This window comes from Heptranchias perlo, unplaced genomic scaffold (genome assembly GCF_035084215.1).
Source record: "Heptranchias perlo isolate sHepPer1 unplaced genomic scaffold, sHepPer1.hap1 HAP1_SCAFFOLD_59, whole genome shotgun sequence".
In the NCBI taxonomy this organism is placed as follows: domain Eukaryota; kingdom Metazoa; phylum Chordata; class Chondrichthyes; order Hexanchiformes; family Hexanchidae; genus Heptranchias; species Heptranchias perlo.
The window spans coordinates 4,094,368-4,166,456 of NW_027139612.1; the positions used below are offsets into that span (position 1 = coordinate 4,094,368).

The window sequence follows — 72,089 nt, forward strand, 5'->3', positions numbered from 1 at the left end:
ATGAATGTTGCTGATAGATTGTCCCTGTAACTGATGAGGGATCTTGCTGTGTGTTAGGTTTTTTAAATAACTTTTTGCTTTGGCTCTTTTGAATGTCATGAATTTGTTTGAACTCTTTGGCTGATTGGAAAAATCCACAAACTGTAAGTTGACCACAAACTACAGGCTTTCTCTCCACAGGACACTGACCGAGGTCTTTAACACAGACTGCACCCAATGAGACTCACGTGAGTTTTGTCTGGGTCAATGTGGGATCAATGGGAGCACTGTGGGGTCACAGGTTGTTGTGGGATCACTGGGATACTGCAGGTTCACTGGGATATTTTGGGATCACTGGGACACTGTGGGATAAGTGGGACACTGTGGAATCATTGGATTAATGTGGGAGCATTGGGACACTGGCGACCACTTTATTTAAGATGACCGCCTTAATGGCCACCATTTTGTTTCAGCTTTATGGCGTTACAGGAGGAATTTCATTACCCATTCTATGTAATATGTAATATACATACACATAGAACACGTTATTGTATATGCACACGTTGTTGCACATAAAGAAAGTCTCTGAAAAGTTTGCACAGATGCAGTTTGGATACTGGTACCTCTGTGTACACCGCGGAATCACTGGGTGCACGGTGGGGGCACTGTGGGATCACTGGGATCACTTTGAGAGAACTGGGACACTTTGGGATCACTGAGACATTTTGGATCACTGCGACAATATCACTGGGTGCACGATAGGATCACTGGGTCACACTGCGATCACTGTGGGATCACTGGGTGCACTGTGGATCATTGGGACACTGTGCATGACTGAGGCAATATCACGAATGCACTGTGGTATCAGTGGGTCACTCTGCAATCACTGTGGGATCACTGGGTGCACTTTAGATCACTGGGACACTGTGGATCAATGGAGCACTATCACTGGGTGCACTGTGGGATCACTTGGTCACTGTGGGAACACTGTGGGATATTTAATTACCCAGTTGGGCCGAATGGCCTGTTTCTGTGACGTGCTGAATTCTATGTAATATTTATATAAAGATATACTGTATTGTATTTTACATAAAAGAAGTAGCTGTTGTAAAACAGAAAGAGTAGTCGGGCCGAATGGACACTGTACTGTGCTGTACTGTACATTCGATGTTAAATATATATACATATAACATTTGATTATATATTGTATTATATTTTCTACTCCAGAAGTTGTTGTCAAATAAGAAATTCAGGGCAACTTCTTTACCCACATGGGCTGAATGGCCTGTTTCTGTGTCGTGCTGTATTCTATGCAAAATGTATATCAAGATATATTCGGGGTTAAATTCGATAAGCCCCGAATCCGGGCGCGGGGGTCGATTAACTCCCATGTGATTAACTTGCACCCGGTCGTTGAGATGCAGACAGCCCGTGAGATTGGTGCAGCCTGGTGATTTACCTGATTCCTGCGAGCAGTCAGGCCTGGCTGAGCTGTTGAGCGGCTTCTCACCAGCAGGGGGCCTCGATATTGCGTGAGTGGTCAGCACCTCTTCAAGGCAGCCTGCACCTCTTAAAGGCAGGTTGCACCTCGCAAAGTCAAACATTTGATTCAGATACAAACCTCAGGGGTCATTTTTTCTCGTACAATTTTCATTGGCAGCTTCTTTCGAATTAAACAGATCATTGCTTAAAATGACTGGCTCCCAGTCACTGTTTTCAAGGCATTTATCAGCCTGTCTTTTTCAAACTGGTGAGTCTGTTTGGAATCTCTGAGAATGTTAATCAAGTCGACAGCTTCAATAGTTTGTGAGAAAAAGACAACAAAGAACCAGGATGTTCGAAAGTTCGGTCACAGTTTCGTAAAATATTTGTGAATTATTTATTATTTTCTTTTCCAATAAGGATCTGGTTGAGCTTTACAGTAAAACTGTTGTCTTACTGCTACTACTCTGTTTGTTCTCTTCCTGTTTCACCAAATTGTTTTGCAGTTAAAGTCTAAAACAAGATCTCGTGTAGTGTGAATCTGTCACCCTCTGAAGAGCAGGCAATATTAGGCACTGGATAGAACGAGTGGGCTGAGATAATCTGAAGGGGTTTCACTGTTCATTACCTGGAGCCCTTCAAATGTTACACTGATATCAGGACAAGCGGAAACACTGAGACATTGGGAGTGAAACCTCACCTAACAGAGGAGCTGCTTTTTCAAGCTTAGAAATACAGCTGGTTTTAAATCAGCAAAATTTCACTTCTTTAAAGTAGGCAAAAAGGCAACTATCTCTGAACTGTCCCCACTATCTGAAAAACACGGACATTTCACTGATCGGGGAATAATGATCTTGTTCAAAAAGTGCAAAATAAAAATCAGTTGAAATCTTTTTAAAATAACGACCTGATAGAAAGCATTCTCCAACCAAACAAATGCACCAAACATCCCCAGGAAATTGAGAGATTATGTGAGTGGGCAAAACTGTGGCAAATGGAGTTCAATGTGGGAAAATGTGAGGTCATCCACTTCAGATCTAAGAAAGATAGATCAGAGAGTTTTCTAAATGGTGAGGAGCTCGGAACTGTGGAGGAGCAGAGAGATTTAGAGTCCAAGTACAGAAATAATTAAAAGCTAGTGGACAGTTACAAAAATAATTAAAAGGTTAATAGAATGTCGGCCTTTATTTCAAGAGGGCTGGATTATAAAGGGGTGGAAGTTATGTTCCAGCTGAACAGAGCTCTGGTTAGAGGCCATTTGGAGGACTGCATTCAGTTCAGCCCTTGGAAGGGCTGCAGCGCAGATTCACCAGAATGATATCGGGGCTAAAAGGGTTAAATTGTGAGGACAGGTTGAATTGACAAGGCTAGTATTCCCCTGAATATAGAAGATTAAGGGGTGATTGAATTGAGATGTTTAAGATGATGAAATGAGTTGATAGGGTAGATAGAGAGAAACTACTTCCTCTGTTGGGGGAGTCGAGAACAAAGGGGCAGAACCTTAAAATTATCGCTCGGCCGTCCAGGGGTGATGTCAGGAAGGACTTCTTCACAAAAGGGTAGTGGAAATCTGGAACTCTCTCCCACAAAAGTCTGTTGAGGGTGGGGGTCAATCCGACATTTCAAAACGGAGATTGATAGACTTTTGTTAGGCAAGGGTATAAAGGATTCTGGAACCAATGTGGGTAGATGGAGTTAAGATACAGATCAGCCATGATCTACTTGAATGGCGTAACAGGTTGAGGAGCTGAATTGTCTACTCCTGTTCCTATGTAACAGGCTCGTGTGGCTGAATGGACTCCTCTTGTTGCTATGTAACATACGTGAGGGGCTGAATGGCGTCCAGATCCTGTATAACAGCCTCGAAGGGCTGAATGGCCTCCTCCTGTTCCAGTGCAACAAGCTCGAGGGGCTTAATGGCCGTGTCATATTCCAGTGTAATAGGCTCGAGGTGCTGAATGGCCTTCAGTTCCCGTATAACACGTTCGACGGGCTGAGTGGCCTCCTGCTGTTCCTATGTAACAGGCTTGAGGGGCTGATTGGCCACCAGATCTGGTGTAAGGTGCTCGAGGGGCTGAATGGCCTCCTCCTATTGCTATCTGACAGGCTTGAAGGGTTGATCGGCGTCTAGTTCCTATATAACAGGCTCGAAGGGCTGAATGGCCTTCAGTTCCCAGATAACATGCTCGAGGGGCTGAATGGCCTCCTCTTTTTGATATTTGACAGGCTTGAGGGTTTGATTGGCCTCAAGTTCCTGTGTAACAGGCTCGAAGGTCTGAATGGCCTCCTCCTGATTCTCTGTAACAGGCTTGAGGGGATGATCGGCATCCAGTAACGATGCAACAGGCTTCAGGGGCTGAATGGCCTCCTCCTTTACCTTTGCAACAGCCTTCAGAGGCTGAATAGCCTTCAGTTCCCATCTAAGAGGCTTGAGGAGCTCAATGGCCTCCTTCTGTTCCTGTCGAACAGCCGTGAAGGACTTGCCGCCATTTTGTCCAAGATGGCCGCCGTACTTCCAGCCATTTTGTCCAAGATGTCCGGCGAACTTGCCACCATTTTGTCTAAAAATTCGAGCCGGACCTTTCAGGAGCGAGATTAGAAAACATTTCTACACACAAAGGGTGGTCGAAGTTTGGAACTCTCTTCCGCAAACGGCAATTGTTACTGGCTCAATTGCTAAATTTAGGTCTGAGATAGATAGCTTTTTGGCAATCAAAGGTATTAAGGGATATGGGCCAAAGGCGGGTCTCTGGAGTGAGATCACAGATCAGCCATGATCTTCTCAAATGGCGGAGCAGGAACGAGGGGCTGAATGGCCTACTCCTGTTCCTATGTTCCTATGATATTATTTATATGGAATTCCGACAGGCATTTGATAAGGTTCCACGCAAGAAATTGTTGGCAAAAATGAAAGCGCATGGAACTTGAGGCAATATATTGACATGGGTAGAGAATTGGTTCGGAGAAAGGAGACAGAGAGTAGGGATAATGGGTACATACTCCAATTGGCAGCATGGGACTAGTGGTGTCCCCCAGGGATCTGTAACTGGGGCCTCAGCTTGTCACCATATTTATCAATGACTTAGGTGAAGGAACAGGGAGTCGTATATCCAAGTTTGCTGATGACACTAAGTTAGTTGGTACAGTAAGTAGTGTGGAATGCGAGTGGAAAGTTGTAACGGGACATTAATAGGTTGAGTGAGTGGGCAAAACTATGGCAGATGGAGTTCAATGTGGGGTAATCCACTTTGGACCTACGGTCAGGGAATTTTCCAAATGGTAAGAAGCTCGGAACTGTGGAGAAGCAGAGAGAATTAACGGTTCATTTACATAAATCAGTAAAAGCTAACAGACGGATCCAAAAATAATTTAAAAGGCTAACGGAGTGTCTGGAATATAAAGAAGTGGAAGTTATGTTACAGTTATATAAAGCTCTGGTTAGACTGCGTCTGGAGTAACTGCGTTCAATTTTGGACACTGCACCTCAGGAAGGATAGATTGGCCTTGGAGGGGTTGCAGAGCAGATTCACCAGAATGTTACCTGGGCTAAAAAGCTTAAATTATGAGGACAGGCTGCATAGACTAGGCTCGTATTCCCTCGAGTATGGAAGATTGAGGGGCGGTCTGAGCGAGGTGTTTAACATGTTTAAATGATTCGATAGAATAGAGAGAGAGAGAATCAATTTCCTCTGGGGAATCAAGAACGAGGGGGACATAACCTTAAAATTAGAACCATGCCATTCAGGTTCGAAATCAGGAAGCACTTTTTTACACAAAGGGCAGTAGAAGTCTGGAACTCTGTCCCCCAAAAGGGTGTGGATGCTGGGGGTCAATTGAAGCTTTCAAGACTGAGATCGATAGATTTTTGTTGGGTAAGGGTATCGAGGGATCGGGAGCAAAGGCGGAGAAATGGATTTGAGGTACAGATCATCTATGATCTAATTGAAGGGCGGAACTGGTTCAAGGGGCTAAATGGCCTCCTCCTATTCACAGTGGAAATGTTGAGAATATGTTTTGTTGAGGCTGTGACGTCAGGGTCAACCCCTGACCAAACAAGGCGGGCCACATTTGGGAGTTTAATAACTTTGAAATTAACATTTTTCTTTTGTGACTTGTGCAACTTCGATCAATTGAATAGATATGAAAGAGAATCAATGCAGTTAATCGAACTTCTGGCTGATAAATCCAGCAGAGGTTTTCGTAATCTCGTGGTTATCACATTCACTTCATGCGCGAAAAATCTCCGGTTCGATCCTGGGTGGGGCCATTATGTTGGGACAGAATTTTTTCTTTCTCTGTGAAATAGCCTGTCCTGTTAAATTGAACACTAATTCGTGGTCTCACGAGCACTGAACATTTTCAACCGAGCCTTTAAAAATACAGTGTGTAAAATGAGAAGGGATAAAAAGTTCATTGCACAACATAAATTGTTAAACTTTTTCAACTTCCCTCAGTAGCCTTTCATTCTGCAAAATAACGTTATCGTTTAATTAATGGTAATTAAAACAATAATTGTTTTTTTTCTTCAGCAGAGTATGAAGAATCCATGCAATTAATAAAACAAGTGTTCAAAAGTTGCTATTCTGACTGGGATTCGAACCAGCGCCTCGGCAATGAGAGCGCCGAATCCAAACCACTGGATCACCAGGGAGCTCAGTTTCTATCCTTATCAGATGTAACATGGATTGCCCTTTCTCTGTGATTCAGCTTTTAATCCTTTATAGTTCCTGATTGCGGATATTCCAGTGATTAAACAGGAATAAATTACAATAGGCTCAGGAAAACCCGGGGAGGTGGCATCCCGCTCACCGAGCCTTTCCAGCAGCATTTATCTCACCAAGCACTGGAGTGGGTGAAACTTTTTCCGCGTGGGGGGTCTCAGCGTGGAAAGTGTGGCTAGTGAAGAAGGCATTTGGTAGTTAAGATTGCCGAGTCGTCGAAAGCGCTGCGTTCAGGTCGCTTTCTCCTCGCGAGGCGTGGGTTCGAATCCCACGTTTAACATTGGTTATTTTGACTCCTGTTTTATTTTTACCTTGAGCTGCAGTTGATTTTTCGTCACAGTTGATTTGCTCTTCCCGCAATAACCAACCCGGTCTCCATCCACGGCACGTTTTAACGCCCACCGGCTCATCCCTAAACCGAGCTGTAAACGAAAATATGCTGGAAACTCAAGGCGGTCATTCAACAACTGTGGAGCTGGCCACAGTCACAGAATCAGAATGGCGACTTCCAGAGCGGGGGAGACCGGTTCATGTGGAAAAGGATCCGGACGAGAATGATCTGATTCATAAGGTTAGGGGAGGGAAATTAGGGAGCTCCTTCGGAACGTTAATGACTTGAAAATGAAGTCTTTTTCCCGTGTAACTTGTGTGGTTTTAATGAATGAAATGTTTGTAAAAATGCATCCATGGAAAAGGATTGAAAGCTTTTTAGGACCAGAGGGGAAATGAGGAGATTTTTTTTCACACAGATGTTTGTTCCGATCTGGTAGCCACTCCCTGAAAGGGTGGTGGAAGCAGCTTTCATAGGAACTTTCAAAAGGCAATTGGACAGGTACTTGAAGAGGACTGATTTGCAAGGTTACGGGGAAAAGGCTGGGTTTTTTGGACTAAATTGGACAGCTCTTTCAAAGAGTAGGCAGGGCAACACGGCCGAATGGCCTCCTTCTGTGCTGTAATATTCTATGATTCTATTCCATGATTTTAGTGTGGGACAGGAGAGATGTTGTTTGAAGAGAAGTAAAACTGTCCCAATCAGAGCAGAGAGAGGTGACTGGTCAGTTCCCCTCTGTCCAGTATAAGGCACCAACGGTTTTTTGTGGGGTAGTGGTTAAAAGTTCACTTAACACGCGAAGGGCCCTGCTTTCGATCCTGGGCGGACAATTTGTGTTCCAATTGCTGTTTACATTCTATATTAATGACTTAGGTGAGGGGACCGAGTGTAATGTATCCAAGTTTGCTGATGGTACAAAGGTAGGTGGGAAAGTAAGCCGTGAGGAGGACGCAAAGGGAGGTGGACAGGTTGAGTGATTGGGTAAGAGTTGGAGTATAAGGTGGGAAAATGTGAAATTGTCCACTTTAGTAGGAAGAATCGAAAAGCAGAATATTTTTTAAAAGGTGAGAGTCCAATAAATGTTGGTATTCAGAGGGAGTTGGGTGCACTTGTAAACAAATCACAGAAAGTTATCATGCAGGTACAGCAAGCAATTAGGAAGAAAAATGGTATGTTTGCCTTTTTGCAAGGAGGTTGGAGTATAAGAGTAAGGAAGTCTTGATGCAATTAAATAGGGCTTTGGTGAGAACACACCTGGAGTACTTTGATGTAGTCTACTTGGATTTTAGCAAGGCTTTTGACAAGGTCCCAATTGGCAGACTGGTCAAAAAAGATGTGATTGCACTAGAGAGGGTACAGAGGAGATTTACGAGGAGGTTGCCAGGGCTGGAGATTTTTGGCTGTGAGGAAAGATTGGAGAGGCTGGGGTTGTTTTCTTTGGAACAGAGGAATCTGAGGAGTGATTTAATTGAGGTGTACAAAATTATGAAGGGCCTAGATAGAGTTGATGGGAAGGACCTATTTACCATAGCAGGGAGGTCAATAACGAGGGGGCATAGATTTAAAGTGATTGGTAGAAGGATTAGAGGGGAGCTGCGGAGAATTTTTTTCACCCAGTGGGTGGTAGGGGTCTGGAACTCACTGCCTCAAAGGGTGGTAGAGGCAGAATCCCTCGTTACATTTAAAAAAAAATACTTGGATTTGCAGCTCAAGTTGTGTAACCTGCAAGGCGACGGACCGATTGCTGGAAAGTGGGATTCGGCTGGGTGGCTCATTTTCGGCCGGCGCGGACGCGATGGGCCGAATTTCCTCCTTCTGTGCCGTCAATTTGCGATGATTCTGCAAAAGTGGCAAGTGTTTTTTGTAAGAGCAAATTCCCTGACCGGGAATCGAACCCGGGTCGCAGCTTTAAAAGCGCCGAATCCTAACCACTAGACCACGAGGGAATGTGTGGAACGTTTCTAAATATATCTGGGAGTGTTTGTATTAGGTACAAATAATATTTATGCTTTAGTGACTGTTAGTTGCAAGTGTATTTACATGAATCTGTATTATTTATTTATTTATTGGGGTGTATAGATTCTAAATCTACTTCTGGCGCTGATAAGAGTCCATATAATTCCGCAATTAATGTTTCATTTGCGTTTTCACAATAACAGGTCTGTCTCACTGGTTCCCCAGTGTCAGGGAGGGAAGTGTCTGATGCCCTCTTTTATTTGATGTTAGAAACAGAAGACAAACACTCGTATTCGTTCAAAATCAACCTGAAGGTGGACACACACACAGAGATAAACACAGCCAATGATACGGTCGTTATGTTGGGATTGCTGCACATGCATACCCAGGGGCGAGTTTACTGCAATGATAGACAAGAGCGGCTGAATTTTTCAGGCCCGGTTAGCTCAGTCGATAGAGTGTGAGACTCTAAATCTCAGGGGTGTGGGCTCAAGCCTCATGTTGGGCGTGCTCTGATTTAAACTTTTTATGTTGCTTTCAGGGGTGAACCCAAGCTCTGACTCCCCCCGACATCCCGTGCAGTGTCACCGCGCACATTGTGGCCGCGCCCGGGCTGATTTCTCACTCTCTCACCCGGGACCGCTGAGTCTGCTGCACCGTGATCACCAACTCATCCAGTTTGTGAATTTAAACCGGAACAGGTGACTCGCAAAGGGCAAGAGAAGTAGGGAAGGCTGCATCCTCTGACAAAATCTCATTCCCATTAAAGGTTTGTGAAACTGAATCCCTAACACTTTCTGCAACTTTAAAAAGTTTTGACATTCACTGTACAGGACGCGGCACCGAGAGACTCGTCTCTGACACTCACAGTGATGCGTTGGAGTACATAAGAACATAAGAACATAAGAACATAAGAAATTGGAGCAGGAGTAGGCCAATCGGCCCCTCGAGCCTGCTCCGCCATTCAATAAGATCATGGCTGATCTGATCCCAACCACAAATCTAAAGAACACAAGAAGTCGGAGCAGGACCGGGCCACATAGCCCCTGGGCCCTCTCCGCCACCCACAGGGCATTGACCGATCCGAACTCAGCTTCATGTCCAATTTCCTGCCCGCTCCCCATAACCCCTAATTCCCTTTACTTCTAGGAAACTGTCTATTTCTGTTTTAAATTTATCTAATGATGTAGCTTCCACAGCTTCCTGGGGCAGCAAATTCCACAGACCTACCACCCTCTGAGTGAAGAAGTTTCTCCTCATCTCAGTTTTGAAAGAGCAGCCCCTTATTCTAAGATTATGCCCCCTAGTTCTAGTTTCACCCATCTTTGGGAACATCCTTACTGCATCCACCCTATCAAGACCCCTCACAATCTTATATGTTTCAATAAGATCGCCTCTCATTCTTCTGAACTCCAATGAGTAGAGTCCCAATCTACTCAACCTCTCCTCATATGTCCGCCCCCTCATCCCCGGGATTAACCGCGTGAACCTTCTTTGTACTGCCTCGAGAGCAAGTATGTCTTTTCTTAAGTATGGAGACCAAAACTGTATGCAGTATTCCAGGTGCGGTCTCACCAATACCTTATATAACTGCAGCAATACCTCCTTGTTTTTATATTCTATCCCCCTAGCAATAAAAGCCAACATTCCGTTGGCTTTCTTGATCACCTGCTGCACCTGCATACCAACTTTTTGATTTTCTTGCACTAGGACCCCCAGATCCCTTTGTACTGCAGTACTTTCCAGTCTCTCGCCATTAAGAAAATAACTTGCTCTCTGATTTTTCCTGCCAAAGTGCATAACCTCACATTTTCCAATATTATATTGCATCTGCCAAATCTCCGCCCACTCACCCAGCCTGTCTATATCCCCTTGCAGGTTTTTTATGTCCTCCTCACTCTCTACTTTCCCTCCCATCTTTGTATCATCTGCAAATTTTGATATGTTGCACTCGGTCCCCTCCTCCAAATCGTTAATATAGATTGTAAAGAGTTGGGGACCCAGCACCGACCCCTGTGGAACACCACTGGTTACTGGTTGCCAGTCCTAAAATGAACCATTTATCCCAACTCTCTGCTTCCTGTTTGATAACCAATCCTCCACCCATGCCAGAATATTACCCCCAATCCCGTGATTTTTTATCTTAAGTAATAATCTTTTATGTGGCACCTTGTCGAATGCCTTCTGGAAGTCTAAATACACTACGTCCACTGGTTCCCCTTTATCCACCCTATACGTTATATCCTCGAAGAACTCAAGCAAATTTGTCAGACATGACTTCCCCTTCATAAAGCCATGCTGACTTTGTCCTATTAAATTATGCTTATCTAAATGTTCCGTTACTGTCTCCTTAATAATAGACTCCAAAATTTTACCCACCACAGATGTTAAGCTAACTGGCCTATAATTTCCAGCCTTCTGCCTACTACCCTTTTTAAATAACGGTGTTACATTAGCAGTTTTCCAATCTGCCGGGACCTCTCCTGAGTCCAGGGAATTTTGGAAAACTATCACCAAAGCATCCACAATCCCTACTGCCACTTCCCTCAAGACCCTAGGATGGAAGCCATCAGGTCCAGGGGATTTATCCGCCTTGAGTCCCATTATTTTACTGAGTACCATCTCTTGAGTGATTTTAATCGTATTTAGCTCCTCCCCCCCGAGAGTCCCCTGTTTGTCCAGTGTTGGGATATTCTTAGTGTCCTCTACTGTAAAGACTGAAACAAAATATTTGTTCAGCATTTTTGCCATCTCCATGTTTCCCACCATTAATTTCCCGGTCTCATCCTCTAAGGGACCTATGTTTGCCTTAGCCACCCTTTTTCTTTTTATATAACTATAGAAACTCTTGCTATCTGTTTTTATATTTTTTGCTAATTTCTTTTCATAATCTAACTTCCCTTTCTTAATCAATCCTTTAGTTACTTTTTGCTGTCTTTTGAAGAATTCCCAATCATCTATCCTCCCACTAAGTTTGGCTACCTTATATGTCCTTGTTTTTAGTCGGATACTATCCTTGATTTCTTTACTTAGCCACGGGTGGCTGTCATTTCTTTTACACCCTTTTTTCCTCAGTGGAATATATTTATTTTGAAAGTTGTAAAATAACTCCCTAAATGAACACCACTGCTCATGTACCGTCTTACCCTTTAATCTATTTTCCCAGTCCACTTTAATCAATTCCGCTCTCATACCATCATAGTCTCCTTTATTCAAGCTCAGTACGCTTGTTTGAGAATCAACCTTCTCACCCTCTAATTGGATATGGAATTCAACCATGTTGTGGTCGCTCGTTCCAAGGGGATCCTTAACTAGGACATTATTAATTAATCCTGACTCATTACACAGGACCAGGTCCAAGGTTGCCTGCCCCCTTGTAGGATCAGTTACATACTGCTCAAGAAATCCATCCCTGATGCACTCAATGAACTCGTCCTCAAGGCTGCTCTGCCCAATTTGATCTGTCCAGTTAATATGATAATTAAAATCCCCCATAATTATGGCTGTTCCCTTATTACATGCCCCGACTATCTCCTGATTAATACTTCTTCCAGCAGAGTTGCAACTATTAGGAGGCCTATATACTACGCCCACTAATGTTTTTTTCCCTTATTATTCCTTATCTCCACCCAAACTGTTTCATTATCTTGATGCTTTGTCCCAATATCATTTCTCTGTATTACAGTGATTCCTTCCTTTATTAACATAGCCACCCCACCTCCCCTTCCTTCCTGCCTGTCCTTCCTGATTGTTAAATACCCTGGCATATTTAATTCCCAGTCGTTGTCACCCTGCAGCCATGTTTCTGTAATGGCCACAAGATCATACCCATACGTAGTTATTTGTGCCGTTAACTCGTCCATTTTATTACGAATGCTACGTGCATTCAGATAAAGAACTTTCAAATCTGTTTTGTGACGCTTAGTTCCTGCTTTTTCCTTTTTTAACACTTTACCTATTACTCCATACCTTCTGTCCCTTCCTGTTACGCTTTCCTCTCTCTCCCTGCTCAGGTTCCCAACCCCCTGCCACTTTAGTTTAAACCCTCCCCAACAGCACTAGCAAACACTCCTCCTAGGACAGCGGTCCCGGCCCTGCCCAGGTGCAGACCGTCCGGTTTGTACTGGTCCCACCTCCCCCAGAACCGTTTCCAGTGTCCCAGGAATTTGAATCCCTCCCCCTTGCACCATTCCTCTAGCCACGTATTCATTTGAAATATCCTCCTATTTCTACTCTGACTAGCACGTGGCACTGGCAGCAATCCTGAGATTACTACCTTTGAGGTCCTATTTTTTAATTTACCTCCTAACTCCCTATATTCTGCTTTTAGGACCTCATCCCCTTTTTTACCTATATCGTTGGTGCCTATGTGCACCACGACAGCTGGCTGTTCGCCCTCCCCCTCCAAAATGTTCTGTAGCCGCTCCGAGACATCCTTGATCCTTGCACCAGGGAGGCAACACACCATCCTGGAGTCTCGGTTGCGGCCGCAGAAACGCCTGTCTATTCCACTCGTAAAACAGCTTTTGTGATATTGTGATATTGTCTTTGACTCCCTCACCAGCGGAAAGGGTTTGCCTATCTCCCTTTCAATATCCTAAAAAGCCTTCTATATTCCAGGGAATAGAAGTATGTAACCGCTCCTCATAATTTAATCCTTCGAGCCCTGCTAACATTCTGGTAAATCGGGGCCGCGCTCCTTCCAAGGCCAATATACCCTTTTGGAGGAAAAGGGAATAACATTTAAAATGAGCGTCACTGAGGATCAGTTTTCTGTCGCTCAGAGTTATCTGCTTAATGAAGTAAAAGATGCAGCTTACAAAGAACAAGGGAGCAGCCACTGTCTCCTTTTTTGGCAGGAGAAGAAAATCAACCTGGATGTTTATGGAGACCAAGTTCCAACATAATGTTTCCACCCGGGATCGAACCAGCAACTTTTCGCGTGTAAAGCAAATGTGAGAACCACGACACTACAGAAACCGATGGTATCTTGTGCAACGCAATGGGCAACTGAATGGTGTCCTCTCTCTGCTCGTACTTGGAATGTGTTCTTTCAAGTACAGCAAGAGATTCAGACAGTGGCTGCTCCACCTGTTGTTTAAAAACTCTCAGGGTAGTGGGTTTGAGCCTCACATTGGGCGAGTACCGTTTTAAACTTTTATGCTGCTTCCACCGGTGAGCCCCAGCTCTGACACTTCCCCCACCCCCCTCCATCTCACCGCGCACGATGGGGCCACGCCCGGGCTGAATCTCTCCAATCAGGTTTCCGCCCCAGTTGCAGCATGAAATGGTCCTTATCAAAGTCACAAATGATACTCCATGTGACTCCCACCATGATAAACTATCCCTCCTCATCCTTCTCAAATACAATATCTCACCGTGCTGTTATGCTGTTAGACGAGTTTCCTCTCTCTGCTCTTATTTGCAATGTGTTGCTTTTCCGACTGATAACACTTAGTATCATTGTATTCTGTGAGTCCATGAGAGGAGATCATTCGGCCCATCGTGCTGTGCTGGGTCAAACACACGTATTCGTTCAAAATTCGTTCAGAGATGGAATGAGTGCCTTGTTGTCAGAAAATTGCCTGAACCCCCACAGTCTGCAGCTTTCCTCCTCGCTATCAACCACATGGCCGATTTTTGTGTCACCCGCAAATTTCTTAATCATGTCCCCTAAGTTTCGGTCCAAATCGTTAATGTAGAGCATAAAAAGCAAAGGACCAAGTACCGAGCCCTGCGGCACCCCACTGGAAACAGCCTTCCAGCCACAAAAACACCCGTCGACCATTACACTTTCCTTCCTGCCACTGAGCTAATTTTGGATCCAACAAGCCACATTCCCTTGGATCCCATGGTCCTTTCCTTTTTGGACCAATCTGCCATGAGGGAATTTTTCAAAAGCTTTGCTAAAATCCATGTAGACGACATCAATTGCGCTACCCTCATCGATCCTTCTTATCACCTCCTCGAAAAATTCAATCAGGTTAGTCAGACACAACTTCCCCTTAACAAATCCATGCTGACTGTCCTTGATTCGTCCGTGCCTTTCGAAGTGACAGTTCATCCTGTCCCTCAGAATTGATTCCAATAATTTGAAATGGAGTCTTTCTCCTGCTTGCTGCAATAACAGATAAGGTAATTCAAAGAAGCAAGCCCGGCTAGCTCAGTCGGTAGAGCATGCGACTCTTAATCTCAGGGTCGTGGGTTCGAGTCCCACGTTGGGCGAGTATCATTTTAAACTTTTATGTTGCGTTCACTGGCCAACGGTGCAGAATTGATGCAGAATGGAGCATTAAATTTGTAGTCAGGATGGCCGAGCGGTCAAAGGCGCTGCGTTCAGGTCGTAGTCTCTTCTGAAGGCGTGGGTTCGAATCCCACTTCTGACAATCCTTATTTTTACGAAGACGTGAAAATATTTTATTTGTGGATTGTGCTGCAGCTGATTTTTCGACCAAGTTGATTTACTCCTCCCACAAAAGCAACTGGCTTTGTGATGGAATTGTGACTTGAGAAGTTTCAAACGGTGAAATGTTTGACATATTAATGACCTGGACAAAGAAATAGAACAACAGTGGGAAACATTTAAAACGGTGATCAATAGAGTCCAGGAGAAATATATCCCACTAAAAAGCAAGAACAAACCAGCCAGAAATGACACACCAGGGAAGAATAAAAAACAAGGGCAAAATTGAAACTGAAGAAAAAGGCACACACTGGACAATAAAGGAGAGAGGGGAATGTGAAAAGACTGGGAAAGAAGTCTAAAGAACTATTAGAAAGGCAAAAAGGAATATCAAAAAAAGAAAAGTATTCTGGACACATCAACAGCCAAAGAAAATTTCGGATAGGAATAGGGCCACTAAGGGATACACACGACAAACTCACAGGAAATGACAGCGAAATGGCAGAAATATTAAATAATCACTTTGCTTCAGTCTTTACCAGCGAGACGAGTATTGTGGGCGTGACAGTAGAAGAAGAGATCAAAAAGATATGTAAAGAAATTTAAGATGGAAAGGGGGAGATAATTGAACAACTAATCAATCTTGGAGAGGAAATTTCCAGTTAGGAGCCTAACCAGAGTTTCAAACCGCCCAGCCACGCTAATTTCCGTATTACTGTTCAGGAGCTTATTTCACAGGGACACGATTACTGCGCTCCATTTAGGGAGGCTACGTGAAAGGCGGAAATTGATCTATTAATAGAATCATAGAATAAGATAGCGCCATTCGGCCCATCGTGCCTGTGTCAGCTCTCTGAAAGAGCTGTCCAGTTCGTCCCACTCGCCTGCTGTTTCCCCATAGCCCTGAAAATGTTTCCATCCAAGCGTTTATCCAATTCCCTTTTGAAAACTGTGAGTTAAGAAAAACAATATTGAAAGGGGTGCTGGGGCCTCTGCAGCGTCGATGTGGAGTGTGTGATGATTGAAGTTATCAAGATGGTTGCTTTACACATGGTATGATGTGCAATCATCCTGAAATACCTTCAATATCCAATACAAATTGAATTGCAAACCTGACGGACCAACACTGGAAAACAAATCACAAGTGAACGCAAATCATCTGGGACCCGTTTTTAGCCTCACGGCACTTTAAATAAAGTGAAATAACTTTGCATTGAAAGGATTTGGAACTTGCGTCTGTGCCTTTATCTGTTCCATTTCTTAAAGTTGCTGGCGTCTGATGATGGACACGCCTCTGCTCCCTCCATTGCACAAGAAATGAGGTGTTTGACGTTGACGGGACCTGTTGGTTATGAGCTCATCCTTTACATTGAGTGGGTTCGCGTCCTTTAAACGGCGTCAACTTTTGCCCAGCGGTGAACTTCGCAGCAAACAAGTTCATCACCGTCTCACCGCGGGCACTGACTGACACGTTTATCGTTATTTCTTTCAGACCGAAATAAATAGGAACCGTGATTTTAAATTTGCACTAAGTGATTTTTAGGTCGTCGCCTTTAAATGTTTCAAAGGCGACTCCGAATTTATGATAGTCTGGCCATTTCACCAGCCGTGTTGAAAACAGAACATGTCTCTAACTTTCGCGTCTTTTTTCGAAAGGCAAAAAACATATTTCCCATGACCTCTGAAGGATGGGCAAGTACATTTCAGAAATCAGAAGCAAGTTAACCAGCCTTTTAATCCGGAGTCAGACCTTTGCGCCACGCACTCTGAAGACAGGATCCTGGATGTTATTATATTTTTGAATGTTTCTTCAACACCGTTTCATATCTTGGTTGAATGGATGAGTCTTATCAAATCTCCGCCAGGTCCCACCGGGTGTGAGACAGTATTGGAAGCAGCCTTCACCCCCAATATCACGCTGGCTTTCATCGCCTGCTCTCAGCGGACTGCATGAACAGGGCTGGGAGATATGGACTTTGTTCACATTTAATCAGCAATGTGAATCGTTAAATATTTAATCATTTTTAATGGGGACAAGGTTTCAAAATATTTCCACCCGGTTTCGAACCGGGGAATTTTCGCGTGTTAGGCGAACGTGATAACCACTACACTACGGAAACCTGATATCTACAACCTCGTGTTAGGGATATAACCCCTCAGCCAAACTAATTTCCGTATTACTGTACAGGAGCTGATTTCACAGGGATACATTTACTGCGCTGTATTTCGGAAGGCTGCAGAGAAGGATCGGTGACGATAGTCAGGCAGGGAATCCCAGAGCATCGCGCCGACACAAACATTTCACTGTTTTTTTTGCATGTGCCTGATATCCGATGGCAGTGTAAATTATGGCGAATCAGGCATGCTCAGATGACATTGTTCACAGAGTGTTTTCTTGCAGCCAAATCACATATTAGAAAACTTGAAATGAGATGAAGAGATCGCAGCCATTTAAAGTGCTCCCAGTTACTGCAGATCAGGAATCGAAACTTGGCACCGGCTTCAGGGCAATCAGAATGAGGCAATGAATCCGAAAGTGGGAAGAAAAAGGTGCAATTTTCGTCCCTGGGTGGTCTCGAACCACCAACCTTTCGGTTAACAGCAGAACGCGCTAACCAATTGCGCCACAGAGACCGTCTGGTCCTTTTTCTTGCAAGATACACTAAAGCAGCGTGTCACCGAGCCAAAGTTACATGTTGCAGCCACAGAAATGCAATTATCCACTATCAGTGTTACTTTTCCAGAAATAAAGGATGGGACATTGTTTGTGGAAACATGGGAACGGTCTGGTCTCGCTCACAGCGTCGATATCACCGACAACCAGCTCTCCTGCAACCGGCGCGCCCACCGGTGCTTTGTCTGTTGGTTCGTTGCACTGTGGGAGATCCTTCGCCACACTGACTGCAGCGGTTTAAAAAGCCGGCTCACCACCACCTTCTCAAGGGCTTTTTGGGATGGGCAATAAATGCCGGCCTCGCCAGCGACGCCCACATCCCATGAACGAATAAAAAGAATATATTCTGAGCGTCCTGATGCTGATGTCAGGTTTTGATCCCTGATCTGCAGTAACTGGGAGCTGAAATATTAATTGTACCGAATGCAAACACTCCCTGATATATTTAACACTCTTACATGCCTTCCCTGCTGGCCTCGTCGTTCGGCTTCGGTGTTTTCATCACGGCGGCCAGGGTTGGGAATATGCTGTTACAAAAAAGAATTGCCAATTTTGTCGAATCACAGCAAACTTACGGCACAAAAGCAAGCCATTCGGCCCATCCTGTCCGCACCGGCCGGAAATGAGCTACCCAGCCGAATGCCACTTTCCAGCACTCGGTCTTTAACCTTGTAGGTTACGCCACTTCAAGTGCATATCCAAGTATTTTTTTAAATGTCACGAGGGATTCTGCCTCGACCACCCAGTCAGGCAGTGAGTTCCAGACCCCTACCACCCTCTGGGTGAAAAAAATTCTCCTCAGCTCCCCTTAAATCCTTCCATCAATCATTTAAAATCTCTGCCTCCAAGTTATTAACCTCCCTGCTAAGGTAAATAGGTCCTTCGCCTCCACTCTGTCTGGGCCCTTCATAATTTTGTACACCTCAATTAAATCACCACTCAGCCTCCTCTGTTCCAAAGAAAACAACCCCTGACTATCCAATCTTTCCTCACAGCCAAAATTCTCCAGCCATGGCAACCTCCTCGTAAATCTCCTCTGTACCCTCTCTAGTGCAATCGCAGCTTTTTTGACCAGTCTGTCATTTGGGACCTTGTAAAAGCCTTGCTAAAATCCATGTAGACGACATCAAAGTACTCCAGGTGTGTTCTCACCAAAGCCCTATTTAATTGCAGCAAGACTTCCTTACTCTTATACTCCAACCTCCTTTCAAAAAGGCCAAAATACCATTTTTCTTCCTAATTGATTGCTGTTCCTGCATGTTAACTTTCTGTGATTTGTTTACAAGTTCACCAAACTCCCTCTGAATACCGACATTTATTGGACTCTCACCTTTTAAAAAATATTCTGCTTTTCTATTCTTCCTACCAAAGTGGACAATTTCACATTTTCCCACTTTATCCTCCAACTGCCACCTTCTTACCCAATCACTTAACCTGTCGACCTCCCTTTGCGTCCTCCTCACGGCTTACTTTCCAACCGACCTTTGTATCATCAGCAAACTTAGATACATTGCACTCGGTCCCCTCATCTCAGTCATTAATATAGATTGTAAACAGCAATTGCAACTTAAATTGTCCGCCCAGGATCGAAAGCAGGGCCGTTCGCGTGTAAAGCGAACTGGTAACCGCTGCTGACTTATACTGGGCAGAGGGGAACTGACCAGTCACCTCTCTCTGCTCTGATTGGGACATTTTTACTTCTCTTTAAACAACATCTCTCCTGTCCCACACTAAAATCATGGACCAGAATCATAGACTATTACAGCACAGAAGGAGGCCATTCGGCCGTGTTGCCGTGCCTACTCTTTGAAAGAGCTGTCCAATTTAGTCCAAAAAACCCAGCCTTTTCCCCGTAACCTTGCAAATCAGTTCTCTTCAAGTACCTGTCCAATTGCCTTTTGAAAGTTCCTATGAAAGCTGCTTCCACCACCCTTTCAGGGAGTGGCTACCAGATCGGAACAACCCTCTGTGTGAAAAAAAAAATCTCCTCATTTCCCCTCTAGTCCTAAAAGCTCACAATCCTTCTCCACGGATGCCTTTTTACTAACATTTCATTCATCAAAACCAAACAAGATACTCTGGAAAATGTCTTCATTTTCAAGTAATTAATGTTCCGAAGGAGCTCCCTAATTTCCCTCCCCTTTATGAATCAGATCATTCTCATCCGGATCCTTTTCCACATGAACCGGCCTCCCCTCCCAGGGGCTGAGTTCAGAATCTTCGAAGGATACAGCTCAGAAGCAGGCCATTCGGGCCATCGCGCCCGTGCCTTATCCAACAAACCATGTACCAGATTCTCCTGAATTCCAGGGTGTGGAACGAAAGCGAACAACAAAAGCCCTGACATTCGACCGTGGAGGTACAGGCAATTCTGTGACAAACCGGTTTGTCTTTTTCCCGGTTTTTCCCTGTCTATCTGACTGCGTTTATCTCTGTGTGTGTGGAGCTGCAGGCTGATTTTGAATTCATAAGTGTGTTTGTGTATGTTTCGTGCAATAAATAAATGAGTGAATCAGACGCTTCTCTCCCTGACACTGGGGAACTAGTGAGGCAGAATTCAGAGCAGGGTTCTGTTTATTGTGAAAAAGGGAATGCAATATGAATTCCGGAATTATTCAGAATTCTACCAGCGCTAAAACCAAATGCGACCCCCGCCGTGATTTAAATACGCAGCTTTCTGATTTAGATTCAGACGCGCTAACGTTGCGCTACGAGGTCTGATGGTAGCGATCGGGTTATTTACCTTTATGAAAGTTTCTCATGCACCATTTCATTTATTTCAGATTTCCAAATCCCGCCCACTCCCACCGGGTATCAGGCAGCCTCAGAAGCAGCCTTCACCTGTCCGCGGCAGCATGACTGCAGCAAATCCAATGACACACACCCGGCACCCAGAATCATCACATCACAGGAAAGGAACTGCTCAAAATACATAACAGGACCGGCAGCATCTGAAAAAACGCTGAGACTTTCGGTGTTTGGACTTTGTTCAGGACTGCGAACAGGACGGTGTGAAAATTTAAACAATGGATGTGCATAAATGGATGTCATGCTTCTTTATAAATTGAGTGTTTAAGTTATGTGTGCCATTTATAAATTTATTTTGATTATTTTTACAATATGATATATCTTGTTATAAATATATATGATTGCACCTGTGACACTTATAAATACATTTGGGTGTAACTGCTTGGTGGTTATCATTATATCTCTGTGTATCTGTGTTATGTATTTGTGTGTAATGAAAAGTAAGACATAGAGAAATAAATATCCAGAAAATACATTTACAATATATACCCCACAAAAAAGGAATAACTAAAAGATATATCTAAATAGATTTGTAAGCAGCAGTCATGAAATGCATTTACATCTTACAAATCAGAAATATATTTTCAATCTAACACGGCTGCAGCCCAATATATTTATAACCATCTGTTGACAATGTATAAGTCGGGTTTATGGTTATCGAGTGGTTAGAATTCGGCGCTTTCAGCACTATGGCCCGGGTTTGATTCCCGGTCAGCGCATTTGTTTTTACAAAACAGTTCACTTAATTACGCAAAATTATACAAGTCTCTTAGATGATTCTTTCAATTACCATTAATAAACCCACAACTTTCTGGTTCACACTGAACGAAATGCTAACAAGTTTGCCGAGTAAATGTCGAAACGACGCGAACTTCTCTGACTATCATCCCTTCTCATTTTACGCACTTTATTTTTGGAGTCTGCTTCAAAGTGTTCAGTGGTGATGAGACGAGGAATCTGGTGCAGCCGTTGTTGAATGTGAAAGGATTGCAGCCCAATTTACACGAGAGAAAGCTCGTGCCTGGAGGTTTGTGAGGAGCAAGTTCCAGCAAATTGTTTCTGTCCCGGGATTAAACCGGGAGTTTTTCGCGTGTGACGCCAACATGATAACCATTACACCACGAAAACAACTATTTAGTCCAGCCCAGGTCAGATGGAAGTGTTAAGGGAGAAAGTGAACTGCTGACTCCCACTTCTGGGGGATGTCCCAAAGCGCTTCATAGAGGTGTAATCAAAAACATGGAATCATGGAATCGCAGGAGTCCATTCGGCCCATCGTGCGTTGGCCAGCTCTTTAAAATAAATGGTGCAATTTTAAAGGGGGTGCAGGAACAGAGAGACCTGAGGGTATACGTACACAAATCTTTGAAGGTGGCAGGACAAGTTGAAGAGATTGTAAACGAAAACGTATTCGGAATCGTTGACTTTATTAATAGAGGCATAGAGTACAAAAGCAAGGAACTTATGCTGAACCTTTATAAATCACTGGTTAGACCCCAGCTGGCCATCACACAATTCTGCCCACCACACTTTAGGAAGGATGTCAAGGCCTTGGAGAGGGTGCAGAGGTGATTTACTAGAATGGTGCCAGGGATGAGGGATTGCAGTGAGGTGGAGAGACTGGAGAAGCTGGGGTTGTTCTCCTTAGAGCAGAGACGGTTAAGGGGAAATTTAACAGGGGTCTTCAAAATCATGAACGGTTTTGATAGAATAAATCAGGAGAAACTATTTCCAGTGCCAGAAAGAATGGTAACCAGAGGACACAGATTTAAGGTAATTGGCAACAGAGGTGAGATGAGGAGAATGTTATTACGCAGCGAGTTGTCATGATCTGGAATGCACTGCCTGAAAGGGTGGTGGAAACAGATTCAATAATAACATTCAAAGGGGAACTGGATAAATACTTGAAGGGGAAAATTTTGCAGGGCTATGGGGAAAGGGAAGGGGAGCGGGTCTAATTGGATAGCTCTTTCAAAGAGTTGGCGCAGGCACGATGGACCGAATGGCCTCCTTCTGTGATGTTTCCATGCTGTGATTCTATGTTATGGAGGATTTTCTGATGCAGTGGATATTCGGGGCAGAGGACCAAGTGGGGATTGAGCTCGACGGCAAGTGTATACAGTTCGTTCAAAGGACTGAAGCCGATGGTTTCATTCCTCCCGTCGTTTAGCAGCAGGAAATTACTCGGCCATGCAGGCGACTTTTTTTGTCTTCATTCATGGGATGTGGGTGTCAATGGCGAGGTCAGCATTTATTGCCCATCCCTAATTGCTCTTGAGAAGGTGCTGGTGAGTCGCCTTCGTGAACTGCACCTTTCATTGACTGTGTCATTGACATTTTCTGGATAGAGAGAAACTATTTCCGCTGGTTGGGGATTCTAGGACTTGGGGGCACAGTCCAAAAATTAGAGCTACATCTTTCAGGAGTGAGATTTGAAAACATTTCCACACACAAAGGATGGAACAAGTTTGGAACTCTCTTTCCCTAACGGCAATTGATGTTTGCTTAATTGCAAATTTTAAATCTGAGATCGATAGCTTTTTGCCAAAAGAACGTATGAAGGGATAAGGGCCAAAGGCAGGTACATGGAGTTCGATCACAGTTCAGCCATGATCTTATCAAATGGCGGAGCGGACTCCAGGGGCTGAATGGCCGACTCTAATTCCGATGGTACATTTCCCCAAGTGTCTGCTCTCTCCATAGTTGCGACCTTGTGTTTAAAGCATATTTTCGTTTAAAGGTTGGTTTAGGGATGAGCCGGTGGGCGTCAAAACGTGCCGTGGATCGAGACCGGGTTGGTTATTGCGGGAAGAGCAAATCAACTGGGCCGAAAAATCAACTGCAGCTCAAGCAACAAATGAAATAGGAGTCAAAGTAACCAATGTCGGAAGTGGGAAGGAGACTGCGACCTGAAAGCAGTGCCTTAGACCGCTCGGCCATCCTGACGGATAAATAACACTTTGCCTCGCCACCCTTTCCACATTGAGACCCCCCCGGAGAAAGGTTCATTCACTCGAGTGCTTGGTGATATAAATGATGCTGGAAAGGCTCGGTGAGCGGGATGCCACCTCCCCGGGTTTTCCTGAGCCTATTGTACTTTATTCCTATTTAATGACGGGAATATTCGCAATCAGTAGCCAAAAAGGATTAAAAGCTGAATCACAGAGAAATGGAAATCCTCGTTAAATCTGATAATGCTGTAAGTAAAACTCGCTGGTGGTCCAGTGGTTAAGATTCGCCGCTTTTACCACTGCGGCCGGGGTGCGATTTCCAGCCAGAAGAGCAACTTTTGAACACTTGTTATATTAATCGCATGGAAGAAAAAAAAAACAATATTTTTGTTATTCACCATTAATTAACCGATAACGTTATTTTGCAGAATGAAAGGCCACTGAGGGATGTTGGAAAAGTTTAATAATGTCTTTTGTGCGATGAACTTTTTATTCCTTCTCATTTTACACACTGTATTTTGAAGGGCTCCGTTTGAAATGTTCAGTGCTCGTGAGACCACGAATTTGTGTCGAACTGAACAAAACAGGCTCTTTCACAGAGGACAGAAAAATCTGCCCCAAAATAATGTTCCCGCCCGGGATTGAACCGGGGACTTTTCGCGTGTGAGGCGAACGTGATAACCACTACACTACGGAAACCTCTGATCTGGTTACCAGCCAGAAGTTAGAATGACTGTATTGATTCTCATTCATAACTATTCACTTGATCGAAGTTGCACAAGTCACAAAAGAAAAATGTTCATTTCAAAGTTATTAAACTCCCAAATGTGGCCTGTCTTGTTTGGACAGGGGTTGACCCTGACGTCACAGCCTCAACAAAGCATTTTCTCAACATTTCCATTGGGAACAGGAGGAGGCCATTCAGCCCATTGAACCTGTTCCGCCCTTCAATTAGATCAGAGATGATCTGAACCTCAAATCAATTTATCCGCCTTTGCTCGCTATCCCTCGATACCCTTACCCAACAAAAATCTATCGATCTCAGTCTTGAAAGCTTCAATTGACCCCCAGCATTCACAGCCTTTTGGGGGACAGAGTTCCAGACTTCTACTGCCCTTTGTGTAAAAAAGTGCTTCCTGATTTCGAACCTGAATGGCATGGTTCTAATTTTAAGATTATGTCCCCCTCGTTCTTGATTCCCCAGAGGAAATTGATTCTCTCTCTCTATTCTATCGAATAATTTGAACATGTTAAACACCTCGCTCAGACCGCCCCTCAATCTTCGATACTCGAGGGAAGACGAGCCCAATCTGTGCAGCCTGTCCTCATAATTCAACCTTTTTAGCCCCGGTAACATTCTGGTGAATCTGCTCTGCAACCCCTCCAAGGCCAATCTATCCTTCCTGAGGTGCAGTGTCCAAAACTGAACGCAGTTAGTCCAGACGCAGTCCAACCAGAGCTTTATATAACTGGAACATAACTTCCACTTCTTGATATTCCAGCCCCCTGAGATAAAGGCTAAAGCTCCGTTAGCCTTTTAAATTATTTTTGGACCCGTCCGTTAGCTTTTACTGATTTATGTAAATGAACCTTTAATTCTCTCTGCTTCTCCACAGTTCCGAGCTTCTTACCATTTGGTAAATACCCTGACCATCGGTCCAAAGTGGATTACCCCGCATTGAACTCCATCTGCCATAGTTTCTCCCACTCACTTAATCTATCAATGTCCCTTTGCAACTTTTCACTCGCATCCACACTACTTACTGTACCACCCAACTTAGTGTCATCAGCAAACTTGGATATACGACTCTCTGTTCCTTCATCTAAGTCATTGATAAATATGGTGACAAGCTGAGACCCCACTTACAGATCCCTGGGGGACACCACTCGTCGCATCCTGCCAATTGGAGTATGTATCCATTATCCCTACTCTCTGTCTCCCATCTCCGAACCAATTCTCTACCCATGTCAATACATTGCCTCAAGTTCCATGTGTTTTCATTTTTGCCAATAGTCTCATGTGTGGAACCTTATCAAATGCCTGTCGGAATTCCACATAAATAATATCATAGGAACATACGAACAGGAGTAGGCCATTCAGCCCCTCGTTCCTGCTCCGCCATTTGATAAGATCATGGCTGATCTGTGATCTAACTCCATATACCTGCCTTTGGCCCATATCCCTTAATACCTTTGATTGCCAAAAAGCTATCAATCTCACTTCTAAATTTAGCAATTGAGCTGGTATCAATTGCCGTTTGCGGAAGAGAGTTCCAAACTTCTACCACCCTTTGTGTGTAGAAATGTTTTCTAATCTCGCTCCTGAAAGGTCCGGCTCTAATTTTGAGACAAAATGGCTGTAAGCACGGCGGCCATCTTGGACAAAATGACGGCAAGTCCTTCACGGCTGTTCGACAGGAACAGAAGGAGGCCATTGAGCTCCTCAAGCCTCTTATATGGGAACTGAAGGCCATTCAGCCTCTGAAGGCTGTTACACAGGAAAAGGAGGAGGCCATTCAGCCCCTCAAGCCCGGTACATCGTTACTGGAGGCCGATCATCCCCTCAAGCCTGTTACATGGAATCAGGAGGAGGCCATTCAGCCCTTCGAGCATGTTATACAGGAACCTGAGGCCAATCAACCCCTCAAGCCTGTCAAATAGCAAAAGGAGGAGGTCATTCAGCCCCTCGAGACTGTTATCTGAGAACTGAAGGCCATTCTGCCCATCGAGCCGTTTATACAGGAACTAGACGCCAATCAACCCTTCAAGCCTCTAAGGTAGCAACAGGAGGCGGCCATTCAGCCCCTCGAGCAACTTACACCAGATCTGGTGGCCAATCAGCCCCTCAAGCCTGTAAAATAGGAATCAGAGGAGGCCACTCAGCCCCTCGAGCCTGTTATATGGGAACTGAAGGCAATTCAGCCCCTCGAGCCCGTTACACCACACCTGGAGGCCAATCAGCCCCTCAAGCCTGTTACATAGGAACAGCAGCAGGCCATTCAGCCCCTCGAGCGTGTTATACGGGAACTGAAGGCCATTCAGCACCGCGAGCCTATTACACTGGAATAGGATTCGGCCATTAAGCCCCTCGAGCTTGTTGCACTGGAACAGGAGGAGGCCATTCAGCCCTTCGAGACTGTTATACAGGATCTGGATGCCATTCAGCCCCTCGCGCATGTTACATAGGAACAAGAGGAGTCCATTCAGCCCCTCGAGCATGTTAATGCAGGAACAAGATGAGTCCATTCAGCCACACGAGCCTGTTACATAGGAACAGGATTAGTCAATTCAGCTCCTCAACCTGTTCCGCCATTCAATTCGATCATGGCTGATCTGTATCTTAACTCCATCTACCCGCCTTGGTTCCTTAATTATTAATACCCATGCCTAACACAAATCTGCAATCTTCGTTTTGAAATTTCGTATTCACCCCAGGCCTCAACAGAATGAAATGCTTCCTGACATCAACCCTGAACGGCCGAGCTCTAATTTTAAGGTTATTCCCCCTTGTTCTGGATTCCACACCAGAGGAAGTAGTTTCTCTCCATCTACCCTATCAACTCCTTTAATCATCTTAAACACCTCAATTAGATCACCCCTTAATCTTCTATATTCAGGGGAATAAAGCCTAGTCTATTCAACCTGTCCTCATAATATAACCCTTCTAGCCCGGCTATAATTCTGGTGAATCTGTGCTGCATTCCTTCCAAGGCCAATATATCCTTCCTGAGGTGCAGTGCCCAGAACTGAATGCAGTTCTCCAGATGGGCTCTAACCAGAGCTCTGTACAGCTGGAACATAACTTCCACCCCTTTATTTTCCAGCCCTCGAGAAATAAAGGCCAACATTCTATTAGCCTTTTTAATTATTTTTGTAACTGTCCACTAGCTTTTAATGATTTCTGTACTTGGACCCTAAATCTCTCTGCTCCTCCACAGTTCCGAGCTCCTCACCATTTAGAAAACTCTCTGATCTATCTTTCTTAGATCCGAAGTGGATGACCTCACATTTCCCCACATTGAACTCCATTTACCACAGTTTTACCCACTCACATAATCTCCCAATATCCTGGGAATGCTTGGTGATTTTGTTTGGTTGGAGAATGCTTGAAATCAGATTGTTATTTTTAAAAGATTCGAAATGATTTTTAACTTGTACAGTTTGAACCAGATCATTATTCCCCGATCAATAAAATGTCTGTGTTTTTCAGATAGCGGCGACAGTTCAGAGATAGTTGCCTTTTTGTCTACTTTAATGAAGTGAAATTTTGCTGATTTAAAATCAGCTGTATTTCTTAGCTTGAAAAAGCAGCTCCTCTGTTGGTGAGGCTTCATTCCCAATGTATCAGTGTTTCCGCTTATCCTGATATCAGTGCAACATTTGAAGGGTTCCAGCCCACTCGTTCGATCCAGTGCCGAATAGTGCTTGCTCTTCAGAGGGTGCCGCGGCTCCGGTTCGATTCCCGGTCAGAAAAGCAACTTTTGAACACTTGTTATATTAGTCGCATGAACTAATTGAAAGGCTGTGGCAAGAAAAAAAAACGATCATTGTTTTCATCACCATTAATTAACCGATAACGTTATTTTGCAGAAAGGCGACTGAGGGAAGTTTGAAATCATTTCTTTTGTGCGATGAACTTTTTATCCCTTCTCATTTTACACACTGTATTTTGAAGGGCTCGGTTTAAAATGTTCAGTGCTCGTGAGACCACGAATTTGTGTTAAATTTAACAGGACCGGCTCTTTCACAGATGAAAAAAACATCTGCCCCAACATAATGTTTCCACCCGGGATCGAACCGGGGACCGTTCGCGTGTGAGGCGAACGTGATAACCACTACACTACGGAAACCTTTGCTTTGGTGGTCAGCCAGAAATTAGAATGACGGCATTGATTCTCTTTCATAACTATTCAATTGATCGAAGTTGCACAAGTCACAAAAGAAAAATGTTCATTTCAAAGTTATTAAACTCCCAAATGTGGCCTTGTTTTGACAGGTGTGGGACCTGGCATCACAGCATCAATAAAGCATATTCTCAACATTTCCATTGGGAACAGGAGGAGGCCATTTCGCCCCTTGAACCTGTTCCACCCTTCAATTCGATCAGAGATCATCTGAACCGCAAATCCATTTACCCGTCTTTGCTCCCTATCTCTCGATACCCTCACCCAACAAAAATCTATCGATCTCAGTCTTGAAAGCTTCAATTGAACCCCAGCATCCACAGTCTTTTGGGGGACAGAGTTCCAGACTTCTACTGCCCATTGTGTAAAAAAGTGCTTCCTGATTTCGAACCTGAATGGCATGTTTCTAATTTTAAGGTTCTGTCCCCCTCGTTCTTGATTCCCCAGAGGAAATTGATTCTCTCTCTCTTTATTCTATCGACTCATTTAAACATGTTAAACACCTCGCTCAGACCGCCCCTCAATCTTCGGTACTCGAGGGAATACGAGCCCAGTCCATGCAGCCTGTCCTCATAGTTTAACGTTTTTATCCCCGGTAACATTCTGGTGAATCTGCTCTGCACTCCCTCCAAGGCCAATCTATCCTTCCTGAGGTGCAGTGTCCAAAACTGAACGCAGTTACTCCAGACGCAGTCTAACCAGAGCTTTATATAACTGGAACATAACTTCCACTTCTTTATATTCCAGCCCCCTGAGATAAGGGCTAACACTCCGTTCGCCTTTTAAATTATTTTTGGACCCGTCCGTTAGCTTTTACTGATTTATGTAAATGAACCGTTAATTCTCTCTGCTTCTCCACAGTTCCGAGCTTCTTACCATTTGGAAAATACCCTGACCATAGGTCCAAAGTGGATTACCCCACATTGAACTCCATCTGCCATAGTTTTGCCCACTCACTAAATTTATCAATGTCCCTTTGCAACTTTCCACTCGCATCCACACTACTCACTGTACCACCTAACTGAGTCTCATCAGCAAACTTGGATATACGACTCTCTGTTCCTTCATCTAAGTCATTGATAAATATGGTGACAAGCTGAGACCCCAGTTACAGATCCCTGGGAGACACCACTAGTCGCATCCTGCCAATTGGAGTATGTACCCATTATCCCCACTCTCTGACTACGATCTCCTAACCAATTCTCTACCCATGCCAATACATTGCCTCAAGTTCCATGCGCTTTCATTTTTGCCAACAGTCTCTTGTGTGGAACCTTATCAAATGCCTGTCGGAATTCCATATAAATAATATCATAGGAACATAGGAACAGGAGTAGGACGTTCAGCCCCTCGTTCCTGCTCCGCCATTTGATAAGATCATGGCTGATCTGTGATCTAACTCAATATACCCGCCTTTGGCCCATATCCCTTAATACCTTTGATTGCCAAAAAGCTATCAATCTCACATCTAAATTTAGCAATTGAGCTGGTATCAATTGCCATTTGCGGAAGAGAGTTCCAAACTTCTACCACCCTTTGTGTGTAGAAATGTTTTCTAATCTCGCTCCTGAAAGGTTCGGCTCTAATTTTTAGACAAAATGGTGGCAAGTTCGCCCGACATCTTGGACAAAATGGCAGCAAGTCTGGCAATCATCTTGGACAAATTGGCCGCAAGTCCTTCACGGCTGTTCGACAGGAACAGAAGGAGGCCATTGATCTCCTCAAGCCTTTAATATGGGAACTGAAGGCCATTCAGCCTCTGAAGGCTGTTACACAGGAAAAGGAGGAGGCCATTCAGCCCCTCAAGCCCGTTACATCGTTACTGGAGGCCGATCATCCCCTCAAGCCTGTTACATAGAATCAGGAGGAGGCCATTCAGCCCTCTGAGCCTGTTATACAGGAACTTGAGGCCAATCAACCCCTCAAGCCTGTCAAATATCAAAAGGAGGAGGCCATTTAGCCTTTCGAGCCTGTTATCTGGGAACTGAAGGCCATTCAGCCCTTCGAGCCTGTTATATAGGAACTAGACGCCAATCAACCCTTCAAGCCTGTAAGATAGCAACAGGAGGAGGCCATTCAGCCCCTCGAGCACCTTAGACTAGATCTGTTAGCCAATCAGCACCTCAAGCCTGTTAGATAGGAACAGCAGCAGGCCATTCAGCCCCACGAGCGTGTTCCACGGGAACTGAAGGCCATTCAGCACCTCGAGCCGATTACACTGGAATAGGACTCGGCCATTAAGCCCCTCGAGCTCGTTGCACTTGAACAGAGGAAGCCATTCAGCCCTTCGAGACTGTTATACAGGATCTGGACGCTATTCAGCCTGTCGCGCATGTTACATAGGAACAAGAGGAGTCCATTCAGCCCCTCGAGCATGATAATATAGGAAGAAGATGAGAACATTCAGCCCCTCGAGCATGTTACATTGGAACAAGAGAAGTCCATTCAGCCACACGAGCCTGTTACATAGGAACAGGAGTAGACAATTCAGCTCCTCAACCTGTTCTGCCATTCAATTAGATCATGGCTGATCAGTATGTTAACTCAATCTACCCGCCTTGGTTCCTTAATCATCAATACCCTTGACTAATAAAAATCTATCAATCTCCGTTTTGAAATTTCGGATTGACCCCCAGCCTCAACAGACTTTTGTGGGAGAGAGTTCCAGATTTCTACGACCCTTTGTGTGAAGAAGTGCTTCCTGACATCACCCCTGGACGGCCGAGCTCCAATTTTAAGGTTATGGCCTTTTGTTCTGGACTCCCCCAACAGAGGAAGTAGTTTCTCTCCATCTACCCTATCAACTCCTTTAATCATCTTAAACACCTCAATTAGATCACCCCTTAATCTTCTATATTCAGGGGAATAAAGCCTAGTCTATTCAACCTGTCCTCATAATATAACCCTTCTAGCCCGGCTATAATTCTGGTGAATCTGTGCTGCATTCCTTCCAAGGCCAATATATCCTTCCTGAGGTGCAGTGCCCAGAACTGAATGCAGTTCTCCAGATGGGCTCTAACCAGAGCTCTGTACAGCTGGAACATAACTTCCACCCCTTTATTTTCCAGCCCTCGAGAAATAAAGGCCAACATTCTATTAGCCTTTTTAATTATTTTTGTAACTGTCCACTAGCTTTTAATGATTTCTGTACTTGGACCCTAAATCTCTCTGCTCCTCCACAGTTCCGAGCTCCTCACCATTTAGAAAACTCTCTGATCTATCTTTCTTAGATCCGAAGTGGATGACCTCACATTTCCCCACATTGAACTCCATTTGCCACAGTATTGCCCACTCATAATCTCTCAATGTCCTTGGAATTCTTGGTGCCTTTGTTTGGTTGGACAATGCTTTAAATCAGTTCATTATTTTAAAAAGATCACAATTGATTTTTATTTTGTACAGTTTGAACAAGACCATTATTCCCCGATCAGTAAAATATCTATGTTTTTAAGAGAGTGGCGACAGTTCAGAGATAGTTGCCTTTTTGTCTACTTTAATGAAGTGAATGTTTGCTGATTTAAAATCAGCTGTATTTCTAAGCTTGAAAAAGCAGCTCCTCTGTTAGGTGAGGCTTCACTCCCAATGTCTCAGTGTTTCCGCTTGTCCTGATATCAATGTAACATTTGAAGGGCTCCAGGTAATGAACAGTGAAACCCCTTCAGATTATCTCAGCCCACTCGTTCTATCCAGTGCCTAATAGTGCCTGCTCTTCAGAGGGAGACAGATTCACACTACACTAGAGCTTGTTTTAGACTTTAACTGCCAAACAAATTGATGAAACAATAAGAGAACAAACAAAATAGTAGCAGTAAGACAACAGTTTTACTGTAAAACTCAACCAGATCCTTAATGGAAAAGAAAATAATAAATAATTCACAAATACTATACGAAACTGTGACCGAACTTTCGAACATCCTGGTTCTTTGTTGTCTTTTTATCACAAACTATGGAAGCTGTCGACTTGATGAACATTCTCAGAGATTCCAAACAGACTCACCAGTTTGAAAAAGACAAGGTGAAAAATGGCTTCAAAACAGTGACTGGGAGCCAGTCATTTTAAGCAATGGTTTGTTCAATTCAAAAGAAGCTGCCAATCAAAACTGTACGAGAGGAAATGACCCCGGAGGTTTGAATCTGAATCAAATGTTTGACTTTGTGAGATCCAGCCTGACTTTAATCGGTGCAGCCTGCCTTTAAGAGGTGCAGCCTGCCTTTCAGAGGTTCAGCCTGCCTTTAAGAGGTGCAGCCTGCCTTTCAGATGTTCAGCCTGCCTTTGAGAGGTCTGGGCTGCCTTTGAGAGGTGTGGGCTGCCTTTCAGAGGTTCAGTCTGCCTTTAAGAGGTGCAGCCTGACTTTAATCGGTGCAGCCTGCCTTTAATCGGTGCAGCCTGCCTTTAAGAGGTGCAGCCTGACTTTAATCGGTACAGGCTGCCTTTAATCGGTGCAGCCTGCCTTTAAGAGGTGCAACCTGCCTTTATGAGGTGCAGCCTGCCTTTAAGAGGTGCCGGCTGCCTTTCAGAGGTGCAGCCTGCCTTTAAGAGGTGCGGGCTGCCTTTAAGAGGTGCAGCCTGCCTTTCAGAGGTGCGGCCTGCCTTTCAGAGGTGCGGCCTGCCTTGAAGAGGTGCGGGCTGCCTTTTCGAGGCGCTCACCACTCACGCAATATCAGGGCCCCCCTGCTGGTGAGAAGCCGCTCAACAGCACAGCCAGGCCTGACTGCTCGCAGGAATCAGGTAAATCACCAGGCAGCACCAATCTCACGGACTGTCCGCATCTCAACGACCGGGTGCAGGTTAATCACTCGGGGGTTAATCGCCCCCCGCGCCCGGATTCGGGGGTTATCGAATTTAACCCCGTACATTTCTTTATATATATTTTACATAGAATACAGCACGGCACAGAAACAGGCCATTCAGCCCATCTGGGTAAAGAAATTCCCCTGAATTTCTTATTTGACAACAACAACAAATTGTTGAATATATGGTATAATATAATATATAATAGAATTATACAGTTACATATATTTTACATTGAATGTACAGTACAACAGAGTATAGTACAGAGGCCATTCAGCCCGATTTCTATTTCTATTTTACAACATTTGCTTGTATATATAAAATATTTATCTTTTGAGATATATATATATATATATAGCATTGAATACTGCACGGCACAGAAAGAGGCCATTCGGCCCATCTGTGTAAGGAAGTCTCTCCGGGATTCCCTGTTTTCCCACAACATCATAACAACATTATCTATATTTGTATACTACATAGAATTACATCGAATGTACAGCAGAGAAACAGAGGTCATTCGGCCCAACTGGGTAAATAAATATCCCATAGAGTCCCCACAGTGATTATTGATCCCACAGTGCACCCAGTGATAGTGCCCCATTGATCCACAGTGTCACAGTGATCCACAGTGCACCCAGTGATCGCAGAGTGACCCAGTGACCCCCACAGTGCACCCAGTGTTACTGCCCCAGTCTTGCACAGCGTCCCAGTGATCCACATTGTCCCAGTAATCCGCAGAGAACCCAGTGATCGCACAGTGATCGCAGAGTGACCCAGTGATCCCACAGTACACCCAGTGATAGTGCCCCATTGATCCACAGTGTCCCAGTGATCCACAGTGCACCCAGTGATCGCACAGTGATCGCAGAGTGATCCAGTGACCCCCACAGTACACCCAGTGTTATGCCACAGTCATGCACAGTATCCCAGTGATCCACATTGTCCCAGTGATCCACATTGAACCCAGTGATCCCACAGTGATCGCAGAGTGACCCAGTGATCCTCCTGCACACCCAGTGATAATGTCACAGTGCTCCCAAAGTGATCCCAGTGATCCCACAGTGCACCCAGAGGTCCCAGTATCCAAACTGAATTTGTGTAAATGTTTGAGAGACTTTCATGTGCATATAAAATAAGATATATATATATGTATATATATATATATATGTATATAATATTTCTATATTACATAGAATGGGTAAAGTAGTTTCTCCTGTCACCCCATGAAGCTGAAACAAAATGGCCGCCAGTGTCCCAGTGAACCTGCAGGATCCCAGTGATCCCACAGCAACCCGTGATCCCACAGTGCTCCCACCGATCCCACAGTGACCCAGGCAAAACTCACGTGAGCCACATTGAGTGCAGCCTGGGATGAAGGCCTCGGTCAGTTCCCTGTGGAGAGAAAGCTTCTTGTCCAAAGAATCCTCCTCCTCCCAAAAATTCTCTTTCCACATCTTCATGTTACAGCATTTCCACAAAAAAAATCCTCTGTAGGGAGAGAGAGGTGCTGAAAAGGAATTGATTAAAAACAAAGCAAGTGATTGAAAGGGCACAGCAAGAGCCCAGAGCTCCCTCACACTCACTCACTCACACACATTCACACTCACTCACTCACTCACTCGCTCCATTACATAGGCAGGCAATCTCTCACCAAACACCACTGACAAAGAAACTCCCCAGTTACAAATCAGAGAATCTAAAGAAAAGAGAGAAAAGTTGGGAGAGAGAGAGAGACAGAAAGACACTCAGGGCAGGCTGAAGAGCACAAGTTGCTTCTCTCTCTCTCTCTAATACAAGTTTGCAGGGTTTTCTCTACTGCTTTGAAATTCACTCCCTCACTCACCCACTCCCTCTCACCTCTCCCCTAAAAGGTTCTGGTCTGTCTGTCTGCCCTGGTTAGTGTTTTCTGCATGGTCCACATTACCCCTGTGCTCATTTTCTCTTCTGTTCCTGGAGCAGGCGACAAAACCCTGGTCATTTTTTGCTAATTCACCCTTTATGTTGCAATTTGCAAAGGTGAACGAACTTTACCTTTGTTCTTTTCTCTTGTTTTAATTAGCAATAGACAAAAAGCCTGTAGTTTGTGGTCAACTTACAGTTAGTGGCTTTTTCCAATCTGCCAAAGAGTTCAAACAAATTCATGACGTATAAAAGAGCCAAAGCAAAAAAGTGTTTTTTTTAAAAACTAATACACAGCAAGGTCCCTCACTCAGTTGCAGGGACAATCTCTCAGCAACATTCATTTACGCACAAGCAAAGCCCAGTTTATAAAGGAGAAGAAACTAGAGACCAAAAGATTGAGAGACAATCATTTGCAACTAAATTTGCAAATATACATATATATGTATTTCCATTATACACCTACTATTACAAAGCCTCCAAAAGGGCTGTGGGGGAAAAGCAGAGCGGGAAATGGGACTAATTGGATAGCGCTTTCAAAGAGCTGGCAAAAGCATGGTGGGCTGAATGGACTCCCTCTTGCATTGTACCCATAATGAAACCATGAATCGATGAACAATAATTTCAACGCCGTGAACGTGAAACAAAATGGACATGATTAAGGCGACAATCTTACTGAGGGGTAAGGCGGCCAACTTACTGGGGGTGCAAGATGGTCATATTGAACAAATTCGCCGCCATGAAGCTTAAAGAAAATGGCCGCGCTGATCCTGAAACTGAATGGCCATCAATAAGGCAGCCATCTTACTGAGGGGCAAGGCGGCGATGAATTTTAATCAAAATGACCGTTCTAAGCCTGAAGCTAAATGGCCACCAGTAAGGCATCCATCTTACTGAGGGGCAAGGTGGAGCTTGTTCTGGTGAGAGATACGGAAAGGGTTTATTTCGTGTTCTTGTTAAATCACAGTTGCGCTATCGTTAAAGATACAAACTGAGTGAGACTGGTACTAGCTGGTGTTTAACACAAAGATAGCGTGCAGTGAGGTAATTAAACACAAAAATGTGAACTTCTGCAAAAAAGTGGATTAACATTTGGTTATTTGGAAGTAATGGTGACCGAGAAGGAGAGGCCAGACATATGGAGGAAAGGACCAATTAGCCATTTCGTGTAGAGAATGTAATTCTAGCTTCTGTTAAATAATTCAGAGTAAAATTGGACTAAATCTGAATGTAGTCCTGATCTGGGATTTAATTCATTTCTCCATTCTTCATATTTTTCTTTAATCTGAAACAATAACAGTATTTGTAACAGTAACAGATCAGGAGAGTGCTGCGGGACCCTGTCCAGTTTAGTAACACAGCAGAAGGGGTAAGAGTACATTGTGATTTATTACAGAATCCAGCAGCTCACTGGGAAAGTTACACATGGTCCAGATGGAGGAGCAAAAAGGTACAAAGTGAATTTACACTTTAATTTGGGGCAATGACTTTTTGTCTCCACGATGTTTAATTTTATTTGAAATAATGGGCTCTTTATCCTAAAGAAACTTTAGGCACAAACCATGGCTTTATGAACAAGACAATCATTTATTATTATTATTAATTTACAAGAAAAATTGAGATTACAATTTAATCAACATCTTTGGTTTACGCCAGATTTAGAATTGCTTCAACAACAATAAAACAACACACTCTGAATTCCCAAAATACGTAACTGTTTGGAAATCAAATATCTATCTTAGACTGATCCCATAACAACAGTTATATCCTCATGGTTGGTTCAATCTTGCCGGGAAAATTCCAGGTATTTTGATGGATACCGTTGTAGTGTAGTGTGACTTTCTCTTGTATCCAGGTCATCTGCTTCACAGGCAATCTGTAAACCTGCATCGAGGCATCAAGCTGGGAGTTAGCGAGCAGTCATGAAGATTCCAGGTGAGGTGGTGCTGCCAGGAAGTGAAAGGTGAGGTTGGAGCAGTCGTGGTGGATCTGTGTCTCTCTCCAATCAACGTCTGCCCAGATTTTAAAGACCTTTTTAACAAAGAATCACACCTCTGGGACGGTGGGTTATCAACAATTGGTTCAGACAAATATAACCCACGATTGATTGACACTTCACTTGTTGTCTCTCAGTGTCCACAACGTAACCAAGTTAAGTCGGCAGGTGTTCAAACGACCTCGAGCCCTCCTTGAATCGTTCTTGTTGCTATGGTGATCTATCCTCTGCTGTGTGATCTTTTACAATGTGTCATTAACAATCCTTTTAACAGTCCTTCCTCCTTTTAATCATCCTTTTCCTTCAGACATGCTGAAGCTGATTTAATTTCAGCCTTTCGTTTATCAGATGATTTTATACTGCACAGAGCAGCTGGGAAACTCCTGCAGTAAGTAATGGTCAGGGCCAGGTACACAAGGCTGAGTGACTTTATTGTGGGGCATCCCGGCATCACCTCTCTCATTGTTTCTCTCTGTGGATCTACTTTTCCCTTTTCACCTGTCTTTGTTCTATTCTGTTTGTTTTTCACTCTCTCCAGCTCTACTTCTGTCTCCTTCTTTCTCTCCGGTTCCATTTGACTTCTCGATCTCTTCTTTCCATCTGTTTCAGTATTTCATTCCATCTCTCTCAGTCTCCATTTTAATCTTTGTATTTCTCCCATCTCTCCTGTTTTCTATTATTCTCCTTGCTTTCTGTTCCTATTTCTCTCTTTCTCTTACTGTCTTTTTATGTCTGACACTCTCCTGCTCTGCCTCACTCTCAGTCTCTAGTTATTTTGAATTGCTTTCTTCCATCTAATTACCTCTCCGCTCCGATCACTTTATAATCATTTGTCAGTGTTTCACTCTCGTTCCATCCATATTTGTGTTGTCTCTCTCTCATTATAATATATGCTTTTTTTCTCTCTTTATTTCTATCTCCAATCTAAATAACCTACTCCTTGTTTCTCTTCGTCTCCGAGTAACTCTGTCTCTGCCCCTCTTTGTTTCTGCACTTTTGTAATTGGTATATTTATTTTGTCCTTGTGTTCTCTCTCCCTCCGTCTCCCTCTCTCTGTCTCTCTCTCTCTCTGCCCTCCCTGTCTCTCCCTCTCTCTTTCTCTCTGTCTCTCTCTCTCTGCCCTCCCTCTCTCTTTCTCTCTGTCTCTCTCTCCCTGCCTCTCTCTTTGTGTCTCTCTCTGTCACATTCTCTGTCTCTCTCTCCCTCTGTCTCTCTTTCTCTGTTTTCCTCTCTCTGTCTCTCTCTAATTGCCTATCCCTCTCTTTCCCTCTTTCGAGCACCCTCTCTCCATCTTTCACTCTTTCTCTCTCTCCCTCTCTCTGTCCCTCTCTAATTGCCTCTCCCTTTCTCTCCCTCCTTCTAGCTCCTTCTCTCTTTCTTTCACTCTCTCTCTCTCTCTCCCGCTCTCCCCCTCCACACTATCTCTGTCCCTCTTTCTCTGTCTCTCACGCTCTCTCTCTCTGTCTCCCGTCTCTCTCTCCGTCTCTCCCTCTCTCTCACAATTTATGTGGAGTACACACATTCTGAACAGGGCCACATAAGTGACTTTGATTTCCAGCTTTGCCCATTTTGCCTTGCGGTCAGTTAATTAAAGTCCAGCTGAGCTCTTTGGTGCCGCTATTTTGAGCAACAATTCACGTGTTGTCTGCAAAGCAAATGCTGCCTCAATAGGTCAGATTATCAATAAAATATAATCTTCGAATCAGATTTAAGATCATTTAATGGCTCTGTGCTGCTAATATAAAATGTACTTTCCATCCCCTGGGAAGTGTAGGGGATGGAGAATGAAATGGAATTTAGTTCTAGTGCTTGAAACCCTTCAGTTCTTTCTATGATTTCACTAATTTAATAATTAGATTGAGTGGGTATTTCACCGCGTTCTTCAGCTCCTCTCTGAATTTAGTCTGGGTCAGGACATAAATACACGTGTTTGTGCAGGAACTGAGAAGCTGCAGCATCTTTGCTGTGTGTTCTGTGAGATAAACAGGGTCAGTGTAGGAGTAAAAATTCCGAATGTCTGCAATTCGCACATAAATGAAAAATACAACCCATGTCAGCCACAACAGTATAAAACTGCCCGATATACTGAAGAGTAAAATGATGGATTTCTTTCGGTTCTCCATCTCTGGATCACTCTGATTCTCTCCATTGCTGCGGCCCCGGAGTCCCATGCGGACTCGACTGGACACTAAAATACGCCTGACAGTCAGAACATTGAACAGCAAAATCAGACAGAACGGGACACAAGGGGTTAAAATGAGGTGAAACATGTCAAATGCGGACCATGCGGGGGAAGTACGGAAGCTCGGTTTAACCACACAAAACCAGGGAACATTATCAATTATATATAAAGTTTCATATATAAAGTACCAGGGGACACTCTCCAAACAGCCCAGCACACTCACTGTTCCCAGAACCACAGCCGCCGTTCTCTCGGTGCAATATTTAGTTTTCAGCTTCTCACAACAAATGGCCACAAATCGATCAAAGGTGAAAGCGACTGTGAACCAGACAGAAACATTCGCGGTTACATAACACAAGAATATAACAAAACTACACACGGGAGTGATGTGCAGGAATGACCATGAGAGATACAGCTCATTAATCCATCTCAATATCGGATCAGCGATAACGACCATGAGATCGGCCACTGCCATTCCCACCAGGTAGACACTGATACATTTGGAGAGACCGCACTTTCCTCGGGACAGGATCACAATCGCCACCAAGTTAACTGGAAGAGAGAGAAAAGGAAGCAGAGAAATTACTGATCAGACCTGGAGTCAAAGCAGCAGATTGAGATGATCTGGGGTGAAATTTGCAGCTTTGTTGCTGCATCGAAGGGTGGAAAGTGATTGATTGACCTGGGCAGTGCTTTCGGGCAGAGATATGTTTTTAAACACAATGATCAATAATGAATTGGGAGATGGATACAGAAAGTGAATAAAGTGAGCACCGGATCTAGTGGAAGGGCTGTGTGAGGGCACAGTGCCTTGGGGAAGGGAGAAGGGGTTTTACACACCGGGAATACAGTGGATTAAACCGGGTTTGGGCTCCAGACGGACGAGGAAAGAGAGGGGAAAGGCCGTGAATGTGAGGGGACAGGGGGAGGTGCAGCTGCTTTGTTGTTCTGGGTTAAGTGAGCCGACAGGGGCTGGCACTAAATGGGAAAGGCAGTTGGAGACCGAGCCAGTGAGTGAGATTGGGAGGGAGGCAAGGAAAAGGATATGTAAGAGCTGGAGGGGAGTCAGGAGCAGATGGTTTGGGAAAGTGGACAAACTGAAGTAAGGGATGAGGAGACAGAGGATAAAATGCAGTGGGAGGAGAGGCTGGGATTCGGAGAGAGAGAGACTGCAGCAGAGTGTTAGAGGCAATCAAATATATAGCTCCAACTTACACAATCCAACTAATACATTCAACAGTTCATTTCTGTGGTTATTGATGTCAGGGAACCTGTGTTGGGTGTAAAATATGTTCAATAAATATACTTTGTACCTTCAATTGAAATTAAATAGATATTTATTAATTAAATCAACCCAGTTGTTTATTGAATTCAGCCGAGCTTTAAAAACAGAGTATCCGAATGATTCATTACGATCAAGAAATTACTGATTGTGTTCTTGAAGTAAGTTTTCATTATGTTTAATTTTAAGTTGGAAAACAAGGAACATTCACAAAAACAGACTGAGGACCTGACAGGGATATAAACATGAGGAGCGAGTCCCACAATAAAAACTCACCCAATCTGACCACTTCATAATAACACCTTCAAATCACATTTTCGATGTTTAATTGTACTGGAAGTTTCAGCAGTTCATTCTGATGAATTATTCACACCACAGCCTCTCGCTTTCCCTCTCAGTCGCCCTCTCTATCACTCACTCTACTCCCTATCTCAAGTCCATTTTCATATCCGATTAAATCCTATCATCCTGAGCCTGCATTCTGTTCACCAGCCCCGTGTTCCACCGATCCTATTCTCCGTGTTAGTTTGTTCAATAGTGAAGCCTTTGTGGAATAGTTTAATATTTCCACAGATCATCCAATTCTCCACCTGTTCACCAACACTGTTCACTTCATCCACAAATCATGGAATAAACAGAATCGAATCCCTCTCCCAGGCAGATCTCACAATAATTGAGATTCCTTCTCCTGTAATTATAAAGTAAAGGGATAGATGGCGGGATTGTTCAATTTACAAAACGCCAACATCATACTTATAACCTACAGGTACATAGAAGGGCTGCTGATTTCAACAGGGACAGTGCAAATTGAGACCACAAAACATCAAAACATTTCATTTTACAGTGAAGTGCAGTGACAGTCAGTGAATTCATCCACAGTGAAGCAGAGAAGGAGATGTGAAAGATTCAGCAGCAAACCCAGTTCAGTAACCAGACATCTGAAGCGGCGTCAGATACACACATAATGAAATAATATTTCATAACAGTGATCACCAATAAATACATTGAAATCCCAGTTAAACTGAAGCATGTTATTGGGGAGGGAGGACATTCCACTGCCTCCTTGTGACACTGAGACCGTGAGCTGTCTCATTATCAATCACTGAAAACACATTGATGAAAACATATTCCAGGACAGGTTAGTTCCACAACAAGAAACTGTTATCATCTCCTGATGGTCTGATACCAACTCTTAGCCCAATACATTCAGTACAGAGAATAATCCAGCAACAATGCCAGGGTTGGATAGACAAATTCATGACAGATATAATGCAGCGCCTCAATACCGAAAGAGCAGAGACTTAACACATTCCATCATTCAACCAATAGAACAGAACAAGTGACTGTGTAAAATATGTAGGGACAAAAAACAATTTGCCAAGTACAGCAGCAGAGTTAACACCGATTTACACCATTAACAGATGAGATAACAGTTTACCTGGAACTCCAATGGCTGCAAGAACTGGATAATAAATAAGTTCTATCTGATAGATTACTGAATATCCCATTTCTGTGAGAAGCACTGACTTCTGTTGGCCTGGAAACCACAGCTCCAGCAGGCACTCTGAGCTGATCCATTCCAACAAGCCCTGATTTATACAGGGGATAAGTCTCCACTGACACGGTTATACCCCTGATCATTGCTATCAGTTACAGTCAGTTTAACAAACATATTACATCAGCAGCTTTGACTCCGCTGTAAATAATGTGGTGAATAAAACACAAACATCTCAAAGTCCAGGTTATTACTTAATCAGACCTCTCTCAGGAATAAAGTTTAAATCTGATCTCATACAGGACTGATCCAATAATAATAAACGGCTTCATTTACAGCTTTTATATAACTATATTGACCATGTTCACTCCTGGTGTTTCATTTATAATTTAGACAGCTGTCTCCGCAGTGTGCACTGAATCCAGGGACACAAGCAGACCCGTTTCACTCTGTTCCTGCAGTTTCGCAGTTAAAATATGAATTGTGAGTCTCTGATACGAGGACAGTTGAAGGGCAGGTTGAGGATTGCAGCCCAGAAATGACTGTGGGTGATATTTGGGGACGGACACTGAACGTGTCCCATTGACATTCCTCTCTCCGCTATTTTACTGCAGATGTTTACCCGTTTATTCTACATTGGTTAACGGTTCCAGTAAAATTGGTCCCGTGTAAAACCGAGCTCAGCTCATGACCCTTTTTGACCTCCATCACAAGGCCCGGTGATTCCCTCACCCGCCTCCATTCCTTCCTCAGCCCATTGCCATTGAAACCCTCATCAATGTCTCTGTCCCCTCCAGACTCCATTCCTCCAATACACTCCTGACCGGCCACCCAACCTCCACCTTCTATAAACGTGAGCTCGTCCAAAACTCTTGTCCGTGTCCAACCAGCACCAGGCACTGCTCGGACTCACTGACCCTCACTGGCTCCCAGTTACATATTCATTAAATTTAAAATTCTCATCCTTGGGTTTAAAACACTCCCCATTTCCATACCTACAGACAACCCACCGGTCACCATCTCATTCATCGGACACTGGCCTCTTTTGCTGGGAGTCCCCTCTCTTGATTCCACTCACCTATCTGATCAGAGCCAGAAGAAGCTTCTCTTCCCACCCTATCACCGTTATCTCTGATGTTTCTAAAGATTCAATCCTTGGCTCCCTCCTCTTCCTCATCCACATGCTGCCCTTTGGTGACACAGTCCACAGACATGGACCAGCTTTCAGATGGACGCTGACGAAACCACCGCCTCTCTTGACCCTTCCAATATCTTTGTGTTGTCAGGTCCACATTCTGTTTTAGATGAGCCACCAGTTCCTCCAGTTAAAAATTGGAAGTCATGATCTTTGGCCCCAAAATCTCCACATCCTGGCCAGGGATTCCATCCACACCACTGGTTTTTTGATTGGTGACTCACTCACCAATCACTCAAGCTCTTACTGACTTGTGTTTATAATATATATATATTACCTGTATATTTATGATGTATTTATATATTTTGAAGTGTATTTGCACAGGGGCAGCACGGCAGCAGGTACGGCAGCCGGGCTTGGACCGAATGGAGGCCAGCGGGGAGTCCGTCCCGGACAAAATGGGGGCGAGCGCGACCAACATTTTTTAAAAAGTCGCCGCTCACGCGGCTGCCATGCCGGACAAAATGAGGCCCGCGTCGCCACCACCTTCGACAATATGGAGGCCAGCTTGGCTTCCTCATTGGACAAAATGGAAGACAGCCAGGCCAACATTTTGGAAAAATCTTGGTCAGATGGCGGCAAGTAGCCAACCGAGTGTCCCCAGTGATCCCGCAGTCAACCCGGAATGATGCCAGGGTGCAGCCAGGGTTCCCAGCTTGCACCCAGTCATGCCAGAGTGATGCCAGAGTGGCGGTCTTGATGTTCAGACCACCACCACAACAATAAGAACTACCACAACAATGTCCCAGTGACCCCCCCCCAGTGTCCCCTGAATGTCCCAGTGACCACCCCAAGTGTCCCCTGAATGTCCCAGTGACCCCCCACCCAGTGTCCCCTGAATATCCCAGTGATCCCAGTGTGCACCCAGTGACCCCAGAGTAACCCAGACATTACTCACGTGCTCCCCATCGGGTCCAGGCTGTGGTGAAGGTCTCAGTCAGTCCGTCCCCAGCGGAGAGAACGATGCTTGGCCCAGGATTTCTCCCACTCCTCCTCCTCCTCACAAAATGTCTCTTTCTGGATCATCTCCTTGCAGCATTTCATCAAAAAGATTCCTGAGGGGAGAGAGAGGGAATTGATTAAAATACAAAAGCAAGGGATTAAAAAGGCACAGCAAGAGGCCAGAACTCCCTCCCTCCCACTCCCTCTCTCACTCTCTCTTTTTCTCCCCCCTCTCTCTCTCTCCCACTCCCTCTCTCACTCTCTCTCACTCTCCCTCCCTCCCACTCTCCCTCTCCCTCTCTCTACCCATCTCCCTCTCCCTCTCCCTCTCTCACACTCCCCCAGTTGCACAGAATCTCTCCCTAATCCAAGTCTGCAGCTTGTTTCTCCCCTGCCTTTCCTCTGAATGCCTCTAACCGGTGCCGCACTGCCTGTCTGAGCTGCTCAGTGTTTGCTGCAGGGTCCAACCCTCCCCCTGGGTGTGTTTTCTCTTCTGTCCCTGGGCCTCGCCCACACCTGCTCTGGACATTGTTGCAACTTTTATTCTGGCAGTTGCTGTCAGCGAAAGGTCAACAGCTTTTCCCTCAACTGTTTTCTCCTGTTTGAATTAGAAGCTCGCCCCTCCCTGTTCAATCTCGACCTCGACCTCACCTTGTATTGTCCAGAATGTAATATAAGATATGGACTGAGTCCACCTCACCTTGTAATATACAGAATGTAATATAAGATATGGACTGAGTCCACCTCACCTTGTAATATACAGAATGTAATATAAGATATTTACTGGGTCCACCCAACCTTGTAATGTGCAGAATGCAATATAAGATATGGAGTGAGTACAACCCATCTTGTATTGTACAGACTGTAATATAAGATATGGACTGAGTCCAACCCACTGTGTATTGTCCAGAATGTAATATAAGATATGGGCTGAGTCCACCCCATTGTGTATTGTACAGAATGTAATATAAGATATGGGCTGAGTCCAACCCACTGTGTATTGCACAGAATGTAATATAAGATATGGGCTGAGTCCACCCCACTGTGTGATGTGCAGAATGTAATATAAGATACGGACTGAATGCAACTCACTGTGTATTGTACAGAATGTAATATAAGATATGGGCTGAGTCCACCCCACCTTGTAATATACAGAATGTAATATAAGATATTTACTGGGTCCACCCAACCTTGTAATGTGCAGAATGTAATATAAGATATGGAGTGAGTCCAACCCATCTTGTATTGTACTGACTGTAATATAAGATATGGACTGAGTCCAACCCACTGTGTATTGTCCAGAATGTAATATAAGATATGGGCTGAGTCCAACCCACTGTGTGATGTGCAGAATGTAATATAAGATATGGACTGACTCCAACGCACTGTGTAATGTACAGAATGTAATATAAGATATGGACTGAGTACAACCCTTTGTGTATTGCACAGAATGTAATATAACATATGGGCTGAGTCCAACCCACTGTGTAATGTACAGAATGTAATATAAGATATGGTCTGAGTCCAACCCACTGTGTAATGTACAGAATGTAATATAAGATATGGACTGAGTCCAACCCACTGTGTAATGTACAGAATGTAATATAAGATATGGACTGAGTCCAACTCACCTTGCAATGTGCAGAATGTAATATGAGATATGGACTCAGTCCAACCCACCTTGTAATGTGCAGAATGTAATTTAAGATATGGTCTGAGTCCAACCCACTGTGTAATGTACAGAATGTAATATAAGATATGGACTGAGTCCAACCCACTGTGTAATGTACAGAATGTAATATAAGATATGGACTGAGTCCAACTCACCTTGTAATGTGCAGAATGTAATATAAGATATGGAGTGAGTCCAACCCATCTTGTATTGTACAGACTGTAATTTCAGATATGGACTGAGTCCAACCCACTGTGTATTGTACAGAATGTAATATAAGATATGGACTGAGTCCAACCCACTGTGTAATGTACAGAATGTAATATAAGATATGGACTGAGTCCAACCCACCTTGCAATGTGCAGAATGTAATATGAGATATGGACTCAGTCCAACCCACTGTGTATTGCACAGAATGTAATATAAGATATGGACTGAATCCACGCCACTGTGTATTGTCCAGAATGTAATATAAGATATGTTATGAGAACACCAGATATTTAATGAGTAGCCAACCGAGTGTCCCCAGTGATCCCGCAGTCAACCCAGAATGATGCCAGGGTGCAGCCAGGGTTCCCAGCTTGCACCCAGTCATGCCAGAGTGATGGTCTTGATGTTCAGACCACCACCACAACAATAAGAACTACCACAACAATGTCCCAGTGACCCCCCCCAGTGACCCTGAATGTCCCAGTGACCACCCCAAGTGTCCCCTGAATGTCCCAGTGACCCCCCCAGTGTCCCCTGAATATCCCAGTGATTCCAGTGTGCACCCAGTGACCCCAGAGTAACCCAGACATTACTCACGTGCTCCCCATCGGGTCCAGGCTGTGGTGAAGGTCTCAGGCATCCGTCCCCAGCGGAGAGAACGATGCTTGGCCCAGGATTTCTCCCACTCCTCCTCCTCCTCACAAAATGTCTCTTTCTGGATCATCTCCTTGCAGCATTTCATCAAAAAGATTCCTGAGGGGAGAGAGAGGGAATTGATTAAAATACAAAAGCAAGGGATTAAAAAGGCACAGCAAGAGGCCAGAACTCCCTCCCTCCCACTCCCTCTCTCACTCTCTCTTTTTCTCCCCCCTCTCTCTCTCTCCCACTCCCTCTCTCACTCTCTCCCACTCTCCCTCTCTCTCTCTCCCTCCCTCCCACTCTCCCTCTCTCTCCCTCTCTCTCTCCCTCTCTCGCACTCCCCCAGTTGCACAGAATCTCTCCCTAATCCAAGTCTGCAGCTTGTTTCTCCCCTGCCTTTCCTCTGAATGCCTCTAACCGGTGCCGCACTGCCTGTCTGAGCTGCTCAGTGTTTGCTGCAGGGTCCAACCCTCCCCCTGGGTGTGTTTTCTCTTCTGTCCCTGGGCCTCGCCCACACCTGCTCTGGACATTGTTGCAACTTTTATTCTGGCAGTTGCTGTCAGCGAAAGGTCAACAGCTTTTCCCTCAACTGTTTTCTCCTGTTTGAATTAGAAGCTCGCCCCTCCCTGTTCAATCTCGACCTCGACCTCACCTTGTATTGTCCAGAATGTAATATAAGATATGGACTGAGTCCACCTCACCTTGTAATATACAGAATGTAATATAAGATATTTACTGGGTCCACCCAACCTTGTAATGTGCAGAATGTAATATAAGATATGGAGTGAGTACAACCCATCTTGTATTGTACAGACTGTAATATAAGATATGAACTGAGTCCAACCCACTGTGTATTGTCCAGAATGTAATATAAGATATGGGCTGAGTCCAACCCACTGTGCATTGTACACAATGTAATAAAAGATGTGGACTGAGTCCAACCCACTGTGTATTGTACAGAATGTAATATAAGATATGGACTGAGTCCAACCCACTGTGTATTGTACAGAATGTAATATAAGATATGGACTGAGTCCAACCCACTGTGTATTGTACAGAATGTAATATAAGATATGGACTGAGTCCAACCCACTGTGTGATGTGCAGAATGTAATATAAGATATGGACTGAGTCCAACCCACTGTGTATTGTCCAGAATGTTATATAAGATATGGACTGAGTCCACCCCACTGTGTGATGTGCAGAATGTAATATAAGATATGGACTGAGTCCAACCCACTGTGTATTGTACAGAATATGACATAAGATATGGAATGAGTCCAACCCACTGTGTATTGTACAGAATGTAATATAAGAAATGTACTGGGTCCACCCAACCTTGTAATGTGCAGAATGTAATATAAGATATGGACTGAGTCCACCCCACTGTGTATTGTACAGAATGCAATATAAGATATGGACTGAGTCCAACCCACTGTGTATTGTACAGAATGGAATGTAAGATATGGGCTGAGTCCAACCCACTGTGTATTGTACAGAATGCAATGTAAGATATGGGCTGAGTCCACCCCACTGTGTATTGTACAGAATGTAATATAAGATATGGACTGTGTCCAACCCACTGTGTATTGTACAGAATGCAATGTAAGATATGGGCTGAGTCCACCCCACTGTGTATTGTACAGAATGCAATGTAAGATATGGACTGAGTCCAACCCACTGTGTATTGTACAGACTGTAATATAAGATATGGACTGAGTCCAACCCACTGTGTATTGTACAGAATGCAATGTAAGATATGGACTGAGTCCAACCCACTGTGTATTGTACAGAATGTAATATAAGATATGGACTGAGTCCAACCCACTGTGTATTGTGCAGAATGCAATGTAAGATATGGACTGAGTCCAACCCACTGTGTATTGTACAGAATGTAATATAAGATATGGACTGTGTCCAACCCACTGTGTATTGTACAGAATGTAATATAAGATATGGACTGTGTCCAACCCACTGTGTATTGTACAGAATGCAATGTAAGATATGGGCTGAATCCACCCCACTGTGTATTGTACAGAATGTAATATAAGATATGGACTGAGTCCACCCCACTGTGTATTGTACAGAATGTAATATAAGATATGGACAGAGTCCACCCCACTGTGTATTGTACAGAATGCAATATAAGATATGGACTGAGTCCACCCCACTGTGTATTGTACAGAATGTAATATAAGATATGGACTGAGTCCAACCCACTGTGCATTGTACAGAATATGACATAAGATATGGACTGAGTCCAACCCTCTGTGTATTGTACAGAATGTAATATAAGATATGGACTGAGTCCGCCCCACTGTGTGATGTGCAGAATGTAATATAACATATGGGCTGAGTCCAACCCTCTGTGTATTGTACAGAATGTAATATAAGATATGGACTGAGTCCGCCCCACTGTGTGATGTGCAGAATGTAATATAACATATGGGCTGAGTCCAACCCACTGTGTATTGTGCAGAATGTAATATAAAATATGGACTGAGTCCGCCCCACTGTGTGATGTGCAGAATGTAATATAACATATGGGCTGAGTCCAACCCACTGTGTAATGTACAGAATGTAATATAAGATATGGGCTGAGTCCAACCCATTGTGTATTGTACCAACTGTAATATAAGATATGGACTGGGTCCACCCCACTGTGTATTGTACAGAATGGAATATAAGATATGTACTGGGTCCACCCAACCTTGTAATGTGCAGAATGTAATATAAGATATGGAGTGAGTCCAACCCATCTTGTATTGTACAGACTGTAATATAAGATATGGACTGAGTCCACCCCACTGTGTATTGTACAGAATGTAATATAAGACATGGGCTGAGTCCACCCCACTGTGTATTGTACAGAATGTAATATAAGATATGGACTGAGTCCAACCCACTGTGCATTGTACAGAATATGACATAAGATATGGACTGAGTCCAACCCACTGAGTGTTGTACAGAATGTAATGAAAGATATGGGCTGAGTCCACCCCACTGTGTGATGTGCAGAATGTAATATCAGATATGGACTGAGTCCAACCCACTGTGTATTGTACAGAATGTAATATAAGATATGGACTGAGTGCAACCCTTTGTGTATTGCACAGAATGTAATATAACATATGGGCTGAGTCCAACCCACTGTGTAATGTACAGAATGTAATATAAGATATGGTCTGAGTCCAACCCACCGTGTAATGTGCAGAATGCAATATAAGATATGGACTGAGTCCAACCCACTGTGTAATGTACAGAATGTAATATAAGATATGGACTGAGTCCAACCCACTGTGTATTGTACAGAATGTAATATAAGATATGGACTGAGTCCAACCCACTGCGTAATGTGCAGAATGTAATATAAGATATGGACTGAGTCCAACCCACCTTGCAATGTGCAGAATGTAATATGAGATATGGACTCAGTCCAACCCACTGTGTATTGTACAGAATGTAATATAAGATATGGACTGAGTCCAACCCACCTTGCATTGTACAGAATGTAATTTAAGATATGTGCTGAGTCCACCCCACTGTGTATTGTCCAAAATGTAATATAAGATATGGACTGAGTCCACCCCACTGTGTATTGTACAGAATGTAATATAAGATATGTTATGAGAACACCAGATATTTAATGAGTAGCCAACAGAGTGTCCCCAGTGATCCCGCAGTCAACCCAGAATGATGCCAGGGTGCAGCCAGGGTTCCCAGCTTGCACCCAGTCATGCCAGAGTGATGCCAGAGTGGCGGTCTTGATGTTCAGACCACCACCACAACAATAAGAACTACCACAACAATGTCCCAGTGACCCCCCCCCCAGTGTCCCCTGAATGTCCCAGTGACCACCACAAGTGTCCCCTGAATGTCCCAGTGACCCCCGCAGTGTCCCCTCAATGTCCCAGTGATTCCAGTGTGCACCCAGTGACCCCAGAGTAACCCAGACATTACTCACGTGCTCCCCATCGGGTCCAGGCTGTGGTGAAGGTCTCAGTCAGTCAGTCCCCAGCGGAGAGAACGATGCTTGGCCCAGGATTTCTCCCACTCCTCCTCCTCCTCACAAAATGTCTCTTTCTGGATCATCTCCTTGCAGCATTTCATCAAAAAGATTCCTGAGGGGAGAGAGAGGGAATTGATTAAAATACAAAAGCAAGGGATTAAAAAGGCACAGCAAGAGGCAAGAACTCCCTCCCTCCCACTCCCTCTCTCACTCTCTCTTTTTCTCCCCCCTCTCTCTCTCTCCCACTCCCTCTCTCACTCTCTCCCACTCTCACTCTCTCTCTCTCTCCCTCCCTCCCACTCTCCCTCTCTCTCTCCCTCCCTCTCCCTCTCATTCTCTCTCTCTCTCCCTCTCTCTACCCCTCTCCCTCTCTCACTCTCTCTCACTCTCCCTCCCTGCCACTCTCCCTCTCTCTCTCCCTCCCTCTCCCTCTCATTCTCTCTCTCTCTCCCTCTCTCTACCCCTCTCCCTCACTCACTCTCTCTCACTCTCCCTCCCTGCCACTCTCCCTCTCTCTCTCTCTCCCTCTCATTCTCTCTCTCTCTCCATCTCTCCCTCCCACTCCCTCTCTCACTCTCTCCCCCCTCACTCTCTCTCCCACTCCCTCTCTCACTCTCTCTCCCTCCCACTCTCCCTCTCTCTCTCCCTCCCTCTCCCTCTCTCTCTCTCCCTCTCTCTCACTCTCATTCTCTCTCTCTCTCCCTCTCTCTACCCCTCTCCCTCTCCCTCTCTCACACTCCCCCAGTTGCACAGAATCTCTCCCTAATCCAAGTCTGCAGCTTGTTTCTCCCCTGCCTTTCCTCTGAATGCCTCTAACCGGTGCCGCACTGCCTGTCTGAGCTGCTCAGTGTTTGCTGCAGGGTCCAACCCTCCCCCTGGGTGTGTTTTCTCTTCTGTCCCTGGGCCTCGCCCACACCTGCTCTGGACATTGTTGCAACTTTAATTCTGGCAGTTGCTGTCAGCGAAAGGTCAACAGCTTTTCCCTCAACTGTTTTCTCCTGTTTGAATTAGAAGCTCGCCCCTCCCTGTTCAATCTCGACCTCTACCTCACCTTGTATTGTCCAGAATGTAATATAAGATATGGACTGAGTCCACCTCACCTTGCAATATACAGAATGTAATATAAGATATTTACTGGGTCCACCCAACCTTGTAATGTGCAGAATGTAATATAAAATATGGAGTGAGTACAACCCATCTTGTATTGTACAGACTGTAATATAAGATATGGACTGAGTCCACCCCACTGTGTATTGTCCAGAATGTAATATAAGATATGGGCTGAGTCCAACCCACTGTGTATTGTACAGAATGTAATATAAGATATGGACTGAGTCCACCCCACTGTGTATTGTCCAGAATGTAATATAAGATATGGGCTGAGTCCAACCCACTGTGTATTGTATAGAATGCAATGTAAGATATGGACTGAGTCCAACCCACTGTGTATTGTACAGAATGTAATATAAGAAATGTACTGGGTCCACCCAACCTTGTAATGTGCAGAATGTAACATAAGATATGGACTGAGTCCACCCCACTGTGTATTGTACAGAATGTAATGTAAGATATGGACTGAGTCCAACCCACTGTGTATTGTATAGAATGCAATGTAAGATATGGACTGAGTCCAACCCACTGTGTATTGTACAGAATGTAATATAAGATATGGGCTGAGTCCAACCCACTGTGTATTGTACAGAATGTAAGATAAGATAGGGACTGAGTCCAACCCACTGTGTATTGTGCAGAATGCAATGTAAGATATGGACTGAGTCCAACCCACTGTGTATTGTACAGAATGTAATATAAGATATGGACTGAGTCCAACCCACTGTGTATTGTGCAGAATGCAATATAAGATATGGACTGAGTCCAACCCACTGTGTATTGTGCAGAATGCAATGTAAGATATGGACTGAGTCCAACCCACTGTGTATTGTACAGAATTTAATATAAGATATGGACTGAGTCCAACCCACTGTGTATTGTACAGAATGCAATGTAAGATATGGACTGCGTCCAACCCACTGTGTATTGTACAGAATGTAATATAAGATATGGACTGAGTCCAACCCACTGTGTATTGTGCAGAATGCAATGTAAGATATGGACTGAGTCCAACCCACTGTGTATTGTACAGAATGCAATGTAAGATATGGACTGAGTCCAACCCACTGTGTATTGTACAGAATGCAATGTAAGATATGGACTGAGTCCAACCCACTGTGTATTGTACAGAATGTAATATAAGATATGGACTGAGTCCAACCCACTGTGTATTGTGCAGAATGCAATGTAAGATATGGACTGAGTCCAACCCACTGTGTATTGTACAGAATGGAATGTAAGATATGGACTGAGTCCAACCCACTTTGTATTGTACAGAATGCAATGTAAGATATGGGCTGAGTCCACCCCACTGTGCATTGTACAGAATGTAATATAAGATATGGACTGTGTCCAACCCACTGTGTATTGTACAGAATGCAATGTAAGATATGGGCTGAGTCCACCCCACTGTGTATTGTACAGAATGTAATATAAAATATGGACTGAGTCCAACACACTGTGTATTGTACAGACTGTAATATAAGATATGGACTGAGTCCAACCCACTGTGTATTGTACAGAATGCAATGTAAGATATGGACTGAGTCCAAGCCACTGTGTATTGTACAGAATGCAATGTAAGATATGGGCTGAGTCCACCCCACTATGTATTGTACAGAATGTAATATAAGATATGGACTGTGTCCAACACACTGTGTATTGTACAGAATGCAATGTAAGATATGGACTGAGTCCAACCCACTGTGTATTGTACAGACTGTAATATAAGATATGGACTGAGACCAACCCACTGTGTATTGTACAGAATGCAATGTAAGATATGGACTGAGTCCAACCCACTGTGTATTGTACAGAATGTAATATAAGATATGGACTGAGTCCAACCCACTGTGTATTGTGCAGAATGCAATGGAAGATATGGACTGAGTCCAACCCACTGTGTATTGTACAGAATGCAATGTAAGATATGGACTGAGTCCAACCCACTGTGTATTGTACAGAATGCAATGTAAGATATGGGCTGAGTCCACCCCACTGTGTATTGTACAGAATGTAATATAAGATATGGACTGTGTCCAACCCACTGTGTATTGTACAGAATGCAATGTAAGATATGGGCTGAGTCCACCCCACTGTGTATTGTACAGAATGTAATATAAGATATGGACTGAGTCCAACCCACTGTGTATTGTGCAGAATGTAATATAAGATATGGACTGAGTCCAACCCACTGTGTATTGTACAGAATGCAATGTATGATATGGGCTGAGTCCACCCCACTGTGTATTGTACAGAATGTAATATAAGATATGTACTGGGTCCACCCAACCTTGTAATGTGCAGAATGTAATATAAGATATGGAGTGAGTCCAACCCATCTTGTATTGTACAGACTGTAATATAAGATATGGACTGAGTCCAACCCACTGTGTATTGTACAGAATGTAATATAAGATATGGACTGAGTCCACCCCACTGTGTATTGTACAGAATGTAATATAAGATATGGGCTGAGTCCACCCCACTGTGTATTGTACAGAATGTAATATAAGATATGGACTGAGTCCAAAGCACTGTGCATTGTACAGAATATGACATAAGATATGGACTGAGTCCAACCCACTGTGTATTGTACAGAATGTAATATAAGATATGGGCTGAGTCCAACCCACTGTGTATTGTGCAGAATATAATATAAGATATGGACTGAGTCCACCCCACTGTGTGATGTGCAGAATGTAATATAAGATATGGACTGAGTCCACCCCACTGTGTATTGTACAGAATGTGATATAAGATATGGACTGAGTCCACCCCACTGTGCAATGTGCAGAATGTAATATAAGATATGGACTGAGTCCAACACACTGTGTATTGTACAGAATGTAATATAAGATATGGACTGAGTCCACCCCACTGTGCAATGTGCGGAATGTAATATCAGATATGGACTGTGTCCAACCCACCTTGTAATGTGCAGAATGTAATATAAGATATGGGCTGACTCCAACCCACCTTGTAATGTACAGAATGTCACATAAGATATGAACTGAGTCCAGCCCACTGTGTATTGTACAGAATGTAATATAAGATATGGACTGAGTCCAACCCATCGTGTATTGTACAGAATGTAATATAAGATATGGACTGAGTCCACTCCACCATGTAATGTACAGAATGTAATATAAGATATGTACTGAGTCCAACCCACTGTGTAATGTACAGAATGTAATATAAGATATGGACTGAGTCCACCCCACTGTGTGATGTGCAGAATGTAATATAAGATATGGTCTGAGTCCAACCCACTGTGTATTGTACATAATTTAACACAAGATATGGACTGAGTCCAACCCACCTTGTAATGTGCAGAATGTAATATAAGATATGGACTGAGTCCAACCCACTGTGTATTGTACAGAATGTAATATAAGATATGGGCTGAGTCCAACCCACTGTGTATTGTACAGAATGTGATATAAGATATGGTCTGAGTCCAATCCACTGTGTATTGTACGGAATGTAATATAAGATATGGACTGAGTCCAACCCACTGTGTATTGTACAGAATGTAATATAAGATATGGACTGAGTCCAACCCACTGTGTATTGTACAGAATGTCATGCAAGATATGGACTGAGTCCAACCCACTGCGTAATGTGCGGAATGTAATATAAGATATGGAGTGAGTCCACCCCACTGTGTATTGTACAGAACGTAATATAAGATATGGACTGAGTCCAACCAACCTTGTGATGTGCAGAATGCAATATAAGATATTTACTGAGTCCAACCCACCTTGTATTGTACAGAATGTAATATAAGATATGGACTGAGTCCACTCCACTGTGTATTGAAAAGAATGTAATATAAGATATGGACTGAGTCCACCCCACTGTGTATTGAAAAGAATGTAATATAAGGTATGGACTGAGTCCAACCCACTGTGTATTGTACAGAATGTAATTTCAGATCTGGACTGAGTCCAAACCACCTTGTAATGTGCAGAATGTAATTTCAGATCTGGACTGAGTCCAACCCACCTTGTATTGTACAGAATGTAATATAAGATATGGACTGAGTCCAACCCACTGTGTAATGTGCAGAATGTAATATAAGGTATGGACTGAGTCCAACCCACTGTGTATTGTACAGAATGTAATATAAGATATGGACTGAGTCCAACCCACTGTGTATTGTACAGAATGTAATATAAGATATGGACTGAGTCCAACCCACTGTGTAATGTACAGAATGTAATATAAGATATGGGCTGAGTCCAACACACTGTGTATTGTACAGAATGTGATATAAGATATGGACTGAGTCCAGCCCACTGTGCAATGTGCAGAATGTAATATAAGATATGGACTGAGTCCAACACACTGTGTATTGTACAGAATGTAATATAAGATATGGACTGAGTCCACCCCACTGTGCAATGTGCAGAATGCAATATCAGATATGGACTGTGTCCAACCCACCTTGTAATGTGCAGAATGTAATATAAGATATGGGCTGACTCCAACCCACCTTGTAATGTACAGAATGTAACATAAGATATGAACTGAGTCCAGCCCACTGTGTATTGTACAGAATGTAATATAAGATATGGACTGAGTCCAACCCATCGTGTATTGTACAGAATGTAATATAAGATATGGACTGAGTCCACTCCACCGTGTAATGTACAGAATGTAATATAAGATATGTACTGAGTCCAACCCACTGTGTAATGTACAGAATGTAATATAAGATATGGACTGAGTCCACCCCACTGTGTGATGTGCAGAATGTAATATAAGATATGGTCTGAGTCCAACCCACTGTGTATTGTACATAATTTAACACAAGATATGGACTGAGTCCAACCCACCTTGTAATGTGCAGAATGTAATATAAGATATGGACTGAGTCCAACCCACTGTGTAATGTACAGAATGTAATATAAGATATGGACTGAGTCCACCCCACTGTGTGATGTGCAGAATGTAATATAAGATATGGTCTGAGTCCAACCCACTGTGTATTGTACATAATTTAACACAAGATATGGACTGAGTCCAACCCACCTTGTAATGTGCAGAATGTAATATAAGATATGGACTGAGTCCAACCCACTGTGTATTGTACAGAATGTAATATAAGATATGGGCTGAGTCCAACCCACTGTGTATTGTACAGAATGTGATATAAGATATGGTCTGAGTCCAATCCACTGTGTATTGTACGGAATGTAATATAAGATATGGACTGAGTCCAACCCACTGTGTATTGTACAGAATGTAATATAAGATATGGACTGAGTCCAACCCACTGTGTATTGTACAGAATGTCATGCAAGATATGGACTGAGTCCAACCCACTGCGTAATGTGCGGAATGTAATATAAGATATGGAGTGAGTCCACCCCACTGTGTATTGTACAGAACGTAATATAAGATATGGACTGAGTCCAACCAACCTTGTGATGTGCAGAATGCAATATAAGATATTTACTGAGTCCAACCCACCTTGTATTGTACAGAATGTAATATAAGATATGGACTGAGTCCACTCCACTGTGTATTGAAAAGAATGTAATATAAGATATGGACTGAGTCCACCCCACTGTGTATTGAAAAGAATGTAATATAAGGTATGGACTGAGTCCAACCCACTGTGTATTGTACAGAATGTAATTTCAGATCTGGACTGAGTCCAAACCACCTTGTAATGTGCAGAATGTAATTTCAGATCTGGACTGAGTCCAACCCACCTTGTATTGTACAGAATGTAATATAAGATATGGACTGAGTCCAACCCACTGTGTAATGTGCAGAATGTAATATAAGGTATGGACTGAGTCCAACCCACTGTGTATTGTACAGAATGTAATATAAGATATGGACTGAGTCCAACCCACTGTGTATTGTACAGAATGTAATATAAGATATGGACTGAGTCCAACCCACTGTGTAATGTACAGAATGTAATATAAGATATGGGCTGAGTCCAACACACTGTGTATTGTACAGAATGTGATATAAGATATGGACTGAGTCCAGCCCACTGTGCAATGTGCAGAATGTAATATAAGATATGGACTGAGTCCAACACACTGTGTATTGTACAGAATGTAATATAAGATATGGACTGAGTCCACCCCACTGTGCAATGTGCAGAATGCAATATCAGATATGGACTGTGTCCAACCCACCTTGTAATGTGCAGAATGTAATATAAGATATGGGCTGACTCCAACCCACCTTGTAATGTACAGAATGTAACATAAGATATGAACTGAGTCCAGCCCACTGTGTATTGTACAGAATGTAATATAAGATATGGACTGAGTCCAACCCATCGTGTATTGTACAGAATGTAATATAAGATATGGACTGAGTCCACTCCACCGTGTAATGTACAGAATGTAATATAAGATATGTACTGAGTCCAACCCACTGTGTAATGTACAGAATGTAATATAAGATATGGACTGAGTCCACCCCACTGTGTGATGTGCAGAATGTAATATAAGATATGGTCTGAGTCCAACCCACTGTGTATTGTACATAATTTAACACAAGATATGGACTGAGTCCAACCCACCTTGTAATGTGCAGAATGTAATATAAGATATGGACTGAGTCCAACCCACTGTGTATTGTACAGAATGTAATATAAGATATGGGCTGAGTCCAACCCACTGTGTATTGTACAGAATGTGATATAAGATATGGTCTGAGTCCAATCCACTGTGTATTGTACGGAATGTAATATAAGATATGGACTGAGTCCAACCCACTGTGTATTGTACAGAATGTAATATAAGATATGGACTGAGTCCAACCCACTGTGTATTGTACAGAATGTCATGTAAGATATGGACTGAGTCCAAACCACTGCGTAATGTGCGGAATGTAATATAAGATATGGACTGAGTCCACCCCACTGTGTATTGTACAGAATGTAATATAAGATATGGACTGAGTCCAACCAGCCTTGTGATGTGCAGAATGCAATATAAGATATTTACTGAGTCCAACCCACCTTGTATTGTACAGAATGTAATATAAGATATTGACTGAGTCCAACCCACCTTGTAATGTGCAGAATGTGATATAAGATATGTACTGAGTCCACCCCACTGTGTCATGTGCAGAATGTAATAAAAGATATGGACTGAGTCCACCCCACTGTGTCATGTGCAGAATGTAATATAAGGTATGGACTGAGTCCAACCCAATGTGTATTGTGCAGAATGTAATATAACATATGGGCTGAGTCCAACCCACTGTGTATTGTACAGAATGTAATATAAGATATGGACTGAGTCCAACCCACTGTGTATTGTACAGAATGTAATATGATATATGGACTGAGTCCAACCCACCTTGTAATATACAGAATGTAATATAAGATATGGACTGAGTCCAACCAACCGTGTATTGTGCAGAATGTAATATAAGATATGGACTTAGTCCAACCCACTGTGTAATGTGCAGAATGTAATATAAGATATGTACTGAGTCCAACCCACTGTGTAATGTACAGAATGTAATATAAGATATGGACTGAGTCCACCCCACTGTGTGATGTGCAGAATGTGATATAAGATATGGTCTGAGTCCAACCCACTGTGTATTGTACATAATTTAACACAAGATATGGACTGAGTCCAACCCACCTTGTAATGTGCAGAATGTAATATAAGATATGGACTGAGTCTAACCCACTGTGTATTGTACAGAATGTAATATAAGATATGGGCTGAGTCCAACCCACTGTGTATTGTACAGAATGTAATATAAGATATGGTCTGAGTCCAATCCACTGTGTATTGTACGGAATGTAATATAAGATATGGACTGAGTCCAATCCACTGTGTATTGTACAGAATGAAATATAAGATATGGACTGAGTCCAACCCACTGTGTATTGTACAGAATGTAATGTAAGATGTGGACTGAGTCCAACCCACTGCGTAATGTGCGGAATGTAATATAAGATATGGACTGAGTCCACCCCACTGTGTATTGTACAGAATGTAATATAAGATATGGACTGAGTCCAACCAACCGTGTGATGTGCAGAATGCAATATAAGATATTTACTGAGTCCAACCCACCTTGTATTGTACAGAATGTAATATAAGATATGGACTGAGTCCACCCCACTGTGTGATGTGCAGAATGTAATATAAGATATGGTCTGAGTCCAACCCACTGTGTATTGTACATAATTTAACACAAGATATGGACTGAGTCCAACCCACCTTGTAATGTGCAGAATGTAATATAAGATATGGACTGAGTCCAACCCACTGTGTATTGTACAGAATGTAATATAAGATATGGGCTGAGTCCAACCCACTGTGTATTGTACAGAATGTGATATAAGATATGGTCTGAGTCCAATCCACTGTGTATTGTACGGAATGTAATATAAGATATGGACTGAGTCCAACCCACTGTGTATTGTACAGAATGTAATATAAGATATGGACTGAGTCCAACCCACTGTGTATTGTACAGAATGTCATGCAAGATATGGACTGAGTCCAACCCACTGCGTAATGTGCGGAATGTAATATAAGATATGGAGTGAGTCCACCCCACTGTGTATTGTACAGAACGTAATATAAGATATGGACTGAGTCCAACCAACCTTGTGATGTGCAGAATGCAATATAAGATATTTACTGAGTCCAACCCACCTTGTATTGTACAGAATGTAATATAAGATATGGACTGAGTCCACTCCACTGTGTATTGAAAAGAATGTAATATAAGATATGGACTGAGTCCACCCCACTGTGTATTGAAAAGAATGTAATATAAGGTATGGACTGAGTCCAACCCACTGTGTATTGTACAGAATGTAATTTCAGATCTGGACTGAGTCCAAACCACCTTGTAATGTGCAGAATGTAATTTCAGATCTGGACTGAGTCCAACCCACCTTGTATTGTACAGAATGTAATATAAGATATGGACTGAGTCCAACCCACTGTGTAATGTGCAGAATGTAATATAAGGTATGGACTGAGTCCAACCCACTGTGTATTGTACAGAATGTAATATAAGATATGGACTGAGTCCAACCCACTGTGTATTGTACAGAATGTAATATAAGATATGGACTGAGTCCAACCCACTGTGTAATGTACAGAATGTAATATAAGATATGGGCTGAGTCCAACACACTGTGTATTGTACAGAATGTGATATAAGATATGGACTGAGTCCAGCCCACTGTGCAATGTGCAGAATGTAATATAAGATATGGACTGAGTCCAACACACTGTGTATTGTACAGAATGTAATATAAGATATGGACTGAGTCCACCCCACTGTGCAATGTGCAGAATGCAATATCAGATATGGACTGTGTCCAACCCACCTTGTAATGTGCAGAATGTAATATAAGATATGGGCTGACTCCAACCCACCTTGTAATGTACAGAATGTAACATAAGATATGAACTGAGTCCAGCCCACTGTGTATTGTACAGAATGTAATATAAGATATGGACTGAGTCCAACCCATCGTGTATTGTACAGAATGTAATATAAGATATGGACTGAGTCCACTCCACCGTGTAATGTACAGAATGTAATATAAGATATGTACTGAGTCCAACCCACTGTGTAATGTACAGAATGTAATATAAGATATGGACTGAGTCCACCCCACTGTGTGATGTGCAGAATGTAATATAAGATATGGTCTGAGTCCAACCCACTGTGTATTGTACATAATTTAACACAAGATATGGACTGAGTCCAACCCACCTTGTAATGTGCAGAATGTAATATAAGATATGGACTGAGTCCAACCCACTGTGTATTGTACAGAATGTAATATAAGATATGGGCTGAGTCCAACCCACTGTGTATTGTACAGAATGTGATATAAGATATGGTCTGAGTCCAATCCACTGTGTATTGTACGGAATGTAATATAAGATATGGACTGAGTCCAACCCACTGTGTATTGTACAGAATGTAATATAAGATATGGACTGAGTCCAACCCACTGTGTATTGTACAGAATGTCATGTAAGATATGGACTGAGTCCAAACCACTGCGTAATGTGCGGAATGTAATATAAGATATGGACTGAGTCCACCCCACTGTGTATTGTACAGAATGTAATATAAGATATGGACTGAGTCCAACCAGCCTTGTGATGTGCAGAATGCAATATAAGATATTTACTGAGTCCAACCCACCTTGTATTGTACAGAATGTAATATAAGATATTGACTGAGTCCAACCCACCTTGTAATGTGCAGAATGTGATATAAGATATGTACTGAGTCCACCCCACTGTGTCATGTGCAGAATGTAATAAAAGATATGGACTGAGTCCACCCCACTGTGTCATGTGCAGAATGTAATATAAGGTATGGACTGAGTCCAACCCAATGTGTATTGTGCAGAATGTAATATAACATATGGGCTGAGTCCAACCCACTGTGTATTGTACAGAATGTAATATAAGATATGGACTGAGTCCAACCCACTGTGTATTGTACAGAATGTAATATGATATATGGACTGAGTCCAACCCACCTTGTAATATACAGAATGTAATATAAGATATGGACTGAGTCCAACCAACCGTGTATTGTGCAGAATGTAATATAAGATATGGACTTAGTCCAACCCACTGTGTAATGTGCAGAATGTAATATAAGATATGTACTGAGTCCAACCCACTGTGTAATGTACAGAATGTAATATAAGATATGGACTGAGTCCACCCCACTGTGTGATGTGCAGAATGTGATATAAGATATGGTCTGAGTCCAACCCACTGTGTATTGTACATAATTTAACACAAGATATGGACTGAGTCCAACCCACCTTGTAATGTGCAGAATGTAATATAAGATATGGACTGAGTCTAACCCACTGTGTATTGTACAGAATGTAATATAAGATATGGGCTGAGTCCAACCCACTGTGTATTGTACAGAATGTAATATAAGATATGGTCTGAGTCCAATCCACTGTGTATTGTACGGAATGTAATATAAGATATGGACTGAGTCCAATCCACTGTGTATTGTACAGAATGAAATATAAGATATGGACTGAGTCCAACCCACTGTGTATTGTACAGAATGTAATGTAAGATGTGGACTGAGTCCAACCCACTGCGTAATGTGCGGAATGTAATATAAGATATGGACTGAGTCCACCCCACTGTGTATTGTACAGAATGTAATATAAGATATGGACTGAGTCCAACCAACCGTGTGATGTGCAGAATGCAATATAAGATATTTACTGAGTCCAACCCACCTTGTATTGTACAGAATGTAATATAAGATATGGACTGAGTCCAACCCACCTTGTAATGTGCAGAATGTGATATAAGATATGTACTGAGTCCACCCCACTGTGTATTGTCCAGAATGTAAAATAAGATATGGACTGAGTCCACCCCACTGTGTATTGTACAGAATGTAATATAAGATATTTACTGAGTCCAACCCACCTTGTATTGTACAGAATGAAATGTAAGATATGGACTGAGTCCACCCCACTGTGCAATGTGCAGAATGTAATATCAGATATGGACTGTGTCCAACCCACCTTGTAATGTGCAGAATGTAATATAAGATATGGGCTGAGTCCAACCCACCTTGTAATGCACAGAATGTAACATAAGATATGAACTGAGTCCAGCCCACTGTGTATTGTACAGAATGTAATATAAGATATGGACTGAGTCCAACCCATCGTGTATTGTACAGAATGTAATATAAGATATGGACTGAGTCCACTCCACCGTGTAATGTACAGAATGTAATATAAGATATGGACTGAGTCCAACCAACCGTGTGATGTGCAGAATGTAATATAAGATATGTACTGAGTCCACCCCACTGTGTAATGTGCAGAATGTCATATAAGATATGGGCTGAGTCCAACCCACTGTGTATTGTACCAACTGTAATATAAGATATGGACTGAATCCACTCCACTGTGTATTGTACAGAATGTAATATAAGATATGGACTGAGTCCAACCCACTGTGTAATGTACAGAATGTAATATAAGATATGGACTGAGTCCAACCCACTGTGTAATTTACTGAATGTAATATAAGATATGGACTGAGTCCACCCCACTGTGTGATGTGCAGAATGTGATATAAGATATGTACTGAGTCCAACCCACTCTGTAATGTACAGAATGTAATATAAGATATGGACTGAGTCCACCCCACTGTGTGATGTGCAGAATGTGATATAAGATATGGTCTGAGTCCAACCCACTGTGTATTGTACATAATTTAACACAAGATATGGACTGAGTCCAACCCACCTTGTAATGTGCAGAATGCAATATAAGATATTTACTGAGTCCAACCCACCTTGTAATGTGCAGAATGTAATATAAGATATGTACTGAGTCCACCCCACTGTGTATTGTCCAGAATGTAATATAAGATATGGACTGAGTCCAACCCACTGTGTAATGTGCAGAATGTAATATAAGATATGTACTGAGTCCAACCCACTGTGCAATGTGCAGAATGTAATATAAGATATGGACTGAGTCCAACACACTGTGTATTGTACAGAATGTAATATAAGATATGGACTGAGTCCACCCCACTGTGCAATGTGCAGAATGTAATATCAGATATGGACTGTGTCCAACCCACCTTGTAATGTGCAGAATGTAATATAAGATATGGGCTGACTCCAATCCACCTTGTAATGTACAGAATGTAACATAAGATATGAACTGAGTCCAGCCCACTGTGTATTGTACAGAATGTAATATAAGATATGGACTGATTCCAACCCATCGTGTATTGTACAGAATGTAATATAAGATATGGACTGAGTCCACTCCACCGTGTAATGTACAGAATGTAATATAAGATATGGACTGAGTCCACCCCACTGTGTATTGTCCAGAATGCAACATAAGATATTTACTGAGTCCAACCCACCTTGTATTGTACAGAATGTAATATAAGATATGGACTGAGTCCACCCACCTTGTAATGTACAGAATGTAATATAAGATATGTACTGAGTCCAACCCACTGTGTAATGTACAGAATGTAATATAAGATATTTACTGAGTCCAACCCACCTTGTATTTTACAGAATGTAATATAAGATATTGACTGAGTCCAACCCACCTTGTAATGTGCAGAATGTGATATAAGATATGTACTGAGTCCACCCCACTGTGTCATGTGCAGAATGTAATAAAAGATATGGACTGAGTCCACCCCACTGTGTATTGAACAGAATGTAATATAAGGTATGGACTGAGTCCAACCCACTGTGTATTGTACAGAATGTAATATAAGATATGGAATGAGTCCAACCCACCTTGTAATGTGCAGAATGTAATATAAGATATGGGCTGAGTCCAACCCACTGCTTCATGTGCGGAATGAAATATAAGATATGGACTGAGTCCACCCCACTGTGTATTGTCCAGAATGTAAAATAAGATATGTACTGAGTCCAACCCACTGTGTATTGTACAGAATGTAATATGATATATGGACTGAGTCCAACCCACCTTGTAATATACAGAATGTAATATAAGATATGGACTGAGTCCAACCCACTGTGTAATGTGCAGAATGTAATATAAGATATGTACTGAGTCCAACCCACTGTGTAATGTACAGAATGTAATATAAGATATGGACTGAGTCCACCCCACTGTGTGATGTGCAGAATGTAATATAAGATATGGGCTGAGTCCAACCCACTGTGTATTGTACAGAATGTAATATAAGATATGGTCTGAGTCCAATCCACTGTGTATTGTACGCAATGTAATATAAGATATGGACTGAGTCCAACCCACTGTGTATTGTACAGAATGTAATGTAAGATATGGACTGAGTCCAACCCACTGCGCAATGTGCGGAATGAAATATAAGATATGGACTGAGTCCACCCCACTGTGCATTGTCCAGAATGTAAAATAAGATATGTACTGAGTCCAACCCACTGCGTAATGTGCAGAATGTAATATAAGATATGGAGTGAGTCCAACCCACTGTGTATTGTACAGAATGTAATATAATATATGGACTGAGTCCAACCCACCTTGTAATATACAGAATGTAATATAAGATATGGACTGAGTCCAACCAACCGTGTATTGTGCAGAATGTAATATAAGATATGGACTGAGTCCAACCCACTGTGTAATGTGCAGAATGTAATATAAAATATGTACTGAGTCCAACCCACTGTGTAATGTACAGAATGTAATATAAGATATGGACTGAGTCCACCCCACTGTGTGATGTGCAGAATGTAATATAAGATATGGTCTGAGTCCAACCCACTGTGTATTGTACATAATTTAACACAAGATATGGACTGAGTCCAACCCACCTTGTAATGTGCAGAATGTGATATAAGATATGGACTGAGTCCAACCCACTGTGTATTGTACAGAATATAATATAAGATATGGGCTGAGTCCAACCCACTGTGTATTGTACAGAATGTAATATAAGATATGGTCTGAGTCCAATCCACTGTGTGTTGTACGGAATGTAATATAAGATATGGACTGAGTCCAACCCACTGTGTATTGTACAGAATGTAATATAAGATATGGACTGAGTCCAACCCACTGTGTATTGTGCAGAATGCAATGTAAGATATGGACTGAGTCCAACCCACTGCGTAATGTGCGGAATGCAATATAAGATATGGACTGAGTCCACCCCACTGTGTATTGTACAGAATGTAATCTAAGATATTTGCTGAGTCCAACCAACCGTGTGATGTGCAGAATGTAATATAAGATATGGACTGAGTCCAACCAACCGTGCATTGTGCAGAATGTAATATAAGATATGGACTGAGTCCAACCCACTGTGTAATGTGCAGAATGTAATATAAGATATGTACTGAGTCCAACCCACTGTGTGATGTACAGAATGTAATATAAGATTATGGTCTGAGTCCAACCCACTGTGTATTGTACATAATTTAACACAAGATATGGACTGAGTCCAACCCACCTTGTAATGTGCAGAATGTAATATCAGATATGGACTGAGTCCAACCCACTGTGTATTGTACAGAATGTAATATAAGATATGGGCTGAGTCCAACCCACTGTGTATTGTACAGAATGTAATATAAGATATGGTCTGAGTCCAATCCACTGTGTATTGTACAGAATGTAATATAAGATATGGGCTGAGTCCAACCCACTGTGTATTGTACAGAATGTAATATAAGTAATGGTCTGAGTCCAACCCACCTTGTATTGTACAGAATGTAATATAAGATATGGACTGAGTCCAACCCACCTTATAATGTGCAGAATGTGATATAAGATATGTACAGAGTCCACCCCACTGTGTATTGTCCAGAATGTAAAATAAGATATGGACTGAGTCCACCCCACTGTGTATTGTACAGAATGTAATGTAAGATTTCTACTGAGTCCAACCCACTGTGTATTGTACAAAATGTAAAATAAGATATGGGATGAGTCCAAGCCACTGTGTATTGTACAGAATGTAATATAAGATATGGACTGAGTCCAACCCACCTTGTAATGTGCAGAATGAGATATAAGATATGTACTGAATCCAACCCACTGTGTAATGTGCAGAATGTAATATAAGATATGGACTGAGTCCAACCCACCTTGTGATGTGCAGAATGTAATTTCAGATATGGGCTGAGTCCAACACACTGTGTATTGTACAGAATGTAATATGAGATATGGTCTGAGTCCAATCCACTATGTATTGTACGGAATGTAATATAAGACATGGACTGAGTCCAACCCACTGTGCGTTGTACAGAATGTAATTTCAGATATGGACTGAGTCCAACCCACTGTGTATTGTACAGAATGAAATGTAAGATATGGACTGAGTCCAACCCACTGCGTAATGTGCGGTATGTAATATAAGATGTAGACTGAGTCCACCCCACTGTGTATTGTACAGAATGTAATATAAGATATGGACTGAGTCCAACCAACCTTGTGATGTGAACAATGCAATATAAGATATTTACTGAGTCCAACCCACCTTGTATTGTACAGAATGTAATATAAGATATGGACTGAGTCCAACCCACTGTGTATTGTACAGAATGTAATATAAGATATGGACTGAGTCCAACCCACCTTGTAATGTGCAGAATGTAATTTCAGATATGGACTGAGTCCAACCCACTGCGTAATGTGCAGAATGTAATATAAGATATGGACTGAGTCCAACCCACCTTGTAATGTGCAGAATGTAAAATAAGATATGTACTGAGTCCAACCCACTGCGTAATGTGCAGAATGTAATATAAGATATGGACTGAGTCCAACCCACTGTGTATTGTACAGAATGTAATATAAGATATGGACTGAGTCCAACCCACTGTGTCATGTGCAGAATGCAATAAAAGATATGGACTGAGTCCACCCCACTGTGTGATGTGCAGAATGTAATATAAGATTATGGTCTGAGTCCAACCCACTGTGTATTGTACATAATTTAACACAAGATATGGACTGAGTCCAACCCACCTTGTAATGTGCAGAATGTAATATCAGATATGGACTGAGTCCAACCCACTGTGTATTGTACAGAATGTAATATAAGATATGGGCTGAGTCCAACCCACTGTGTATTGTACAGAATGTAATATAAGATATGGTCTGAGTCCAATCCACTGTGTATTGTACAGAATGTAATATAAGATATGGGCTGAGTCCAACCCACTGTGTATTGTACAGAATGTAATATAAGATATGGTCTGAGTCCAACCCACCTTGTATTGTACAGAATGTAATATAAGATATGGACTGAGTCCAACCCACCTTATAATGTGCAGAATGTGATATAAGATATGTACAGAGTCCACCCCACTGTGTATTGTCCAGAATGTAAAATAAGATATGGACTGAGTCCACCCCACTGTGTATTGTACAGAATGTAATGTAAGATTTCTACTGAGTCCAACCCACTGTGTATTGTACAAAATGTAAAATAAGATATGGGATGAGTCCAAGCCACTGTGTATTGTACAGAATGTAATATAAGATGTGGACTGAGTCCAACCCACCTTGTAATGTGCAGAATGAGATATAAGATATGTACTGAATCCAACCCACTGTGTAATGTGCAGAATGTAATATAAGATATGGACTGAGTCCAACCCACCTTGTGATGTGCAGAATGTAATTTCAGATATGGACTGAGTCCAACCCACCTTGTAATGTGCAGAATGTAACATAAGATATGGACTGAGTACAACCCACTGTGTAATGTGCAGAATGTAATATAAGATATGTGCTGAGTCCAACCCACTGTGTAATGTACAGAATGTAATATAAGATATGGACTGAGTCCACCCCACTGTGTATTGTACATAATTTAACACAAGATATGGACTGAGTCCAACCCACCTTGTAATGTACAGAATGTAATATAAGATATGGGCTGAGTCCAACACACTGTGTATTGTACAGAATGTAATATGAGATATGGTCTGAGTCCAATCCACTATGTATTGTACGGAATGTAATATAAGACATGGTCTGAGTCCAACCCACTGTGCGTTGTACAGAATGTAATTTCAGATATGGACTGAGTCCAACCCACTGTGTATTGTACAGAATGAAATGTAAGATATGGACTGAGTCCAACCCACTGCGTAATGTGCGGTATGTAATATAAGATGTAGACTGAGTCCACCCCACTGTGTATTGTACAGAATGTAATATAAGATATGGACTGAGTCCAACCAACCTTGTGATGTGAACAATGCAATATAAGATATTTACTGAGTCCAACCCACCTTGTATTGTACAGAATGTAATATAAGATATGGACTGAGTCCAACCCACTGTGTATTGTACAGAATGTAATATAAGATATGGACTGAGTCCAACCCACCTTCTAATGTGCAGAATGTAATTTCAGATATGGACTGAGTCCAACCCACTGCGTAATGTGCAGAATGTAATATAAGATATGGACTGAGTCCAACCCACCTTGTAATGTGCAGAATGTAAAATAAGATATGTACTGAGTCCAACCCACTGCGTAATGTGCAGAATGTAATATAAGATATGGACTGAGTCCAACCCACTGTGTATTGTACAGAATGTAATATAAGATATGGACTGAGTCCAACCCACTGTGTCATGTGCAGAATGCAATAAAAGATATGGACTGAGTCCACCCCACTGTGTATTGAACAGAATGTAATATAAGGTATGGACTGAGTCCAACCCATTGTGTATTGTACAGAATGTAATATAAGATATGGTCTGAGTCCAACCCACCTTGTAATGTGCAGAATGTAATTTCAGATATGGACTGAGTCCAACCCACCTTGTAATGTGCAGAATGTAATATAAGATATGGGCTGAGTCCAACCCACTGCGTAATGTGCGGAATGAAATATAAGATATGTACTGAGTCCACCCCACTGTGTATTGTGCAGAATGTAAAATAAGATATGGACTGAGTCCAACCCACTGCGTAATGTGCAGAATGTAATATAAGATATGGAGTGAGTCCAACCCACTGTGTATTGTACAGAATGTAATATAATATATGGACTGAGTCCAACCCACCTTGTAATCTACAGAATGTAATATCAGATATGGACTGAGTGCAACCCACTGTGTATTGTCCAGAATGTAAAATAAGATATGTACTGAGTCCAACCCACTGCGTAATGTACAGAATGTAATATAAGATATGGACTGAGTCCACCCCACTGTGTGATGTGCAGAATGTAATATAAGATATGGTCTGAGTCCAACCCACTGTGTATTGTACATAATTTAACACAAGATATGGACTGAGTCCAACCCACCTTGTAATGTGCAGAATGTAATATCAGATATGGACTGAGTCCAACCCACTGTGTATTGTACAGAATGTGATACAAGATATGGGCTGAGTCCAACCCACTGTGTATTGTACTGAATGTGATATAAGATATGGACTGAGTCCACCCCACTGTGTATTGTACAGAATGTAATATAAGATATGGACTGAGTCCAACCAACCGTATGATGTGCAGAATGCAATATAAGATATCTACTGAGTCCAATCCACCTTGTATTGTACAGAATGTAATTTAAGATATGGACTGAGTCCAACACACCTTGTAATGTGCAGAATGTGATATAAGATATGGACTGAGTCCACCCCACTGTGTATTGTACAGAATGTAATGTAAGATTTCCACTGAGTCCAACCCACTGTGTATTGTACAGAATGTAAAATAAGATATGGGATGAGTCCAACCCACTGTGTATTGTACAGAATGTAATATGAGATATGGTCTGAGTCCAATCCACTATGTATTGTACAGAATGTAATTTCAGATATGGACTGAGTCCAACCCACCTTGTAATGTGCAGAATGTAATTTCAGATATGGACTGAGTCCAACCCACCTTGTAATGTGCAGAATGTAATATAAGATATGGACTGAGTCCAACCCACTGCGTAATGTGCGGAATGTAATATAAGATATGGACTGAGTCCAACCCACTGTGTAATGTGCAGAATGTAATATCAGATATGGACTGAGTCCAACCCACCTTGTAATGTGCAGAATGTAATTTCAGATATGGACTGAGTCCAACCCACCTTGTAATGTGCAGAATGTAACATAAGATATGGACTGAGTCCAACCCACTGCGTAATGTGCAGAATGTAATTTCAGATATGGACTGAGTCCAACCCACATTGTAATGTGCAGAATGTAACATAAGATATGGACTGAGTCCAACCCACTGCGTAATGTGCAGAATGTAAAATAAGATATGTACTGAGTCCAACCCACTGCGTAATGTGCAGAATGTAATATAAGATATGGACTGAGTCCAACCCACTGTGTTTTGTCCAGAATGTAAAATAAGACATGTCCTGAGTCCAACCCACTGCGTAATGTGCAGAATGTAATATATGATATGGACTGAGTCCACCCCACTGTGTATTGTACAGAATGTAATATAAGATATGGACTGAGTCCAACCAACCTTGTGATGTGAAGAATGCAATATAAGATATTTACTGAGTCCAACCCACCTTGTATTGTACAGAATGTAATGTAAGATATGGACTGAGTCCAACCCACCTTGTAATGTGCAGAATGTGATATAAGATATGTACTGAGTCCACCCCACTGTGCATTGTCCAGAATGTAAAATAAGATATGGGCTGAGTCCAACCCACTGTGTATTGTACAGAATGTAATATAAGATATGGACTGAGTCCAACCCACCTTGTAATGTGCAGAATGTAATTTCAGATATGGACTGAGTCCAACCCACTGCGTAATGTGCGGAATGTAATATAAGATATGGACTGAGTCCAACCCACCTTGTAATGTGCAGAATGTAAAATAAGATATGTACTGAGTCCAACCCACTGCGTAATGTGCAGAATGTAATATAAGATATGGACTGAGTCCAACCCACTGTGTATTGTACAGAATGTAATATAAGATATGG

General features: G+C 42.8%; 6 non-coding genes across 6 annotated transcripts; 2 read left to right on the forward strand and 4 right to left on the reverse strand.

Moving 5' to 3' along the window:
• Positions 1 to 14,621: 14,621 nt before the first annotated feature.
• Positions 14,622 to 14,694, forward strand: trnak-cuu (transfer RNA lysine (anticodon CUU)). The gene has a single exon. It is a non-coding gene; the product is annotated as a tRNA-Lys (tRNA).
• A 78-nt stretch (positions 14,695 to 14,772) lies between these two features.
• On the forward strand, positions 14,773 to 14,855 carry trnal-cag (transfer RNA leucine (anticodon CAG)). Its single transcript has one exon. It is a non-coding gene; the product is annotated as a tRNA-Leu (tRNA).
• A 2,064-nt stretch (positions 14,856 to 16,919) lies between these two features.
• trnav-aac (transfer RNA valine (anticodon AAC)) lies at positions 16,920 to 16,992 on the reverse strand. The gene has a single exon. It is a non-coding gene; the product is annotated as a tRNA-Val (tRNA).
• A 440-nt stretch (positions 16,993 to 17,432) lies between these two features.
• On the reverse strand, positions 17,433 to 17,506 carry trnan-guu (transfer RNA asparagine (anticodon GUU)). Its single transcript has one exon. It is a non-coding gene; the product is annotated as a tRNA-Asn (tRNA).
• A 6,425-nt stretch (positions 17,507 to 23,931) lies between these two features.
• trnav-cac (transfer RNA valine (anticodon CAC)) lies at positions 23,932 to 24,004 on the reverse strand. Its single transcript has one exon. It is a non-coding gene; the product is annotated as a tRNA-Val (tRNA).
• A 4,078-nt stretch (positions 24,005 to 28,082) lies between these two features.
• On the reverse strand, positions 28,083 to 28,155 carry trnav-cac (transfer RNA valine (anticodon CAC)). The gene has a single exon. It is a non-coding gene; the product is annotated as a tRNA-Val (tRNA).
• Between the last annotated feature and the right edge of the window lie 43,934 nt (positions 28,156 to 72,089).